Source organism: Notamacropus eugenii, chromosome 4 (assembly GCF_028372415.1).
Source record: "Notamacropus eugenii isolate mMacEug1 chromosome 4, mMacEug1.pri_v2, whole genome shotgun sequence".
Classification (NCBI taxonomy): Eukaryota; Metazoa; Chordata; class Mammalia; order Diprotodontia; family Macropodidae; genus Notamacropus; species Notamacropus eugenii.
The window spans coordinates 83,338,382-83,410,470 of NC_092875.1; the positions used below are offsets into that span (position 1 = coordinate 83,338,382).

Sequence of the window (72,089 nt, forward strand, 5' to 3'; positions counted from 1 at the left end):
TTGATAGACTTAGCTATTCTTAGCAATGCACCACCTAAAATATTTCCAAAGAAGTCATAATGCAAAATGCCATTAACATCCACAGAAAGAACTATGGAGTCTGAACTTGAAATAAAGCTGACTATTCTCTTTTTTTGTTGTGTTTTGTTGTGTTTTGTTTTTCTCATGGTTTCTCCCATTCATTAAAATTCTTCTATGCAGCATGACTGGTGTGTAAATGTATTTAATAGAAATGTATGTGTACACTCCATATAAAATTGCATGCCATCTTAGAGAGGGAGAGGGGAGGTAGGGGGAGAAAATTTAAAACTTATGGAAGTGAATGTTGAAAACTGAAAACAAATCAGTTAACAAATTTTTGGAAAAGAAAACAAAAAATGATAGTTTGCGATCATAACAAACAGTCTTTAAACAATCCAAAAAACATCTTTACATAGGGGCATTATCAGGTGGAAAATATCAAAATCAGATTAACTATATGCTTTAAAACCAGAGGTGGAGAAGTTCTATGCAACTCTGTACAAGATCTTGTACTGACTGTGGCTCAGATCATGAGCTTCTTATTTTAAAATTCAGTCTTCAGTTTAAGAAAGTGGGGAAAATCATTAGATTGTAGAGATATAGGTATAATCTGTTCAGCCTAAAGGCCATGGGCTACCCGAGTCTTCTTACCTTTTGCAGGTCTTCGGTGATCAGCCAGATAAACGTATTGAGAGAAGAGACTTTCCAGAGTCAAACAAGGGTTAGGCTTTATTCAGGGTCTTTGCAGGCAAGTTCTTCCCCAGGAGAAGGGGACCCCCCTCCTCCCAAGGAGCAAGGATCATAAAGCAAGAGGATGGGCACGGAAGAGGGGAGGGACCTCCGGAGGGGACCCCGCAGCAAGAAGAGGGCCTTCAGGCTTTCCTGTCCCTACTTAAGCTCTCCCAGCCACATAGTTTGCATGTGAATGCCATGCGTGCTCTCAGCCCCTAGCTAATTAACAACAGGTGTGCTCAGACCAAGGATCAATCTCAAGGGTGGGATGCTCTCCCTAGCAAGTTTTCCACTGAGAAGAGGTGGAAAAACAAGATAGCTTGTGTTTCACGCCTCAATTCCCAGTTGCTCCCTGGGGGGCCTCGTGAGAGATCTGAGGTTTAGAAGCCCTCACTTTTACCTGCCCAGAAACTGTTCATGTGAAAACTGAGCTTACACCCCAACAATAATCTAAATAATATTCCCTCTGAATATGAAGTGAAAGTGACAAGTAGATTTCAGAGATTAGATCTTTCGAAGTGCCTGAATAATTCTGTACAGAATTTGCAATATCGTACTGAAGGCATCAGTAACAACATCAAAATTGAAATGAAAAAGGAGAAAGCAATGTGTCTGCCTGATAAGGCTTTACAAATAGCTGATGCACCTTAGGTCTTTGGCCCATAAATACTTTTCAGGGCATCATAAAACTCTTTGGATTGCCACTCTCAGCATAAAACTGAATTTCATCCACCTTCTTATGGAGCCAAGAATTCTGCATCTCTCTAAACTTCACTCATACTTTGCATTTAATGGAATTAAATTCTGTCTTCTTAGAGATGAATGAACTCTCTGGCAAACCTTGTGGAGTTCTCATCTTTTATTTAGCAGCTTCTGAATTTGCCCATCATTTTCATCAAATCAGTCTTGGTGTTTGTGAGCTTTCTGACCCAGATGAGCAAATGCAGAACAAATTATTGAAAGCTGCCCACTCCCTTTCTGCTGCACTGTTTCCAACTGTGAGATGACTCAGCTTTCCCTCTAACTTAGCAACAAACTGCTCCGTCTCAGAGAAGATCTCTAATCTGTTGGTAATATTTTTTTCTGGTAGTCACTTTGCTTTGGAGTTGTTGCTTTTGTTTAATGTGAATATTTAGCTTGGAGAGGATAAGTTTACGGTCAGTCCAGCACTCTGCACCACACATTGCCTTATCACTCTCACATCCTCTCTCTTCTCCTTAAAGTCACATAGTGTATCAAATGTCAATGTTTGATGTGAGGGTGCATCCATGAAGTTTTATTGCATTTAGGTAAATTGAAAACAATATTAGTGATGAGAAGGCCAAGAGATGCACAATGACAGCAGTGGCAGATTGCAGCCATGAAATTAAAAGATGCTTGCTCTTTGGAAGGAAATGTGTGGGAAATGTGAATAGCATACTAAAAAACAGAGATAGAACCTTACAACAAAAGTCCATGCAATCAAAGCTATGGTGGTTTTTTAGTAGCAATACATGGTTGTATCTCATGGCTGTGAGAGTCAGTTCTGCAGAGCACTGCAGAACGATGCTTTGGAATTGTGTTGCTGAAGAAGACTTTTGAGAGTCCTTTGGACATCAAGGCCATCAAATCAATCAATATTCAAAGAAATAGTCTCTGACTATTCACTGGAAAATCAAATACTGAAGCTGAGGCTTAAATACTTTGACCACATAATGAAAAAGAGAAATTGTTGGAAAAGACCATGATGATGAGAAGGATTGGAGGCAAAAGAAGAAGGCAATGACAGAGGATGAGATGGATATATAGTATCATGGAAACAATGAACATGAATTTGGACAGACTGTGGAAGAAAGTGGAGAATAGCAGAACCTTCTATGGGGTCACAAAGAATAGGGCATGACTGAGCAACAACAACTAGCAGAAGGGATAGAAATTCCAGTCAGAGTGGTGGGAATAGACTCTAGATGGCAGGGAGGAAGTGACTGGTGAGAAAGGAGAGACAGAAAATATATAGGTTGCTCTTTCCAGCAGTTTAGAAGTGAAAGAGAATGATCACTTTGGGCAATGACATGGCCAAGGGAAAGTTGTGTTACTTTTTAGTTAATTACTTTTCATTTGTTAAACATGTTTTTTCCTTTTCTCTTTCCCACCTTCACTCCTCACTTGAGAGTAGGGGATAAGGGGAGTGGGGAAGAAAAAAAGTCCTTGGAAAAAATAAGCAGAGTGAAGCAAAATAAACTCCCAGTCAGCAAAGTCTAAAAATGTGTCTTAGTCTGCATTTTAGTCCATTACCATTCCATCAGGAAGTGGGTAGCATTCTTTATCGTTATTCCTCTGGAATCATGATTGATCAGTTCTTAAGTCTTACAAGATTGTTCATTTCTACAGTGTTGGTGTTATAGTATATAAATGGTTTTCTTGGTTCTCCTCAATTCATACCAGTTTTCCAAGATTTCTATGGAACTGTTACTTTATTTCTTACATTATGATGGTATTCAATTACATTTATATAATATATTTTGTTCAGACATCCCCCAATTGTCTTTTTCTCTTTGGGCCTCAAATTATCCATTGCCAAAATGTGTGAAAGCTATGGAGGCTGCATACCCCACTAGGACATGCCATTTATGTCTGGGGAACAAGCATGAAAAGTATCTCACCAAAAGGACATGTGTGGCCAGTACATATCTCTTTAAGGCAGCTCAGATCTCCATTGCACACAGAAGTCCACTGATGTCTTCTGCAGATGTCATCATACTTTGCCTCTTGGGCCTGATCCTGAGCTTCCTTCCAAGACTTGTAGTTTCTCTCTACTAGGCATAGAATCTCTGCTGGGCATTTCTACTAGCTGATCTCATGGTCATTGCTGGCTCTAAAAGACAAAGTTCCATTGGCCCCAAGATAGGGAACCATTGGTCTATCTTCTGACATCATCTAATGTTCTTACCTGAGGAGCTCCTTCTTCCTTATAGGAGAAAGGGCCTTCACCTTTTCTCTTTTTATTTAAAGTCCAAAGATCTTTGCTATTCATTTGGAAGAAGGCAAAACCCCTAACAAGTCCAGTCCCTGGACTAAGGAAAAACCATTGGTGGACTCATTTGACTTCCACCTCTACCCACTTAGGAAGGATCTACTTATTTCCTAAAGCCCTGGCTAAGATTGGCATTGCCAGAAGGAGAACCCTCCCTCCAGGCAGAAAACTCTTTGAAATAGACAAGCAAATCCATTTCAGTCCCAAGTTTTCAGGATAATATCTTTTTTTGTTTCCCCTGGCATGTAAGGGTTGCTTTTGTGCCAGACTTGACTGTAGCATTAGATCGGCAGGTCCTTGTCACTCCCTGTTTAATTCCCAGTTGTTTGAAGGCATACTGGTTCCTCTTTTTCTTTGTATTCCGTGGCACCAAGCACAGTGCTTGCCATCCCTCAAGCACAGCAGACTTCTTTAAGGAAAGAATAGAATAGCAGTTAGCAGGAGAGCTGGGTCTTTAAACTTGACTCATTACAGATGACTTGAATTTCTGAACAACGTTCACAGACAAAGAAAAATGACTTAGGCAGTTACAGAATGGAGTAAAGACAAACATAAAATACAAAAAAATTGTTTGCTTTTCTTATACTATTTATACAAGATGTTTCCAGATTGGAAGAAAAGCATTTATCAAATCAAGTTCATAAAAGAGTAAATGAAGAAGCCATACAGATTAATTTAAGTGATAAAATACATAGTACTAGGAGTTCTGCAACTCAGGAGCAAGATAAAAGGCTAATCAGGGAGAGAATGAGTGAACAGGCAACATGTTCACTCTTGGCAGTTTCTTAGGGGTGTAAGTGTTATGGATCAAAGCATATTGTGGGGCTGCTTAAAAAAACTCAGACACAGACCATCTCCAACCCAAGTAAAGGCCATTTCCTGAAGCTTATTCCCTGAGTGGGCTAGGCTCCTTAGAGGAGCCAGCAGCTAGCAAAACAAGAAAGGGATTTTTATATAGCAAAAGATAGTTGCATAAAAGAATATGTGAATTTGCATTACAGGTGTATCAATAAGGCAATAGCACTGTGGGTGACTATGAATATGGAAGCATAGTTCTCAATCGCAAAATATAAAAGACTCTCCATATAGAAGGCAGAAGAAAAACATTTATTTAAACACCAGAAAGTCAAACTCTAGGCCCAGAAAGCAAAATCCATCATGGAGACCAAGAAGTTGATGAACATGATCACAGCAGAGGGCAAAACCATTCTCAAACTTCCCTTCCCTCAGCCAGGGCCTTCTCACTATCAACTGTCACACTGTATCAGCTGGCTTGTGTCAGTTGGCCTGTGTTCTGTCCCCTCTGACCTGACCCCACTCACTCATATGCTCCTGGTTCCACTCCATCCTTCCTGTTTCACCTCTTCAGCAAACATCTCCCATCACATGTGACCCAGGCTTCCAGGCAATTTAAGCAGATCATATGGGCCTATTAACTAGTGAGAAAGATATTTCCATTTAAATCACTATTACAACAATATATATATACATATATATATGGATTATATATATGGATTTTAAAATATAAGAGGTCTTTGCTGATGTGAGGAGGGGTCCTCACCTTCGTTGAACTGTACATGTGGTTACCCAGAATGCTTACAGAAAAACCCACTCAGGGTGGGATATTAATGTATGGTAATAATATTATAATAAACCTCTCATGCTATAAGTTCACCTAAGGGATGGTCTTTGCTAGTACTGTGCAGATGTCCACTCAGGGAAAGTTCTTTCTATGATTTAAGGGTTAAACATCTTGCTCAGTGTCATGTTGGTGCTGTTTTCTTATTGGTTGACGATTGTGGTCCTGTCTAAAACTAGAAGTGTGTGGTATGTGGTTGACTTCATGGACACATTTGCTGTTTTATTAAGGCATATGAGGTACATGGATTATTGGAGACAACAACTATTGGGACTGGAGGTAGTGGCTAGACTCCATCGTAAGCACTGGAAATTGAGCAACATGCTGCTCCCCTCCCTCCCATACTTGGGGCTTCAGTGGTCTCTTAATCATTATTCAAGTCTGTGGCTTTTTTCTCATCTTTGTTCTCCTTTTCTTTCACCTATTTCTTATTTCTTCCCCCAATCAAAAATAAAGTCACTGTGTACACAGGAAAAGATCACAAGACTCATAGGTCTCTCACTGAATCATGAGTCACCTTTCCTCAAATGCATAGGAAAGCAAGGAGGTAGGGGATGTTGTTGGAATCTTGAGAATAGGGAATGTACCTTGGGGCCAGTTCTGGGATGAATATGTATGTGGCTTGAGTTTGGGGCGAGTTCAGAAGGAGAATCTTTCCTTCATTCTCCAGGTCACTTTTTGCTTCTTGGCCTCTGTGTGGAGCAATCATGAGGGAGAACAAGCAGCAGAGCATCCTGCCTTCCACCTACAGGGAAATATGGGACACAGGAGCCTCCTCCCATGCCTGATTAACAGGGGGAGCCTCAGACTGAACAATTCCTTTCATGAATTTTTTCTCTAGATAGCTCCACTGTTCTTGGTTTTCAACTTACCCCAAATGTTTCTTAGCCTGAGTGGACCTCTTCATGCATGGGGCAGAAGCAATGAATGTAAGTTGCAGTGGAGGAGCATACTTAAGTGATCTTGACGTTCCTCCCTCCATGAAAAAAGTCTGGTATCATTTAAAGGTGAATGATCACTACCTCCCACCCATATGGTCATTTGCATCTCTACACCACAGCTCTCCTTGTCACAATCATGATATGCGATCTTTGTTATATTAAAGTTCCTTCACATCCTTGTCATAGCCCTGTGTGCCCTGTGTCCTTATTACACAGTCAGCACCCATATTCTTATCACCATCATAGCCCTTTTCTGTCCCTCCTATACACTGGTCCTCTTATGTCACAGCAAGTCACTGGGTCCTTGTGTCCCTGTCACAGATATTGTCCCACTTCCCCATTATAATTATGTGTCCTCCCATGCTTATTTCTCTACCACAGTCACTAATCTCTCTTCCTCCTTCCATGTTCTCTCCATAGGTGTGATGGAAATTCTCAGTTCTTTAGGAGCCTGTCTTTCTAGTTCTCTCATTGCCTTCTTCCTTCTTCACATGATGCTCAAAGTGGCCTTAGATAAGTATCTGCTTCTGTTACTTGTTTTCTTCTGGCCTGGAATAGGAGATTGATAGTTGAGCATATATAGATTCTGTCCTACACTACTCTCCATTTTTTCCAGAGTCATACACCTGATATTCTCCTAGTTCTTTCTTGGGACTTTCTCAGACTACCTATGCTCTCTCTACTAGGGTTTGTTCATTATCCTCATAATCCACCCCTTCCTTATTTACTCCTTTCTCTCTGAAATCTCCCACCATACTTCCTGCCTCTCTATCCTCTTTCAAGGTTCCTTTCTTTTGTCCCTTTTACATCCTGAACTCTGTCCCCATCTTCCATCTGTTGTTCTCCTCTTTGACCTCTTATCTCCTCTTTCTACCTGATTAAACAGAGCAGTTCTCAGTGATTGGGCCTGCAAGACCCATCCAGGTCCCACTTGGGGGAGAGGCAGAGTTACCATGTTTCCTGTCCCCCATCTCAGAGTGCTCAGCACATGGAAGTGGTCTGGTTGCAATCCACTCAGGTGGTACATCACTATCAAGATGGAGAGGATCAGTTTGGAGACTAGACCCCTGATTACCAAGGGAGGATGGAGCTGGTGAGAGATGGTTTCACAAGTGGGAATATCACCCTGAAGATATTGGATGTGAGACTCTTGGATGCAGGAGAGTACATGTGTCTCATTACAGATGATTTTCATCAAGATCAAGCTGAAATGGAGCTGAAGGTCTTAGGTGAGGAGCTGGGGCTTGGACTGGGCATGGTTGTATGCATATATGGGTCAAGAGAAACTTGTTTCTTGGCTCTGTAATTTCTGAAATCATAGAATGTCCTAGTTGAAAGGGACCTCTGAGGCCATCTATTCCAATACCTCTCTGAACAATAAATGGTTCCCACATGCCCAGTGGGTAGCTATTTTTCTCCTTGGCTCCTCACCTGGTGCCTTGCACATGAAAGATAATTAAAGTATGCTTGCTGAATTTAATATAGCTTGCAGATTTAAAAACTTCTAATGAGAAGTCATACTATTTTCCTGGGGGAGGCAGCCCTTTCTACTTCTGAATAAATTTCATCCTTATGAAGTTTTTGCTGACATCAAACTTAAATTATTCTCTGCAGCTTTCACCCACTGCTACTAGTTCTATCCCAGAGGGACAATCAGAACAAGCAGAATCCATTTTCCAAAGTCTAGTTCTTCAAACCTTCAAACAATTATTGTGCCCTGACTAAATCTTCTCTTCTCCAGGCTACAGTAATCATCAAACTGGAGGAATGAGAATGCTAAATTTAAGCAGTTTTGTTTCATGGCATAATCTCAAAGCTGTTCACTATCCCAGTCATCCTCCTCTGGATTCGCTTGGATTTTTGCAGCTGTTCTATGAAATCTTCATGTTGTTTTTATTCCAAAGACTTCAGACTTAGCAGTCTTGTGTCATGGGAAAGAGTGAGCATGATAGTCATTGCTAAGATGTGGGGAAAATATAAAGAGAGGAATTCCAAAAAATCTTTTTTGGAAAGTTTGCTAAGAAGGGAGAGAAAGAAATTGGGAAAAAAGAAAAGGAAACTGCAAAGGAAAAGAAATGTGAAGGGAGGCTCTAGAATGAGGAACACCATTTTCATGGCTCTCGTTTCTCTCCTTCCTCTACTCACATGTTATATACCAATGCTCCTACCTAGACTTCTATTTCTCAAGGCCATAGCAGTCAATCACATATCAACAGACTGGAACACAACTACCAGATGATGGGGGATGATGAAGAATAGCACTTGTTAAAGTAATATGACTGTGGAACACATTGGGGCTTGAGAAATATAAATCATCTAAAAACTTTGGTCCCAGGGACCTGGGAGCATGGGATGTTCCTAAAATAAGGTGAGTGAGGGGCAGTGAGTGGGAGAACATGAAGAAAATCAAGACTATTTTGATCCGCATTTTGTGTTCTGACTGAATTGCCTTCGGCTTGAATTCAAGTCACATTAAGGTGACTTTAATTTTAGGAAGCAACATGATACTGAGTTTGTTGTCAAAGGACTTGGATTAAATTCTGCCAGTCCCATTTACTATGTCAGTGATCTTAAATTCACTTCTACCGACCTCAGTACCTTGTTTGTAAAATAAGGGAGTTGGGCTAGTTGGTTTCTAAGGTCTTGTTCTACATTTTGAAAAAAGAACCAAGATTCAAGGTATACTTGCTAGGATACTGCATCCAAAATCAGAAGAAAAAAAAAACAAAAAACAACAACATGATTTCAAGTCCTATGTTAGGCACTTACTATCTGTATATTACTGGATAAGTGATTCTCCTTCTCTGTGCCTTAGTTTCCTCATCAGTAAAATTAGAAAGTTGAAATTGTTATCTTCATCTATGACCACATGACAAGTATGGTTGTTTTATATGTAGCTATTTTCTCACCTTAGTCTTCTAGAATGAAACTGGTTTCATCTCTTTTCAGTATTTTAGGGTAACGTTGATAAACAGGGAAGGCATCTTTTTCTGATGTTTTCAGTTTGAGTCCTTTCCCATTATGCTATTACCACTGTTATTTGCTTGTGATTAGTGCCCCGGTACTATTTAAGCAATTAATATCAATTAGCTTTTTAGAAAGGGATATTTACTAAAATATTGCAAGAACGTCATTACCAATATTTTCTCTCAACATGTGGTATATGATCTGCCATGTCCCACTTCAGTCCCTGAAGAGAAGAGAATCCAACTTAAAACAGTTTCTAATAGCATTGTTCCCACCACATTGATTTGCAAATATGGTATAGCCTATGGATGGATGAGCCTGCCTCTAGTTTATAAGTGGCCTGGGTCATTTGGGTTCTTTGGGACTTTACTTTTTACTGTATGACTCCTAACAAAACTTTCCAAGGGCAATAGCCCCTAGGCACCATACTTGTATCTTTTGAAGTTCATGAGATTGTAGCCATCTCCAATTGCTTCACCTAAAATAAGCAAAGAAAGCACTCTACAGAGACATAAGCAGTTGCACAGCCAGATATTCTCAGTTTCAAGGTACCTCTGAGTAAAAAACATAAATGCCTATCTCATCTAGAGGTCCACAGCATCTCTTTCTTCTTCTGGAATGCCAGTTGAAAAAGGGCAAATTTAGGCTTGATGTATGGAAAAATCTTCTTAACAATTACAGCAAAACCAAAGTGAAGATCCTGTTGGAGATAGTGAGCTATGTGTGTCTTGAAACAAAGACTGGATGATCATCTGTAGGGAGAGTCTTAGAGGAGATTCTGATTTAAGTGTGTGTTGAACAAGATGGGCCTCTGAGTTTCCTCTTATCTCTGAGATCCTTCCAGAATAAACCTAGCCAAAAAGTACATAAAATTGTCCCCTAATTCCACTTGTACTTTATTGTGTCCTCATCAATACAGTTCAATGTTGTATCTCACAAATGGGGCTACCTCCATGTGATGTGTCCTGATCTGGGGTTGCAGAAAGGAAATGTGGATATGGTAATGCTGTTGGTAGGATGAAGAGATTGTCTGCTATAAGGTGCAAAGACTCAGTGGAAGGGCTGAGAATTTGACCCCATCTATGATGTTGTTCTGTTCTCAGCAGGGGCATGGGAGTTGGAGATGGGGAGAATTGATGATGTAAATATTCCAATGAGAGCCCTAGTTCTGACATTTTTGTGCAATTGTGTTTTAGGTGACGAACCTGAGTCAACAACTATGCTGCCATAATCACTTATACTCTTTGCCGTCTGTTGGTTCCTGATATTTTTAGTTATTTTAGTTTTTCTTCTGTCTTTTCGAGGTAATTATCAGAGGAAAGGGGGAATGGGCTTCCTGTCTGGTTAAAAAGGCATGATTGATCTGGGAGGGGACAAGACTTTGCAATGCTGGGTCTTAGGAACATGACTTGTGCCCATTCCTTGGTCACTTGCTCTGGGGTACACTTTGTCCTCCACTCTATGCCCTTTCAGATCATTCATTCCCAAAAGCCAACTTTAGAACCCTGCTGCTCCCAACTACCCTTGCAGTCACATAACCCCACAAATTTTCTTCCTGCCCTTCTCCTCCTCTACATTCCTAATTCATAGCTTTCTTTCACCTCTCATTAATCATATTTTGGTGATGAACTTACCATGTATGAATCATGTACCAGGCTATGGTTGTTGTTGTTCAGTTATGATGGTCATATCCAACCCATGGCCTCGTTTGGTGTATTCTTCATGAAAATACTGGAGTGGTTTGCTATTTCCTTCTCTAAGTCATTTTATAAAGGAGGAACCTGAGGCAAATAGCGTTAAGTGACTAGCCCAGAGTCAGACAGCTAGTAAGTGTCTGAGTCTGGATTTGAATTCAACTCTTCCTGATTTTAGATTTGGCACATTTTACATGGTACCACCTACCTGCCCTCTTCTAGACCATATTGAAAGACAACTACTTCTTCCCTCTCCTTCAGTCCCAGTCCCTGCCCAATTCCTGATTTTAGAGAAGTAGGAATCTGAGTAAGGATCATCATTGACTCCTTAAAGTAATTGAAAAAAAAAAACCACTTAAATCACTGAGCACTTTTAACATACTCCTCTGTACTTTGCTTTATGGTCTGCGCTGTAGAAAGAAATAAGAAAGGTAAGACTCTATACTTGCTTTCCTGAAGCTGCAATCAAAGTGGGAGTGTGTCATGGATACAAATGTGAGACAGGAACAAAGGGTGATCCAGGCAATATATTGTGAGAAATTTGAGGAGAGAGAAATCCCTTTTTCTGCTTGTGCTGAGGGAGCAAAAAGGACTTCAAGGAGAAGATGGCTGACGCCTGAGGTAGGCTTTGAAAGAACAATAAATTTAGACTGAGATAGGGGTAGCATGGAGACTGTTCTCACTCCAAGAGTGAAGGAAGGAAAGGGAAAAGGGCAGGATGAGGAGGAAGGGCAAAGATTAGTACAGTTTGGGAGGAACATAGCTTACAAGAATCAATCAGTCAACAAACAAGAAGTATTTGTTAAGTATCTGCTGTATGCCAGGTCCTGTTCTAGGTATTATGGATAAAAAAGAGAAAAGGGAAATAGTCCTTGCCCTCAAGGAGCTTACTTTCCATCAAGAGAGAGAATACACATCTCATAAACCTAAACACAAGAAATAGATGATAATTCTGGAGATATGGTATTGCCATCTGGAAGACATGATCTTGAAAGATGATATATGGAGTTGGGCTGAGACTTGAAAGAAAGTGGAAATTTTAAAAGGTAGAATGTAGAAGAGAGGACATTGCAGCCAAAGGTGATAGCTGATGCAAAGGCATGGAGATGGAAGGTAAAGTGATGATTAAACCTTAGAGTGTTTGAACGGGGTTCATATATTATTTATGAATTATTATATGGCTCCAAAGCTGTGACCAGGTGGTAAAGGGTTTTAAACATCAAACAAAGGAGTTTACATTTGACCTTAGAGGAAATTGTTGTTGTTGTCCCATCACGTTTGACTCTTTGGGCCCCCATTTTGGGGATTTCTTGGCAGAGATACTGGAGTGGTTTGCCATTTCCTTATCCATCTGATTTTACAGATGAGACCTGAAGCAAACAGAGTTAAATGGCTTGTCCAGTGTCGCACAATGTTAAGTGTCTGAGATTGGATTTGAACTAAGGAAGATTAATCTTCATAACTCCAGGCCAAGCACTTTATCCACTGTGCCACCTAGGAAGTCATGATTAATATATAGAAGGTAGATATGATTATACATGTGCTTTAGCAAAATCCCTTTGGTAGCTGAGTGTAAGATGAATTGGAGACAGGTGACCCATGAAATAAAGAGACTAATTGGGAGCCTATTGTAATAATACAAGGAAAAGTTGACAAAGTCCTGTAATAAAAGGTGGCCATATGAACGGAGAAGGAGATTAATGTAAGAGATTACTGGAAGTATGTTTTACGGTATTTTGCCACTGATTAAATATATGGAAGGAGAGAGGGAGATAGGGACAAACAGAGAGAGGGAGAGAGGGAAGAAGGAAAGGAGGAAGAGAGAGTGTGTGTAATGGGTCAAGGATTACTCTGTAGTTTCAACTTGTGTGATGTGGCATTACTGACAGGCATAAGAAACTGCAGAACAGGCATCAATTTGGGGAGAAAGAAAAGAGTGCTGATTTTAACATGGAATTGTGATGCAAGAAATCCAATTTTAAATGTCCAATAGATTGTTGATACTAACTCAGTCTTCTACAGAGAGACAAGATACAGAGAGATACATAAAGATTTGAGTCATCTGTATAAAGAAAATAAAGTCATGAGATCAGATGTAATTGCACATAAAACAGAGAGAGATCTGAAAGAAGGGTTCAGAAGAGTTCCCAAGGATATACTGACAGTTAGGAGATAGGTTACAGATCATGATATAGTAAAGGAGACTGAAGAGTGGTCAGCCAGAACCAAGACAGAACTGTGTCATGAAAACCCAGAGAGGAGAGGGAGGTCAATACTGTCAAATGCTGCAGAGAGGTTAAAGAAAGGATTAACACTGAGAAAAAAATAGACTTGTCTACTAAGAATTTGTTGGTAATTTTGGAATGAGAAATTTCATTGCAGTGATGAGGTCAGAAACCAGATTTTAGAAGATTCAAAATTGAAATATTTAGGTGGTCATGAAAGCAAGGATATAACAGAATTTTCTGAGAGTTCATGAAATTGGGGAGATATATAGGATAATAGCTGGAGGGGATGGCAGCATGAAATGAATATTTTTTATTTAGAATTTTATTTTTCCCAGTTACATATTTAAACAATTTTTAACACATTTTTAAAACTTTGAGTTCTAAATTCTCTCCCTTCCTTTCCCCTCCACAATTGAGAAGATAAACAATTCTATATAGATTATACATGTGGGGTCATGAAAAACAGTTCCATAATAATCATGTTGTGAAAGAAAGCACAGATCAAAACGATAAAGGAAAAGAAAAATAAAGTAAAATAAACATATATACTTCAATCTGTATTCAGAGAGCATCAGTTCTTTTTCTTGGAATAGATAGTACATATTATTGCTGAAAATGGCTAAGCCATTAATAACTGATCATTTTAAAATATTGCTGTTACTTTGTTGTGCATAGTACATTTCACTTTGTACCAGTTCACATAAGTCTTTCCAACTTTGTTTTGGCGAGTATCCTGATCATCTTCTTATAGCACAGTAGTATAGTGTACTATCACAATCACATACCAAAATTTGTTCAGCCATTCCCCAGTTGATGATCATTTCCTCAATTTCCAGTTCTTGGCCCCCAGGAAAGAGCTACTATGAATATTTTTGTACATATACACCTTTCCTTTTTGAAAATCTCTTTTGGGATATAGACCTAGTAGTGATATTGCTAGGGCAAAGGGTATTCATGGTTTTATAGTTCTTTGGTATAGTTCCAAATTAGTCTACAGAAGGGTTGGATCAGTTCACAACTCCACCAGCAGTGCATTAATGTCTCATTTTTCACAGATCCCCTCTATCATTCATCATTTTCTTATTCTTCCCTGTTAACCAGTCTAATTAATAGGTATGAGATAATGACTCAGAATTGTCTTGATTTGTATTTCTCCAATCAATAATAAGGTAGAGAATTTTTTCACATGGCTATAGATAGCTTTGACTTCATCTGAAAACACATCAGTTGCAGAATGGCTCTTTTATTTGTATATTCAACTCAGTTTTCTAAATATGTTAGAAATTAAGACTTTATCAAAGAAACTTGCTTCAAAATATTTTCCACAGTTACTGTTGCTAACTGTATTTCCCTCCATCCTATTCCCTTTATTGTATTCTCTTTCTACTTTTACCCTGTTCCTCCTCAGAATTTTACTTCTGATGACCCCTCCCCAATTCTACACTTCCTTTTATCACTGCACCCTTTATCCCCTTCTCCTTCTACTTTCTTCTAAAGTAAGAGGTTTCTATACCCAATTGAGTGTGTATGTTGTTCTGTGTCTGAGTCAGTTCTGATGAGAGTAAGGTTCCCTCACTCCCTTTCACCTCTCCCCTTTTCCCCTCCACTATAAAAGCTTTTTGTTAACTCTTCTTTGTGAGATAACTTATTATATTCTATCTCTTCCTTTTCCTTTCCCCCAGTACATTCCTCTCTCACTCCTTAGTTGTATTTATTTCTTACTTTTTAGACATCCTCCCTTCATATTCAAGTCACATCTATTCCCTCTATCTGTCTATATATATATTATTTCTACATGCCCTAATAATGGGAAAGTTCCTAAGATTTACAAATACATCTTCCCATGTGGGAATGCAAATAGTTTAATCTTATTAAGTCCCTTATGATTTCTTTTTCTTATTTACTTTTTTATGCTTATCTTGAGTCTTGTATTTAAAGTCAAATTTTCTATTTTACTCTGATCTTTTCATCAAGAATGCTTAAAAGTCCTCAGTTTTCTTGAATGTCTTTTTCTCCCAAAGGATTATATTCGGTTTTGCTGAGTAGGTGATCCTTGTTTTTAATCCTAGCTCCTTTTCCCTCTGGGATGACATATTCCAAGCCCTGTGATCCTTTAATGTAGAAGTTGCTAAATCTTGTGTTATCCTGACTGTCTCCATGATACTTAAATAGTTTCTTTTGGCCTCCTCCCAATATTTTCTCCTTGACCTTGGAAATATGGAATTTGACTATAATATCCCTTAGAAGTTTTCATTTTGGAATGGCTTTCAGGAGGAGATCAGTGGATTCTTTCAATTTCTCTTTCACCCTCTGCTTCTAGAATATCAGGTCAGTTTTCCTTGATAATTTCTTGAAAAATGATATTTGGGCACTGTTTTTGATCATAACTTTCACATAGCCCAATTGTCTCTCTTTTTTTAAATTTGTCTCTCCTGGATCTATTTTGTAGGTAAGTTGTTTTTCCAATTAAATATTTGATACTGTCTTCTATTTTTGGTTCTTTTGGTTTTGTTTTATTATTTCTTGATTTAATATAAAATTATTACCTTCCATGTACTCCCTTCTAATTTTTAAGGAATTAATTTCTTCAGTGAGCTTTTGTACTTCCTGTTCCATTTAACAAATTTGACTTTTAAAGTAGTTTTTCTTTTCCCTTTAGTGAATTTTTGTGCCTCTTTTTTCTCTTGGTCAACTCTGATTTTTAAAGCATTCTTCTCCTCCTTGACTTTTTGCACCTCTTTTTGCCATTTGGTCTAGTCTATTTTTTAAGGTGCTATTTCATTCAGTATTTTTTTTTTTTTGCATGTGTCTCCTTTACCAAGCTCTTGACTCATTTTTCATGATTTTTTTGAATCACTCTCATTTCTCTTCCCAACTTTAGAATTTTTTAGATTCATAGTTTAAAGATATTTGGAAGGTTTGAGGGGAGAGCTCAGGTGACTCCTGCCATTACTCTGCCATTTTGCCTCCATTTCATAACATTTTTTTAAAGATGAGGGAAATCTGAGCAAATTTATACAAAAGAGGATAGGGTGGGGGAGGAAAAGGACTGTGGTGGCCAACTGCTGGAGAGGATGGGAGGGGATGGATTTAAAGCTTTTTATAGAGAGGTTGGCTTTAACATGAAGATGGGCCACCTCTTCATCAGAGGCTGAGAAAAGGAGAAGAGTGTGGAAGAAGATTTTAAGAAGTTAAAGAGCTTGAGAAGAGGAGGAGAGAGGTAATGTGGAATGATTTACATTTTCTCAGTAAATATAAGACAAGGTCTTCAGATATGGCATGAGGTGATTTCAGAAGTTTCAGAAAAGTGAAGGCTTGAAATACTCACTATAGAAAGTTGGTTAGAGAAAGAATTACAAATTAGTAAAAGATATTATCTTATTGCATTGAAGGCACAGCTGAGATTAGATAACACAAATTTAGTTTTTAGAAAAATATGCTTCAACTTTTCAATTAACAATATCCATCTTCTCTCCTCACTTCCCTTCCCTTCATTGAAAAAGGATAAAAAACAAAGCCCTTGTAACAAAAATGGATAGTCAAGGAAAAACCTAATGCTGCATTGGTTTTCTGTAAAAATTGATGTCTAAATTTATCCCTGAGGTCCTCATCTCTCCATCAGGAAATGGGTAGCAGTTTCTCTGTGGGCTCTCTGGAATCATGGTTGGTCATTGCAAACAGCATAAATTTGTAGTAGACATTACATAATTGCTCATAATTTCTTCTAGATATGAACATGAGTAAGAACAGAAGTAGATTTTAGAAGTAACCTAGAAATGGGCTTGTTAAATTATGATAATTGTTAAGGCAAGGGAAATGGTTTAAAGAGCAAAAGACAGTGTAATATTTAACTAATTAAAAATAATCAAGATTAGGAGGGGAAGCAAGTGAAGCTATGGAAGAGTTGAAGGTCTGAGAAAGTACTAAGGAGTGGAAGGACTGGAACTCATGGTAGGGGCCAAGATTAGGCTGAGAAGGAAGATCATTGGAGTGAGGAGGACTGAGGTATAGTGAGAGATGATGTAATAGGTATAATTTGATCATGGAATTTCAGAATTCTTGATTATGGAAGTGCAAATTTGGGAGTGATGGCAAAGTCAAAGGTACTCCCAATTCCGCTTTGGTATGGCTGAGTTGGCACGGAAGGCTAAGTCATGGGAGTTGAGAAGATTGCAAAAGTGAGAGGCTAGAGTTTTTAAGGAATATCAATGTACATGTAATGTGCCCTAGTATGACAGTGATTGGGACCTGATATGAATAATGTGAACCAAATATTGACCTTTTAGAGAATGGAGGGAGAATGATCTGACTCATAGGTAACTGCCAACTGATTGGGTTGTGTATTTGGATAGAATGAAACTCAAATTAGCAGAGGAATTTTGACTGTTCTCTAATAGTAGAAAATTGCAATGGGAGTGAATAATAGTCTGACTCCCTCCTAAAGACAAATGAAGTTGAGTAATGTGAAAAAAGCTACAACCAGTATTGAAAAGGACATCCAAGGAATACTATGTTCTCTAGGGAAATCTAGGTCTCAGTATGTGCTTGTAAATGGAAGGAGAAAGAGAAAGACATCTGTAATTGAAGCCATTTTGTGAATAAATTGAGGGACAAGAAAGAGGTCTAAAAGAAAGGAAGGTTTGTTAATTAAGGAAAAGGAATTCCAGAAGGCACAATGGAAAAGTAGGCAGAGCAGGAGTTGTCCACCATTATGTATAAAATCTCTTTTGAAGTGCAATGGGGACTATGTTTAATCTCTTAACTTTGGAAGTGGGTTTGAATCAGTTGCTCAAGGTGCTATATCTGGGTGAGGCACCAAGTGGTACTCAAAAGTACTAAACTGATTTTCTGCTTACCAGTTACTACTTGTCCCCAACTTTTCCTTACAAGAATTTTCTATATCCTGAAACTGCTATATATGGGTTTCAGTATTGCAATAGTAAGTCCTAACTCCCATCGGCTACATTGCTCCTCCTTTTGAATCCCATCTTTTTTTCATCATAGCCAGTCAACCTATATGCTAAGAGCCCAAGAAAAGCAAAAGTAAAATCTAATAACAATTCTGAACAGTCAATCACATTCACTCATGTTAAAGAAGAATTTTCAAAACTTTACACCTTCACCTGCTTCATGTCTCTCTAACACTCATAGATGAGAGGGAGATAGTTTTTTTTAATTTTAAATTATTTTATTTGTTTTCAGTTTTCTACAATCATTTCCATATATCTTAGATTTTTCCCCTCCCTCCCCCTTTTTCTCCTCTTCCTCCCCACTCCCTCCCCAACATGGTGTGCAATCTTGTATAGGTTCTACATTCTTATCAAATACGTTTTCACCTTAGTCATATTGCATAGAAGAATTAAAATAAATGGAAGAAATCATTAAACAAAAGAAAGCATAACCCAGGAGAAAATGGTCTGCTTCATTCTGTGATTCAGTTCCACAGTTCTTTCTCTGGTTGTGGAAGGCAATTTGCCTCCAGAGTCCATTGGGAAATTTTTAGATCTTTGCATTGGTGTGAAACACTAAATTTACCAGAAAAAATCCTCACACACTATTGTAGTTGCTGTGTACAAAGTTCTCCTAGTTCTACATCTTTCACTCAGCATCACTTCATATGAGTCCTTCCAGGCTTCTCTGAAGTTTTCCTGCTCATCATTTCTTTTTTTTTATATATAATCATTTATTTATTTTAATTTTCATGATTCATTTCCACAAGATTTTGAGCTCCAAATTTTCTGCCTAACTCTCCCATCCCCCACTCCAAAACACTTTGCATTCTGATTACCCCTTCCCCGAATCTGCCCTCCCTTCTATTACACCCCTCCCTTTCCTTATCTTCATCTTCTCTCTTTTCTTGTAGGACAAGATACATTTCTATACCCCATCACCTGTATTTCTTATTTCCCAGTTGCATGCAAAAACAATTCTCAACATTCATTCTTCAAACTTTGAGTTTCAGTTTCTCTCCCTACCTCCCTCCCCACCCATCCACACTGAGAAGGCAAGCAATTCAATAAAGGCCATATATGTGTAGTTTTGCTAAAGCCTTCCATAACAGTCATATTATGAAAGCCTAACTACGTTTCCCTCCATCCTGTCTTGCCCCCTATTTGTTCTATTCTCTCTTTAGACCTTGTCCCTCCCCTAAAGTGTTTGCTTTTAATTACTCTTTCTTCTCATTTGCACTCCTTTCCATCATCTCCCACCCCACTTATCCCTTTCTCCCTCATTTTCCTGTAGTGTAAGATAGATTTTCATATCAACTTGAATGTGCATGTTATTCCCTTCTTAAGGCAAATGTGATGAGAGTAAGCTTCACTTTTTCTTTCTCACCTCCCCCCTTTCCCCTCCATTCAAAAAGCTTTTCCTTGTATTTTTTATAAGAGACTATTTGCCCCATTCTATTTCTCCCTTTCTCCTCCCAATATATTCCTCTCTCACCACTAAATATTTTTAGAGATCATTCCTACTCTGTGCCCTCTGTCTATATATGTCTGTGTGTGTGTGTGTGTGTAATCCCTCCAACTACCCAAATACAGAGAAGAGTTTCAAGATTTACAAACATATTTCCTTGTAAGCATGTAAACAGTTCAACTTTAGTAAGTGCCTTATTATTTCTCTTTCCTGTGTGCCTTTTCATGCTTCTCTTGATTCTTGTGTTTGAAAGTCAAATTTTCTATTCAGCTCTTGATTTCATCAAGAATGCTTGAAAGTCCTCTCTTACACTGAATAGCCATTTTTTCCCCTTGAAGTATTATACTTAGTTTTGCTGGGTAGGTGATTCTTGGTTTTAATCCTAGTTCGTTTGACTTCTGCAATATCATATTCCAAGCCCTTCAATCCCTTAATGAAGAAGCTGCTAGATTTTGTGTTATCCTGAATGCATTTCCACAATACTTGAATTGTTTCTTTCTGGCTGTTTGTAATATTTTCTCCTTGACCTGGGAACTCGGGAATTTGGCTGCAATATTCCTAGCACTTTTTCTTTTCAGATCTCTTTCAGAAGGTGATTGGTGAATTCTTTCAATATTTATTTTACCCCCTCGTTCTAGAATAATAAGGCAATTTTCCTAGATAATTTCATAAAAGATGATGTCTAGGCTCTTTTGGTCATCCTGGCTTTCAGGTAGTCTCGTAATTTTTTAAATTGTCTCTCCTATTTTCCAGGCCAGTTGTTTTTCCAATGAGATATTTTACATTGTCTTCTATTTTTTCATTCTTTTGGTTTTCTTTTATAATTTCTTGGTTTCTCATAAAGTAATTAGCTTCTACCTGCTCCATTCTAATTTTTAAAGAACTATTTTCTTCAGTGAGCTTTTGAACCTCTTTTTCCATTTGATTTATTCTATTTTTTAAAGCATTCTCTCCTCATTGACTTTTTGGGTCTCTTTTGCCATTTGAGCTAGTCACTTTTTAAAGATGTTATTTTCCTCAGCATTTTCTTTGGGTCTCCTTTACCAGGCTGTTGACCTGCTTTTCATGATTTTCTTGCATTGCTCTCATTTCTCCTCCCAATTTTTTCTCCAACACTTTTTAGAAATCCTTTTTGAGCTCTTCCATGGCGTGAGATCATTTTGTATTTATTTGGACAATTTGGATGCAGAATCTTGACATTCATATCTTCCTCTGATTGTATACTTTGTTCTTCCTCATCTATAAGTATGAAAAATAATACCTGCTCACCAAAAAATAACCTTCTATAGTCTTATTTTTTTCATTTTGGGGGGCATTTTCCCTTTTTGGGGGGGGCATTTGAGTCCTTTGTCAAGAGGACGTTATGCTCTGGGGACCTGTATGTTCTCAGTTCATCCAGGGTATCACAATCAAGGGAGAGGAGTTACTCCTCTCCTGGCCTGTGCTCTGGTCTGGGAGCTACCACAAGCCTTTCTGCCCAGGATCTGTGAGCAGAATCCCCTCTCCAGAGCCTCCACCATCTCTACCAGTCAGTGCTCCTCCTCACCCCAGGACCTCCACTTAGGGCTGAGATACAGATCAGTGGCTCAGTTCCCTCATGTTCTTTAGGCTAAGGACTCCAAAAATGGACACTGTTGCAGCCGCCTAGGGCTGGGACTAGGGGAGGATTCTGCTCCATTCTCACCCTGGTGAAAGAGCTTTCTTACTGACGTTTGAAACTATCTGTGGCATTTGCAGGTTGAGGGGTCAGGGAATTGCATTGGCTGCCGGAGGCCCCCTTAAGCCTGCTTCATTCCTGTATATGCTGCAGTGTGTGGTCCAGGCTAGGCTGTGCTCTGCTCTCAGCTGGTGCCATAGACCTTTCCTGTCAGCCCTCCAGGCTGACATGGGCTGTAAATCTCTTTCACTCTATTGTTTTGTGGCTTCTGCTCTTCTAGAATTTGTTTAGAGTCATTTTTACAGGTATTTTAGGCCTTGTGGAGGGAGAGCTCCTATAGGTAGTCCTTCTACTCCACCATCTTGGCTTCACCTCTCTGTTCATCATTTTTTATAACAAATTCCATTACATACATATACCACAACTTGTTCAGTCATTCGCCAATTGATGGGCATCCCCTTGATTTCCAGTTTTTGGCCACCACAAAGAGAGCAACTATAAATACTTTTGTATATGTTGGACCCTTTCCTATTTCTATGATATCTTTGGGATACAGTCCTAGAAGTGATGTTGCTGGGTCAAAGGGTATGTCACATTTTTGTAGTCCTTTGGGCATAGTTCCAAACTGCTTTCCAGAATGGTTGGATCAGCTCACAGCTCCACCACCAATGAATTAGTGTTCCAACTCTCCCATATCTTCTTCAGCATTATCGTCTTCCTGTTCCTGTCATGTTAGCCAATCTGATAGGGGTGATGCTATACCTCAGAGTTGTTTTAATTGGCATCTCTCTAAACAATGGTGATTTAGAGCATTTTTTCATATGATTATAGATAGCTGTATTTTCTTCCTCTGAAAATTGCCTGTTTACATCTTTTCACCTTTTATCAGTGGAGGAATGTCTTGTATTCTTGTAAGTTTGACTCAGTTCTTTATGTATTTTAGAAATAATGTCTTTCTCACAGGTACTAGTTGCCAAAATTCTTTCCCAGTTTTCTGCTTCGGAAGTGGAGATCTTTGAAAAATAACTATTTTTTCCCCCTCAAATCATCCATTTTCTTAACTTCCTTCTTCCATTTGGTGATATTCCACTAGGGTGCAGGTAGATGGTGCAGTGGAATAGAGCATCAGTGCAGGAGTCAGGAGGACCTGAGGTCAAATCTCACCTCAGACACTTGACACTTCCTAGCTGTGTGACCTTGGGCAAGTCACTTAACCCCAATTACCTCATCCTGGGTCACCTCCAGTCATCCTGATGAATATCTGGTCACTGGATTCAGATGGCTCTGGAGGAGAAGTGAGGCTGGTGACCTGCACAGCCCTCCCTCACTCAAAACAAAGTCAAGGGCAAGACATATCATTATATCTCTGATGGCATGGTCTTCTTTGGCAATGAAGGAGAAACACACATAATTAAAATTGTCCATTTTACACCTCACTCTGCTCTCTGTCTCATGTTTATTCATCAACTGTTCACTTATCCCTAAGTGCGATAAACAATATATTACATGTTCTTCAATTTTTTTTTTTGTAGCATCTCTCTTTATACCAGGTCATGTATGCATTTTGACCTTATCTTTGTAAATTGTATAAGACATTAGTCTGTGCCCATTTTTTGCCATACTGCTTTCCAGTTTTTCCCAATAATTTTCACCAATAGTGAAATTTTATCCCCAAATCTTAAGGCTTTATGCTTGTCAAATACAGAGTTACTACATTTGCTGCTGTAAATTACATAGATCTATCTTTCTGTTTTGTAGCCAGTGCCATATAGTTTTCTTAATTAGTACATTATAATGTAGTTTTAAATCTATAGTTTAAGATAAAACACATCCATTTTTAGTTTTATTAGTTCCTTTGATATTCTTTACTTTTTTGTTCTTCCAAATGAACTTTGTTATTTTTTCTCTTAGAGTAAAATTTTTTGGTAGTTTAATTGTGTTGCCATTGAATGTATAAATTTCTTTAGGAAAAATTGCTATTTTTCTTATATTGGCCTTGCCTACCCTTGAGCAATGAGTATTTCTCCAATTGTTTAAATCTGGTTTCATTTGTATGCAAAAAGTTTTTTTAAAATAATTTTGTTTGTATAATTCCTGGATTTGTTTTGAGAGTTACACTTTGAGGTATTTTATAGTCTCTAGAGTATGTCTTACTATCTTTTCTTGCAAAGTTTCGTTTGTGCTATATAGAAATGCTGATGATTTATGTTGATTTTGTATCCTGGTACTTTTCTAAAATTATAAATTGTTTGCACTAAATTTTCGGTTGAGTCTCTGAGATTGTCCAAGTATAACATCATATCATCTGCAAAAAAACATAGCTTTATTACATCATTACCTATTCTGATTCCTTCAGTTTCTTTTTCTTCTTTTATTGCTTTTTTTAGGTTTTCCAGTACAATGTTGAATTATATTGGTTACAATGGGCATCCTTCTTTCATATCTGATCTTACTGGGAAGACTTCTAGCTTATCCCCATTACAAATAATGCTTACTAATGGTTTTAGATAAATGCTTTTTATCATTTTAAGGAAAAATCCATACTTTCAAATATTTTTAAAATAGAAATGAGTGTTATATTTCATCAAAACCTTTTCCACATCTATTGATATAGTCATGTGATTTAAAATTATTATTTATATAATCAATTATGTTAATAATTTTCCTTATGTTAAACCACTCCTGCATTCCTGGTATAAATCTTACTTGATCATACTGTATAGTCTTTGTAATATATTCTTGTAGTCCTTTACTTACTATTTTAGTTAGAATTTTTGTATCTATGTTGATCAATGAAATTGGTCTATAATTTTCTTTCTCCATTTTCACTCTTCCTGATTCAGGTATCAATTTCATATTAGTTTCATAAAGCGAGTTTGGTATGTTTTCTTCATTGTCTGTTATATCAAATAATTCATTATATATTGGAATTAGTTGATCTTTAAATGATTTGGTCTTGATGTTTTTTTTTTTCTTTGTAAGCTCTTTTATGACCTCTTCAATTTCTCTTTCTAAAACAGGTCTTTCATGATATTCTATTTCTGATAACCTAGGAAATTTCTTGGTAAATATTCTTCCAGTTCATTTAAATTGTTAAATTTATTGACATATGATTGACAAAAAAAAAACCCTCCTTATAATTGCCTTAATTTCATCTTTGTTAATGGTATATTCAACTTATTCAATTTTAACTCTAGTGATTTGGTTTTCTTCTCTCTTTATTTCATCAAATTAATAGAAGGTTAATCTATTGTATTCTTCTTTTTCATAAAACCAACTGCTAGTTTTATTCATTAATTCAATGGTTTTTCCACTCCATTTTATTTATCTTACCTTTAATTTTTAGGATTTCCAATTTAGTGTTTAATTGGGGATTTTTATGTTCTTCTTTTTCTAGTTTTTTAAATTGCATATCCAATTCATTGTTCTTTTTTTCTCCATTTTATTGAAGTAAGCATTTTTAGATATAAATTTTCCTTTGTTCTGTGCTTTTGCTGTATCCCATAGGTTTTGATAGGATGTCTCATTATTGTCATCTCTTTATACAATTACTGGTTGTTTCTATGCTTTGTTCTTTAACTCATTCATTAAGATTAGATTGTTTAATCTGCATTGTGATCTGGAAAGGATAATTTAAGTATTTCTGCTTTTCTGCTTTTAACTGTAAAATGTGGTCAATCTTTTAAAAGGGGTTCCATGAGCCACTGGGAAAAAAAGGTGTATTCCTTTCTATTTTCAATTAGTTCTCTCCAGATAGCTATGATATCTAGCTTATCGAAAATTCTGTTCAGTTCCCTGACTTGTTTTATTTATTTTTTGGAAACATCTTGTGTTGTTATGTTTGTCCTTTATTCTTGGAGAGGACCATGACATCAAGATGATGATATGACTTCCAGTTGACTTTGATTTGAGTCAGGGAGGGCTGTGCAAGGTCACCAACCTCACTTTCTTCTGAGCCATCTGGAACCAGTGGCCTGATATTCATCAGAATGGCTTGAGATGGCCCAGAATGCAATGTGAGACCCTGCCCCTTTCACGCTAAGGTCCTACATCATTCTCACTTTGAGTATCTTATTTAATATTTCTTTTAAAAATTTAGATATAATGGGATTTGGAGGATATAGGTTCATTTTATTTTGTGGCTTCATTGTCTATAATAACTTTTATCAAAATATAGTTATAATGTTTATCTCTTTTAATTAAATGTATTTTAGCCATAACTTTGAGATTATAATTTCTACTTCTGCTTTTTTGCATCACCTGAAGCATAATAAATTCTACATTTTAACTCTGTCACTTTTTAATGTGCTTCTTGTAAACAACATGTTGCATTCAGATTTTTAATCCATTCTGCTGTTTTCATTTTAAGAGTGAGTTCATCCCATTCATATTCAAAGTTACACTTACTCTTTTTGAATTTCCCTCTATCCAATTTGTATTCACTATTATTCTTCTCACTCTCTGTTTTTACTCTTTCCTTGTTACCTTATCCTTTCTTCTTACTCTCCTGTTTTTCTGTTCTACCCATCCCTCTAAGACTCATTCCCTTGTTCTCTCCATCCACATTCCTAAATCCTAACCTATACAGACTTTTAGAGTCCATTCCTTATCCTGTCCACCTGTTCTCTTATTTCTCCATGAGTATAGAAGGCTTTTTTGCCTTTTTAGATGTGTATGTTATTTCCTGTTTAACCCAGATCCAATGAGAGTGAGATTCCAGCACCACCAGCTCTCCACCTCCACCTGCTTCTTCTGCATCATTTCTTCCTTTCATGCCAAATTTTCATGAGGTAATTGCTTTTTTTTAGGTTTTCCTTTCCAGTTTTGTTTTCCAGAATAACCTCATCGTTAACAACTCAGCCCCAACTTTACTTTCTTTTTTTTTTTAATTTTTAATTTTTTTATTTTTTAATGTTTAACAATCACTGCCATACAATTGTGATTTTATCCCCCCCACCTACCCCCACTACCCCCCTCCCTCCCCACGACTGCATACAATTCTGTATAGATTCTACATATACTTTCCTATTGAGTATATTTTCACTATAGTCATGCTATGTAGTCAGACTAAAATAAATGAAAGAAATCGTATAGCATATCAGAACATGATACACAAACACATACACATACACAAACATGATCTGCTACATTATATGAGTGACTTCCATATTTCTCTCTCTGAGTGTGGAAGGCATTTTGCCTTGAGAACCACCATTTGGATTTTTTTTTTTTTTTGTAAGAAGTTCTTGTGTTATTACAAAAATCTAAGTCTACCAGAAAAAATTCTCACACACTGTGGTCGTTGCTGTGCGTAAAGTTCTCCTGGTTCTGCTCCTTTCACTCAGCATCAGGTCATATAAGTCCTTCCAGGCCTCTCTGAAGTCTTCTTGTTCATCATTTCTTATGGCACAATAGTACTCCATTACATTCATATACCATAACTTATTCAGCCATTCCCCAATTGGTGGACATCCCCTTGACTTCCAGTTTTTGGCAACTACATAGAGTGCTGCTATAAATATTTTTGTACATGTGGGACCCTTTCCCATTTTTATGATCTCTTGGGGATATAGTCCTAGTAGCGATATTGCTGGGTCAAAGGGTATGCACATTTTTGTAGCCCTTTGGGCATAGTTCCAAATTGCTCTCCAGAATGGTTGGATGCGCTTGCAGCTCCACCAACAGTGAATTAGTGTTCCAACTCTCCCACATCCTCTCCAGCATTTATCATTTTCTTGTTGTGTCATGTTTGCCAATCTTATAGGTGTGATGTGGTACCTCAGAGTTGTTTTGATTTGCATCTCTCTAACCAATAGTGATTTAGAGCATTTTTTCATATGATTATAGATAGCTTTAATTTCTTATTCTGAAAATTGCCTGTTCATATCCTTTGACCATTTATCAATTGGGGAATGACTTGTATGATTATACATTTGGCTCAGTTCTCTATATATTCTAGAAATGAGGCCTTTATCCCCGAGCTTAGCTGTAAAAATTCTTTCCCAATTTACTACATCCCTCCGGATTTTGGTTGCATTGGGTTTGGTTGTGCAAATACTTCTCAGTTTAATGTAATCAAAGTTATCCATTTTGCATTTCATAATGCTTTCTATCTCTCCTTTAGTAAAGAATTCTTCCCTTCTCCATAGATCTGATAAATACACTATTCCTTGCTTCTCCAGTTTATTCATGGTACCAATCTTTATACCTAAATCATGTACCCATTTGGACTTTATTCTTGTGTACGGTGTCAGGTATGTGTCTATGCCTAATTTCCTCCACACTGTTATCCAGTTTTCCCAGCAATTTTTGTCAAACAATGAGTTCTTATCCCAGAAGCTGGGGTCCTTGGGTTTATCAAACAGAAGGTTGCTATATTCCTTGCCTACTGCATCTTGAGTGCCAAGTATATTCCACTTGTCTACCTCTCTGTTTCTTAGCCAATACCAAGTGGTTTTGATAATTGCTGCTTTATAGTACAGTTTGAGGTCTGGTAGCGCTAGGCCACCTTCCCAAGCATTTCTTTTCATTAGTCCCTTTGATATTCTGGACCTTTTGTTTTTCCAAATGAATTTTGATATTATTTTATCCAGCTCTAGAAAGTAATTGTCTGATAGTTTAATTGGTATGGCACTAAATAAGGATATTAATTTGGGTAGAATTGTCATTTTTATTATATTAGCACGGCCTACCCATGAGCAACTAATGTTTTTCCACTTACTTAAATCTGACTTTATTTGTGCAAAAAGTGTCTTGTAATTGTGTTCATATAATCCCTGGGTTTGTTTTGGCAGGTAGACTCCTAAGTATTTTATACTCTCTACCCTAGCTTTAAATGGGATTTCTCTTTCTATCTCTTGCTGTTGGACTTTGTTGCTAATATATAGGAACGCAGAAGATTTGTGTGGGTTTATTTTGTAACCTGCAACTTTGCCAAAGTTGTTTATTAATTCAAGTAATTTTTTACTTGAATCTCTGGGATTCTCTAGGTAAATCATCATATCATCTGCAAAGAGTGATAACTTAGTTTCTTCTTTGGCTATTCTTATTCCTTCAATATCTTTATCTTGTCTAATTGCTACAGCTAACATTTTTAGTATCATATTGAATAATAGTGGTGATAATGGACAACCTTGTTTCACCCCTGATCTAATTGGGTATGCATCTAGCTTATCCCCATTGCATATAATGCTTGCTGAAGGTTTTAGATAGATACTGCTTATTATTTTATGGAAAGTTCCCTTTATTCCTATGTTCTCCAATGTTTTTAGTAGGAATGGATGTTGTATTTTGTCAAAAGCTTTTTCTGCATCTATTGAGAAAATCATGTGGTTTTGTTAGCTTTGTTGTTGATGTGATCGATAATGCTAATAGTTTTCCTAATATTGAACCAGCCCTGTAGTCCTGGTATGAATCCTATCTGATCATAATGTATTAATCTCGTGATAAGATGCTGTATTCGTTTTGCTAAAATCTTATTTAAAATTTTTGCATCTATATTCATTAGGGAAATTGGTCTATAATTTTCTTTCTCTGTTTTGTCTCTTCCTGGTTTGGGTATCAAAACCATATTTGTATCATAGAAAGAATTTGGGAGGACTCCTTCTTCCCCGATTTTCAAAAATAGTGTATGTAGTATTGGAATTAACTGTTCTTTAAATGTTTGATAGAATTCACTTGTGAATCCATCTGGCCCTGGAGATTTTTTCCTAGGGAGTTCATTGATGGCTTGTTCAATTTCTTTTTCTGAGATGCGGTTGTTTAAGTATTCAACTTCCTCTTTTTTTAATCTGGGCAATTTGTATTTTTTAAAATATTCATCCATCTCATTTAGATTATCGAATTTGTGGGCATAAAGTTGGGCAAAGTAGTTTCTAATTATTGTTTTAATTTCCTCCTCATTGGAGGTGAGTTCACCCCTTTCATTTTTAATATTAGTAATTTGGTTTTCTTCTTTCTTTTTTTTAATCAGATTGACCAAAGGTTTATCAATTTTATTAGTTTTTTCATAAAACCAACTATTGGTTTTATTTATTAATTCAATAGTTTTCTTAATTTCAATTTTATTAATCTCTCCTTTGGTTTTCATTATTTCTAATTTGGTATTTACTTGGGGATTTTCAATTTGTTCTTTTTCTAGCTTTTTCAACTGCAAGCCCAAGTTATTGATCTCCTCTTTCTCTATTTTATTTATGTAAGCATTCAAAGATATAAAACTTCCCTTAATAACTGCTTTTGCAGTATCCCATAAGTTTTGGTATGTTGTCTCACTATTGTCATTCTCTTGAATGAAATTGTTGATTGTTTCTATGATTTCTTCTTTAACTCAACCCTTCTTTAGAATTAGATTATTTAGTTTCCAAATGATTTTTGGTTTCTCTTTCCATGGCGTTTTATTACATGTAATTTTTAATGCATTATGATCTGAAAAGGATGCATTGATTATCTCTACCTTTCTGCACTGGATTGTGAGATTTTTATGTCCTAGTACATGGTCAATTTTTGTAAATGTTCCATGTACCACTGAGAAAAAAGTATATTCCTTTCTATTCCCATTTAATTTTATCCAAAGATCTATCATATCTACCTTATCCAAAGTTTTATTTACCTCCTTAACCTCTTTCTTGTTTATTTTGAGGTTGGATTTATCGAGTTCAGAGAGGGTGAGGTTGAGGTCCCCCACTAGTATAATTTTGCTATCAATTTCTTCCTTCAACTCCCCCAACCTCTCCTCTAAGAATCTGGATGCTATACCGCTTGAAGCATACATGTTTAGTAATGATATTGCTTCATTGTCTATGGAGCCTTTTAGCAGGATATAGTTTCCATCCTTATCCCTTTTGATTAGATCTATTTCTGCTTTCGCTTTGTCTGAGATTAGGATTGTTACTCCTGACTTTCTTACATGAGCTGAAGCACAATATATTCTGCTCCATCCTTTGACCTTTATCCTATGTGTATCCCCCCGTTTCAAATGTGTTTCTTGTAATCAGCATATTGTTGGATTATGGCTTTTAATCCATTCTGCTATCCGTCTCCGTTTTATGGGAGAGTTCATTCCATTCACATTCACAGTTATGATTACAATCTGTGTATTTCCCTCCAACCTCTTTCCCACCATTTGTGCTTTTAGCTCTCCCGTCTCCCTTCCCCTCCTCAATAGTATTCACTTTTCTCCCCCTCCTCCTGCAGCCTTCCCCACCTTCTTTTAGCCCCCCTCCCTTGTACTCCCCTTTACTCTTATTGCTTCTTTCCTCCCTTTTAGCCACCCTCCCCTTTCTTCCCCCTTCCCCTCCTACTCCCTATAGAGCTAGTTAGGATTATCTACTTAAGATTATTGTTCCCTCCTTTGAACAAATCAGATGAGAGTACCTCTCAAACAATGCTCATCTCCCTCCCCTCCTTCCCTCTACTGTAGTTTTGTACTTCTTCCTGTGATATAATTTGCCATTTTCTGCTTCCCCCTTTCCACACCTCCTATTACATTCCCTTCTCATACTTAAATCATATTTTTGACATGACATCATTTACTTTATGCCCGTTCCCTCTACATATATCCCTTTTATCATAATAGCTGCACAGTTCTCAAGATTAACAGTATCATCTTCCCTTATAGGGAGGTAAACAGTTTGCCCTAATTGAGTAGCAAGTTTTTGTTTTTGTTTTTTCCCCTCTGTTTACCTTTTTATGATTCTCTGGAGACCTGCATTTGAAGATCAAATTGTCTATTGAGTTCTAGTGTTTTGGTCAGGAAGCTCTGGAAATCCCTTATTTCGTTGAATGACTTTCTCCTTGCCTGAAATGTTATGCTGAACTTTGCTGGGTAGTTGATCCTTGGTTGAAGTCCCAGCTCCTTTGCCTTACGGAATATTGGGTTCCAGTTCTTTCGATCTTTTAATGGAGAAGCTGCAAGGTCCTGTGTGATCCTGACTGTGTCCTTGATATTTGAATTGTTTCTTTCTGGCTGCTTGTAGTATTTTCTCCTTCACTTGATAGCTCTGGAATTTGGCAACTATATTTCTTAGGGTTTTGAGTTTGGGATCCCTTTCGGGAGGGGAACGGTGGATTCTTTGGATGACTATTTTGCCCTCTGAGTCTAGTACTTCTGGGCAGTTTTCCTTGATGATTTCCTGGAAGATGTTGTCCAGACTCTTTTCTTCATCATGGGTTTCTGGCAGGTCAATAATTCTTAAATTTTCTCTCGTGGATCTATTTTCCAGTTCAGTTGTTTTTTCAATTAAATATTTTACATTTTCTTCTATCTTTTCATTCTTTAGATTTTGTTTGACTGATTCTTGTTGCCTCATTGAGTCATTAGTTTCTACTTGCCCAATTCTAATCTTCATCATATTTTTTTCTTCAGTTAGCTTTTGCATTTCCTTTTCCATCTGACCAATTTTTCCCTTTAAGGAGCTATTTTCTCCATTTAATTTTTGTATTTCTTTTTCCATTCGACCAATTTTCCCAGTTAGGTTTGGGGTTTCCTTTTCCATCTGTTCAATTTTCCCAATTAGGTTTTGGGTTTCCTTTTCCATTTGATTAACTCTTCCTTTTAGGGAGTTATTCTCTCCAGTTAATTTTTGAACTTCCTTTTCTATTTCTTCAATTTTTCTTTTCAGAGTGATGTTCTCATCAGTGAATTCTTTTTTTATAATTTTAAAATCATTGGCCAGTTTTTCTTTTATATCCTTCTTCAGACGTTCCAGGTAATCTAGTTGTGCTTGCGGGAAACTCATAGTCCCATCTGAGGTTTCAGATGGAAGTACAGTCTCAGCTCTGACCTCTTTGGTGTTTGTGTTTTGGTCCTTATCCCCATAGAAAGATTCTATGGTTTTTTCACTTTTCGTCTGCTTTTTCCGATTCATGATGTTGGCTGAGTGTTGTAGCTTTTGGTTCTTTCAGTCAGAAGATACAGATCTTTTAAGTTGGGCTGCTGTGTGTCTAGGCTGAAAGCAGGCTTTTTTTGTTGTTGTTGTTGTTTCCCAGATCAACCCTGGGGTTAGCTTGTTAGGTGTGTGGGAGGTGTGGTCTGGTCTCAGGAGATCTCCTCAGCTGACTTGAGGCAAAGGCAAGGTCAGGGGATGGTGATCCCAGCTTTCCTATTGTCTTCCCTTTTCCCCTGGAGGGCTGGGGTACGCCTAGAAACTAATGCGTGTTCCCGGCCCTCCTGGGGCTTGTCTCCCGGCTCTGAGGCTTGCCTGGGTCTCAGTGCGAATTTTCTCTGCCCTGGGTTGTCTGTCCCTCCAGATTGCCTCCGCCACAGTAGGAAGAATCCCCCCTTGCCACTTTTCCAGCCTCTGGTGTTGTGAGACCACCCGCCCCCTTCTACTGTTCCCGCTGATCCAGGATTAATCTGGGGAAGAATTTTATGGTTCCCTCACGGTCATCAGAAGGGAGGAGAGAGCACTTACTGATCACTCCACCATCCCAACTCCTGGAAGTTCAAGTAGCTGACCCACCGAAGTCCAGTCTTCAGGCTGAAGGTTTTAAGGGCTGCTGCGCTGATATCTGGCGCTCAGCGGCTCTCATCGGCTCAGCCTGGCTTATCTCCTGCTCCGCTGGTCTCGCCCGCCACTCTCAGGCCTCTCAGGTCCCCTCCGCCCTGTCACACCTACCGTGCTGCGCTGTGCGCCGGGGTCTTACCCCTGCGGAACAGATCCCTCCCGTGGACCCTCCAGTCCAACCTGGGCTCCGAATCCGTCAAAGTCCATCACCCACTGGATTCTATACCTCCAAAGTCTGTTCAGACTCTCCCCCCAGAGATATCCAGAGGAGTTTTTCCAGGAGCTTGGGTGAGTCGTTGCTTTCACTTCGCCATCTTGGCCCCAACTTACTTTCAAACTGTTGTTTGAAATGATGACATTCTTAAGAATTTTGATAATTTTCATATATTAGAATTAAACAGTTGGTTCTAATGAGTCCCTCATATTTAGTCTTTAATGTTTTCTTTTTATTTTTTCTGGATCTTCTATATCAAAATTTTGCTTTAGGTCTCATCTTTTTGTCACAAATACCTTAATGTCTTTCAGTACATTAAGTGTCCAATTTTTTTCAAATTCAGGATTATAATCAATTTTGCCCAGTATGTTATTCATGATTTCAACTTTAACTCTTTTGCTCTTTAAAACACATTGTTCTGAGATGTGCAGTCTTTTAAAGTAGAAGCTGTTAGGTCTTGTGAAACCCTGATGGTATCTCCACCGGATTTTTAATAATTTTTTTCCTTCATGCTTGAAATGTTTGCTCCTTAACCTGGGAATTTTTAAACTTGGCTGCCTTTTTTGTCCTGAAACATCTTTCAGGCAGTGAATTGTAATTTTTTTTCTACTTGTACTTTACTTTCTTGTTCTAGAATTTCAGGGCATTTTTTTCTAATAATTTCTTGTTACATTATATCAAGATTCTTATCTTGATAATAATTTTAAGTTAGTGCTAAAATTCTTATAGTGTCTCTTCTCAATCTGTTTTCTAGATCATTTGTTTTTTTCTCATGTGATGCTTCAAATTCTCTTCTATGCTTTTTAGTTTAGTGTTTCTTGGTGTCTTATAATATCATTTGATTTCCTTTCTCCAGTTCTAGTTTTTCAGGAGCTACTTTCTTCCTTAAGATTTTGAACTTCTTTTTCCAATTGGTTAACTTTTTATCATAATTTTCTTGAAGTGTTTTTGTTTTTTTCTTCCAAATATTCTTTTTAAACCTGTGATCATTTGATGTAATTCCTTGGGGTACGAGTGGCTTTTTTAGCCTTGGTATCTTCCTCTGAATATGAACCCAGATTTTCTTTTATACCAATGTAACTATCTATGGTGGAATTCTTTTTCCTTTGTTTACTCATTTTTATTTTTCTTTGTTTTATTTTAGAAGCTTATTATTGTAATCAGGTCTTAATCCTGACCTTTGGGTAATGATGCTCCAGTCCTGAGGTTTTCCTTACTGTTATTTTCTGTATTCTCTTCAGACGTTCAACTTCAGGCTTTCCCAGTCACATCCCAAAATGTTCTTGCTTCCTGTGGTATCTACCTCACTCATTGGCATGTGCTTGTTCCTCCTTGGTCACAGTCCAGGGTCATGTGTGTCCAGCACCACTGGGACTGGAGTCCAGAAACAGCAGGGATCCCCCTCTCAATTTTCCCCCACTCAATCCTCTGATCCCCAAGTTTTTTGCTAGATGGAAGCGTGTGAGGGAAAATCTTAGTGAGGTGAAATTTCTTGAGGCCTAGTCTCCTTCCTGCAGGAGCTGCCTCCAGAGCCTGTTGTTTGTTGATTCAACAGAGTTTGCTTGAAGCTGCCTACACTTCATTCAGACCACACCTCAGGCTCTGCAGGGGCTATCTTTTCTGAAGTCATCTCAAGTTGTCTTAGGAAGAGTGTTGTTTTACCCCTTTATTTTTGCTGCTATGTGTTCCTTTTGTGGTTATTTTCTATCTGTTTGTGGAGGAAACTTGGAGAGTCTGAAAATTTCTGACTTACTATGCCATTTTCCCAGAATGCTTCATTTAGGGGTTTCTTTTAGTATATCTTCCCAGGTCAGTTCCCAGGCTGAATGAGATCAATTGGATCCTGATTGTGATTTTTGCATTTGAAGTTGAAGTGGCCATTTATTTCCTTTGGGTCCGACATAGATGCATAGGTAAGAAGGAGGTAAGTAGGGTATAAATATGCTGGAATCATGAGATGTTAATAAAGCCCAAGCTGGACAGTCCCTAAGTAGCACAGATCCTGAGACTCCACCAGTCTTTGTACAGTCCTGACCCCTTGTAGCTCAGTGTAACCTTGGTATGTATTTGCCTCTATACCCCCAACTCTGAACATTTCCAGTCTGTATACCCCTCAGCCCATGCACTGCCCTGAATTCTGATTGGGTCCCAGTCTCTGCATAATTCTGGCCCTGTTGTGTCCACCAGTTCATGTGTAGACATCCTACTAAGTGTTTCCTGACCCTGAATTTTCCCATACTATCTTTGCAAAACTGATCCAAATACTCCAGTCTTCACACAGTCTTGAACCTCATATGTAACTGAGTCCCTGAGAATTCCTGAACCATAGTTACCCTTCTCTCCCCCTGCTACGATGGACTTACCTAAAATATTGAGGATTGGGACCCTTGTAAATCTATATTATTTCAAATAGAATGTGGTACATAAGACATAACTGAAGCCCAGGGAGGGGATTGGAGAGGGTTCAGAGGACCCAGGGACTGTGAAAGGGCCAGAAACACATGGTCCAACCCAGAAACAGATGTTTCCCATATGCATCAACTCATGGTTAACTTTTCACCTACAGGGTATTTTTATGAATGGAACTACATTTATAACTGGATGACTTTGGCGACAGGTTTGATGCTGGTAATATTAAAGTTTGTGTCAGTATACTTATTAAGAAGGTTTGTCATCACACACTGCCAGTCTCCAGACCTCACAATAAGGTAATTTCATGTGGGAGCTGCATTTGACTTAATTGCAAGTGAATGTCCCCACAGGCAGTTGATGAGAGACCAAGTTGAGTCTAGACGACCCATGCTCAGTTAGGGGTGAAGTTATATTGGTGTAAGAATTTAAAAGAATGTAAGGGAAGGAACAAATCACCAAAGAAGGTGAGTAGGAGATTTGGTGGCATTGGATCGGGTAAGGAAGGCTGTAGACTTGCAGGAGAGGAAGGTGAAAACTAGGTTCCTTTCCCACTCTTCTTCTCACTCTCCTTTCCTCCCATTTTCCTTGGGCCTTTTGTCCCTTCTCCTCCCTGCCCTCTCTCTCTTCTCTACTTCTCTGTTCCCTTCTGGTGTCTCCCTTTTCTTTTTTCTCTTTACACTTCTTTCTTTCCCCCTCTCTTTTCTTAACCCTCTCTCCTTTTCTCTATGCATCCTCTTCTCAAACAAATACCTAATCACCGAGGTCAGTCAACCGCATCCAGTACACATATTTGTTTTCCTCCCTTGTCCTTGAGTGAGGTCAAGAAGGCAGATGTCATGTCCAGGTCTCTCAGTTGTAGTGGAAGTTGGGGGTGAGGTTGTATGGGAGATGAAACCTCTTTGTCTTCAATTTCCACATGAGTGGCTGAGGACCACCTTCCCCTGCCAGGCTTCCTACTCCTTGATTTGCTTAAAGTCCTTGATAATCATCTCCAACCCTCTCAATCACTATCAGCATTCCTTCCTTAAGGGTCAAGTTTTATGACTCATCATGGTCAGTCACTCAGTAAATATTTGTTAATCAACCACTATGTGCTAGGCACTCTGCTAAGCCTGGGCATACAAAGAATGGCAAACAACAGTACTTGCTGTCAACCTAAGGGGAGGCAAGGTGTAAACCATTGTATCTGAACAAGAGATATACAGGATAAATTGGAGATAAGCTGCACAGGAAAGTCACTAGAATTAAGCAGGAGGAAGAATGTGTTTTCATAAGAGGTATGATTGTAGCTGGCCCTTGGAAGGAAGTCAGGGAAGTTGTATAGCTATGATGAGAAGAGAGACAATTTGAGCTATGAAGGACAGAGAGTGCAAATCCTTGTAGTTGCAATATGGAGTGTCTTGTACAAAGAACAGCAAGGTCAATGTCACTGGATCATGGGTTTAATGGGGCAGAGAGTATTAACTGTAAGAAGACTGGCAAGGGACTGGCAGGTTATAAAGGGCTTTGAATGCTCAGCAGAGGGTTTTATATTAGGCTTCTTCCTTACTGCCTGAAACTCTGCTCTTTATTCTCACCATCACCTTCATCCATCAGCTCCTCAATTCTGCTCTCTTCTACCTCCTCAGCATTAGTCAATATCTATGGAACAGGGGTCCTTTATCTCCCCCCTTTCCCCACAAACTAATTAGAATGCTCAGTAAATATTCTTGTATCTAGTTGGCTACATGGAAGCTTGGGAGCAGTGCTGCAGCCACACATGGATGATGGATCACTGAGGGATTTGCAATGGTAGATGATTACTGAGCCAGAACAGATGATGCCTCATCAAATGTAGAAAAATCAAGCTGCTGACCTCCTTGACTCTCTTTTCCATTCTAGTCTTGAAGCTTGAGGTGTCTTCAATATAACTTTAGAACAATCAGGTTGGGGAAGGGATGATCATTGTTTTTTCCACCCAGCCGTCATGTATCTATGGTCACCTCTGACTCTTGTGTTTATTGTGTCCTGATTTTGCCAAATAAGTTTCCTTCACCTGGATTTGTCAAGCACTGGCTATGATCTTGTGATTTGAAAGGTCTGAAATTCCTGAGTTCCAGTGAGCCATTGGATGTTAATGGCTCCATTAACATGGACCATTTCTGCCTCAGAGAATATGCCAACAGAAAGATGTCTGACCCAAGCTTGGCATTTGATCTGACAATGTCAGAAGTGAAATATAAAATACCTTGCTCAATCATTGAAGACTGCCTTATAGGACAAATAGGTGGCACAGTGGATAAAGTGCCAATTCTGAATTCAGGAAGGTTCATTTTGGGGAATTCAAATCTGGCCTAAGACATTTACTAGCTATGTGACCCTAACCAAGTGACTTAACCCTGTTTGCCTCAGATTTTCATCCAGGAAATGAATTGGAGAAGGAAATACTCCAGTACCTCTGCCAAAAAAAACCCCAAAGAGTCAGATAAAACTGAAATGACTGAACAACAAAGACAAAAACTGCTTTATGCTTGTATGTAGTTTAAATATAACACTTAGCCTGTTGAATGTGTAAGGATGGGTTACTGAAGCCTGTTTTAATCACATTGTTGAAGCACATTATGGTTTGTCTGCACTTTACATTCCTTTTTGTGAGTAGGAATAAATTACACATCCCATTCCTGATTTATATTGTACTTTAAATACTGTTGTCACTTTCCCCTTTTGGAGGAAACTGAGACTTGTAAGAAATAATCTCACTATCTTTGGCCTTCAGGGTAGTAATTTGCTAGCCATCCAACATATGTGAACCAAAGGAACCATCTTTTACCAGAGGCCAGGCTGCACAGGACTAAACCTCAAGTCATTCTCATGCTTACTACCAGGTAGTACTAGGTGTTGGTGACCTGGCACCTATGGTTAGTATTTCTAGGTTATATCTAACATCTCTCTACCTGTGATATCAGAAAAGGGAAAATCACCCCAGTTATCTGGGGGAAAATAGTTCCATAAACCTCATGACATTTGGCTGCTCAGGAAGCTACCCTCTTGTGAACATTCCTCTGACCCACTGACTTAGAGGGAGGGGGAAGAACACAGTGGAGCTGAGTATGCCTCTGCTAGGAATCATTGCATCGCCTCTCCCATCTTCCTTCCTTCTATGTTGACCCTAAGACCAGAACACCTTAGGTCACAGTGTCAGTTTTGGTTTTATCTATCTCTTGATACACCTGCTTGCCCATGCCTTGGCCCATTGATGTTTCATTTTAGGTCCCAGTCTTTTCTTTCTAAATGTAATACGACCATACCTTTCCTGAGACAACTTTCCTAATTTCTGGATCAAGTTTCCTCCACTCCATGAACCCTGATTGCCCCAGCTCCCTTGATATAGCCTCTTGGTCTTGGGGCACAAAATGTCCCCGTCATGTGTAGTCAGCACCTCTCAGACATGGTGGACATGGTGGGTGCCTGAGATCTTGTGAGTCACTGTATCCTAGAAATTGATTGACCAGATATATTTCAAGAGGAGACAAAGGGGATTGCATCCAGAGGAGCCAAGTGACATTGTGTCCTTATTGCATATCCTTTACTGTCTTAGGGCAAATGTCTTAAATATTCAGTGATTCACAAGTGTCCCATTTTGTCCCAACATTGAACCTGAAACAGAGAGTTAGCAGATCCATCTTAGAGTTGTGCCTCTAAGAGTTAGACATTAACATGCATGACAAAATATCTAAGAGGTAGCATGATGTAGTGGTCAGGATGCCAGCCTTGGGCTCAGAAAGTCCTGCCTCTGTCACAGACACCAGCTTTGTGAACATGGGAAAGTTATTTAACCTCTCATTGCTTCAAGTTACTCTCTAAGGTAATTGCATTGACAAAGAATTTCTATATCACTCATTCTCTAAACAGATAAAATTACAGTTTTCCTTGATAATTTCATTGAAGATGATGTCTAGGCTCTTCTTTTGATCATGGTTTTCAGGTAGTCCCAGAATTTTTACATTGTCTCTCCTGATTCTATTTTCCAGGTCGGTTGTTTTTCCAATAAGATATTTCACATTATCTTCCATTTTTCGAATCTTCACGCTATGTTCTGTGATATCTGTCTTTCTCATAAAGTCCTTAGCGTCCATCTGTGCCATTCCAGTTTTGAAAGATCTATTTTCTTCAGTGAGCTTTTGAATCTCCTTTTCCATTTGGCTAATTCTGCTTTTGAAAGCATTCTTCTCCTCATTGGCCTTTTGAACCTCTTTTGCCAATTGAGTTAGGCTAGTTTTCAAGGTGTTAATTTCTTCAACATTTTTTTGGTTCTCCTTTAGCAGGGAGCTGATCTGCTTTTCATGCTTCTCTTTCATCCCTCTCATTTCTCTTCCTAGTTTTTCCTCCACTTCTCTAACTTGATTTTCAAAATTCTTTTTGAGCGCTTCCATGGCCTGAGCCCATTGGGTGGGCTGGGACACAGAATCCTTGATTTCTGTGTCTTTGCCTGATGGTAAGCATTGTTCTTCCTCATCAGAAAGGAAGGGAGGAAGTGTCTTTTCTCCGAGAAAGTACCCTTCAATAGTTTTATTTCTTTTCCCTTTTCTGGGCATTCTCCCCAGCCAGTGGCTTGACCTCTGAATATTCTCCTCACACCCACCTCGCCTCCTGGTCCTCCCAGCCAGCGTTTGGGGACTGAGATTCAAATGCTGCTTCCAGCCTTAGGGCTTTTGGCGGGGGCAGGGCTGCTATTCAGTGTGAGAATTAAGTTCAGGTGGTCAGGTCAGGGCAGAGCCGCCTCTCAGGCTCAGTTCCCTCAGGGGGTTTATGCACAGACCTTCCACAATGGATCCAGGCTCCCACCCTCTTGGGGAGCCCTGTCTGCAGCCACCTCTCAGCTTCTATCTCCCGGGGGGGGGGCCCGAGCCATGGGGGCACCCCACTCCCCTCTCGACCCGCCAAAGAGACTCTCTCACCGACCCTCATCTCCTGTGAGTGGGGGGGCTTGTGCCGCCGCTGGAGATCCCGTCCCTGAAGCCTGCTCAGATCTGTACCTCTCGGAGCTGCGGCCGCAGCAGGTCTGGGCTGGGCTCCGTGTCTGCAGCGCGACGGACCTTTTTCGAGAGGTTTGCAGGTCCCTCTGTGGGTGGAGGGACCCGCGTGGCTGCTGGAGGTCCCGTCCCCATAGCCAGCTCGGATCTTTTCCTCACGGTGTCGCGGCCGTGGCAGGGTTGCCCTCTGCTCCCAGTCCCAGCGCCCAGTCGGCAGCGCGAAGGACCCCCCTGCGAGAGGTTTGCAGGTCTCTCTGGAACAGAAATCTCCCTCGCTCCAATATTCTGTGGCCTCTGGGTGCAGAATTCATGGTGAGTTGGTCCCTTCTAGCCGTTCTGTGACTTGTGGGTTCGGAGCTATGTGTATGTGCGTCTTTCTACTCCGCCATCTTGGCTCCGCCCCCTAAACAGATAAAATTACAGTTCCAGACCAAAATCAAGGAAAGAGTTTTTACTTGATACATGAATCATCTTTCTCATTCTTTTGTGAAATGTGCTCTAAATTTGGAAAGCACCTTGTAATAATGGAAAGATGATTACATATGGAACAGGAGTCCAGATTGCATCCTAATTATAATATCACAATTCCTGATCCTTTGCTGATTCTACCAGCAGAGAAAAGAAAAAGAACAGAAGGGGAAAAAGAGCCTAAATATATCATCATGCCTAATGGGTGGAACCTGTAGTCTATCTGCTTCCCATTTTGGTGGGGAGGGGTGGGAAGCCAGGTAATGCTGGAGTGGGCATCTGTCCTCCTTTAAGATTCGATCAACCCACATCTACCATCTTATCATTTCTGGCAAGCGCTGTTTACAGACCTCCAAATCACTTCCCTTCTTTACATCAGGAGTTCAGTGCTTCCTCACAGTCTATTCTCAACTCCTGCCTTCACCTAGAGGACTTCAACATATCTGTTGATAGTACCTCAGACACCCTAAACTCCTTTTTCCTCAACTTGTTCATTCTGCATTACCAGTTAGTTACTCCTCTATCCCATTTAAGGCACCCACAAAAGATGATCATACATATGCACAGACATACCACTTCTGTGTTGAGCTTTGAAGTTCTTTTATATGATTGTATTCTATTATCATTTCATCTTTTCTTCCCCTTTGCAGAAATAACTTTGTTCTTCATCCACATCATGACCCAAGGCTCTCAGCCCCTCAATTCTCTTCCAAGCAATCGCCCCTCTACTAGCTACACTGTCCTCCTTTCCCTGTCTTGAGCTCTTGGTGAACTGGTTTAAGTCTATACTGAAGACTTCTCCTGAATCCCTTATCCTCTTATCTTCTTGTAAATATTGCCCTATCATATTTCATCCTTGGATCACTTCCACTCTTTGCTTTGTTGTCTGATACACACTGCTCCTGAATGAAGGAGGAGAAAATGATGAAGTGTGCTAATTAGGATCACTGTAAATTTATATTACATAAGCTCAATAGGACCTTAAGCAAGGCAAACCTTTCACAACTCCCCTATTAACATACTATCCCAATCTCCACAGTGGCTCTTTCAAAACTTTTTAATCCCTCTTTAATCTTCACATGGTTCCTCCTTCTCCTACCCTCCTAGCTGAGAACTTTGACTCATATTTTGTTGAAAAAAAAAACAAACAAACCTTGAGGTCATTCATGTATAACTCCCTTTTCACTACTGTTCCTTTTCTTCCACCACTGAGATGTCTTCTGCTCCATCTAGATTCTTTTCCTTGCAAAAGCAGGCTTTTCTGTGTACACAAGTGATCCCAATCTAGTTCAGTGCTCTCTCATTTATCTTCAAACTCTGTCAACTGACTTCTTCCTTACTGCCTACAAAAACTCATTCTCAAAAACCCTTCACTTGACTCAGCCATCCCAACTATCTTTTCTCTTCTTTTGTGACTAAACTTTTTGAGAAGGTTGAGTCCATTGTTTCCCCTGGACTCCACTGATTCTCGAGGAAAGAGTGAGGCCAACGACTTTGCACATCCCTGTCTCACTTAAATCCAATTCCCTTTCAAGTCAAGACATCACTCTCCTGACATCACTGGTCCTCTTTCAGAAAAGTGGATGAACAACAATCTGTGAGAAGTTGTAGCTGTCCCACTGAGGACCCAACTGAGCAGTTTAATTTGGACAATGCTGCTATTTCCTCCCCCTCCTCTTCCTCCTATTCCTCTTCTTTCTTCTTCCCCTTCTCTTCTCCCTCTGTCCACACTGGGAATCATATTCTTACACATGATTGCTTATACTTTTGAAGGTATCTTGGCATTTAGATGTTAAACATTTTTTTCTTCCCTATTCATTTATTTATTCCTTTAAAAAAAACCTGTTACAATTAACTCTTCTGCCTTATGTAGTTTTTATTCATAATTACTTCAAATATAGCACTGTAAATCAGGCTTTAATAAAGCCCATTTCGGTAGAGCTACTTCATTATGCCCTTAAATCCAAATCTTTGGTTCTTACTGATTGGCCATAATAGGTCCCAGAACAAGCCTCACTTGCTCATTTTTTGGTTTTGATGGCTCAGAGTCAGTGAAATAACAATTTCTTCTATTCTGGCCAGAAACCCTTAGAGTTTTCCCCTCACAGATTGATTCTTTTTGGGAAATCATACATACATATTCTGCAAGCTAGTGACATTGTCCTTGTTCCTCAAACAAGACATTCTGTCTCTAGACTCCAGGCATTTTTCTATCTGTCTGCATGCCTGGGTGCTCACTCTCTTCACATCTACCTACTGACTTTCCTGGCTGTCTTCAAGCATCAATTCAAAATCTTGCGCTCTACAGGAAACCTTTTTCTATCACCCTTAATTCTAGTGCCTTCCCTCTGTTGATTATTTCCCTCTTATTATGGATGTTTGTATGCACATCATTATTCATATATTATCTTCCCTATTAGGCTGTCAAGTCCTTGAAAGCAGGGACTCTTTTCCTTCCTTTGCATTTCCAGTGCTTAGCACAATATCTAATACATAGTATGTACGTAATGAATGTTTATTGACTGTCAGGGAATACTGCAGTCTTTTGGAAAGATGTCTTATGCAAGCTGTCAAGAGACTCTTTGGCTTGAGTAGAGGGACACCTAGTAGAAAATTCAGTTAGGACATTCCCTCACTGTTTAAGATCCTGTCACATGGCCTTTTAGAAGCATTAAGGAAGGTAGCATAAGAGCCAATTTGGAATGTTTACAAAACAGTGACACCATTGTGGTGTCTGATAGATCTCACAGTAGTGGTGCTAGGGAAAGAATTTACTTTTGATAGTTTTGTTCTATGCCTTTGCCCCAAGGTGGGGCAGAGAAGGAGGAATACCTCATTTGCTAATAATGCTAGGGGTATAATATGAGTGGAGCATACAAAACTTATTCAATGCCTGAGAATCAGCTGTAATTGGGCAGGTTACTTGACCATTTAATAACATCTTGACACTTTATGATTGTGCTCAAGGAGGAAGATGCCATGTCCAAGTCTCTGAGTTGTAGTGGTTGTTGGAGGTAGGGATGTATGGCAGGTGAAACCCCTTTGTCTTCTACTTCCAGATTAGTGGTTGAGGACTACCTTACCCTATCAGGCTCCCTTGGTTTCCTTAAAGCCCTTGGCAATCAGCTCTGATCCCCTCAATCACTCACTGTCTGCTTTCTCTCCCTATGGGTCAAGATTTATGACTCATGGTGGTCAGTTGTTCAGCCAATTTTGTTAAACACCTATTATGTGCCAGGCACTCTGCTAAGCCCTGGGGATACAAAGAATGGCAAAAGCTAGTCCTTTTTCTCATAAATCTCAGTCTAAGGGGAGAGAATTTGTTCTGTTCTCTTCTTTGACATTGTCCCTCCCAAAAGTGCTTACTTCTAATTATTACTTCTTCCCACTTGTCCTCCCTTCTATCAACTCAGCTTCTCCCCTTCTCTCCTACTTTCCTGTAAGGTAAGATAGATTTTCATACCAATTTGAGTGTACATGTTTTTACCTCTTTAAGCCAAATGTGATGAGAGTAAGCTTCATTTTTCCCTCTCACCTTCCCTCTATTTTCCCTCCATTGACAAAGTTTTTCTTGCCTTTTATGAGAGATAATTTGTCCCATTCCATTTCTCCCCTTCTCCTCCCAACATATTCCTCTCTCACCCCTCAATTTTATTTCTGTAGATATCATCCCTTCCTATTCAACTCACCATGTGCCCTCTGTCTATATGTGTATGTGTGTGTGTGTGTGTGTGTGTGTGTGTGTTGTGTAATTACTCCAACTAGCCAAATACTGAGAAAAGTTTCAAGAGTTACAAATATGGTCTTTCCATGTAGGAATGTAAACAGCTCAACTTTAATAAGTTCCTTATGATTTCTCTTTCCCGTTTGCGTTTCATGCTTCTCTTGATTCAAGTGTTTGAAAGTCAAATTTTCTATTCAGCTCTGGTCTTTTCATCAAGAATGTTTGAATGTCCTCTATTTCATTGAATAACCATTTTCCCCCCTGATGTGTTATACTCAGTTTTGTTGGGTAGTGTTTCTTGGTTTTAATTCTAGTTCCTTTGACTTCTGGAACATCATATCCCAAGCTCTTTGATCCCTTAAGCAGAAGCTGCTAGATCTTGTGTTATCATGATTGTGTTGCCACAATACTCAAAGTATTTCTTTCCGGCTGCTTGCAATACTTACTCCTTGACCTGGGGACTCTGGAATTTGACTGCAATATTCGTAGGAGTTTTTTTTTTTTTTTTCAGATCTCCTTCAGGAGTTGATCGGTGGATTCTTCAATATTCATTTTACCCTCTAGTTCTAGAATATTAGGGCAGTTTTCCTTGATAAGTCCATGAAAGATGATGTGTAGGTTCTTTTCCTGATTATGGCTCTCAGGTAGTCCCATAATTTTTACATTGACTCTACTGGATCTATTTTGTAGGTCAGTTGTTTTTCCAATGAGATATTTCACATTGTATTCTATTTTTTCATTCTTTTGGGGTATTTTTGTAATTTCTTGCTTTCTCATAAAGTCATTAGTTTCCATCTGCTTCATTCTAATTTTTAAGAACTATTTTCTTCAGTGACTTTTTGAACTTCCTTTTTCATTTGACTAATTCTGCTTTTTAAAGCATTCTTCTTCTCATTGACTTTTTGGACCTCTTTGCTCTTTGAGTTAATCTATTTTTAAAGGTATTATTTTCTTCAGCATTTTTCTGGGTGTCCTTTAGAAAGCTGATGACTTGTTTTTCATGATTTCTTTGCATTGTTCTCATTTCTTGTCCAAAATTTTCGTCCACATCTCGTATTTGATTTTCAAAATCTTTTTTGAGCTCTTCCATGTCCTGAGATCATTACATATCTATTTTTGAGGTTTTGTACAGAGAAGCCTTGACTTTTACGACTTCTTCTGATGGTATGCATGGTTCTTCCTCATCCAAAATGATGGAAGAAAATACCTGTTCACCAAGAAAGTAACCTTCTATAGTCTTATTTTTTTCCCCTTTTTTGAGAATTTTCCCAGCTAGTTACTTGACTTTTGAGTCTTTTTCAAGAGGAAGGTATACTCTGGGGACCTGTAAGTTCTCAGTTCCTCCAAGTAGCACAATGAAGGGAGAGGAATTTACTCCTCTCTTGGCCTGTGCTCTGGTCTGGGAGCAACCACAAGCATTTCTGCTCAGAATCTGTGAGTAGGGTTCCCCCTCCAGAGCCTCTACCAGCTCCACCATGCTACTGGTTCTCCTTTTTTCAGGATTGCTGGTGAAAGCTGAGATCCAGATGAGCCACTCAATTCCCACAGGGCCTTTAGATTGAAGGCTCCAAAAGAGGACACTGCCACTGCAGTGGTTGCTGCTGGCAGGGCCAGATCACAGTCCCTTCTCACCTAGGTGAAAGAGTTTTCTCACTGAGATTTGAAATTGTCTTTGGTGTTTCTGGTTTGAGTAATCTGAGAACTACAGCTGTTACCCAGGATTCTGCATCCTGAACCTGCTCCAGTCCTGTCCCTGTCACACTGCATGGCCAGGGCTCATCTGTGCTGCACTCTGAGCCTAGTGTGATAGAACTTTCCCCTTGGCCTTCCAGGATGTCTTGGGCTAGAAATCTCTTTTATTCTGTTGTTTTGTGGTTTCTGATAATCTAGAATTTGTTTAGAAACATTTTGTAGGTATTCTATGGATTGTCAGGGAGAGTTTCTACACATCAGTCCTTCTACACTGCCCGATACTTCAATCTTTTGGAAAGTCTCTCATGCATGTACCTGAGGCTCTCAAGAGACTCCTTGGCTTGAGTAGAGTGCCACCTTGTAGATAATTCAGATAGGACATTCCCTCACTCTGTCAGATCCTGCTACATAGTCTTCTGAAGAAAAGAACTGTAGCACAAGAACAAATTTGGAATGATTACAAGGCAGTGCCAGCACTATAGTTCCTTAAGTATCATACTGTAGTGGTGCTGAGAAAAAAAGTTTATATTTGATAGCTTTTTTTAGGCCCTCTAAAATTACATGAAATTAAAAATATTTTGTGTGAATAAAATAAGCATCACCAGGGTTAGAAAGGAAGTGGCCAATGGGGAAAAATTTGCATCAAATATCTCTTTTTTAAGGGTAAGATATCCAATATAGGATATAGGACACTAACAGAAACATATAGGGCTAAGAATCATTCCTTAATGCCTAAATGGTCAAAGAATATGAGCCAAAGAATGATAAGTGATCAAATACCAAGGAAAATTTGCTCCAAATTAAATTTGCTCCAATGAATTGGCAAAGATGACAAAAATTAGGAACATCTGATTTTGGAGAAAGTGTGGAAAGGCAGTGACACTGAGGCAGTGCTGCTGGATATGTAGATTGGTGCAAGTATTTTGGAAAACATTTTGGAATCATGCTAAGAAAATGACTAAAATATCTATACCTTTAACCCCAAGATTCTACTTCTAGGCAAATACCATGAGGAAGGCAAGGACAGAAAAGGAAGGCACATAATACACTAAGATATTTATAGTAACTTTCTAAAGAAGGAAATAACTGGAAGTGAAGCAAATCCAAGTGATTATGGAGTAGCTAAAAAGTTGTGAAAAATGAATGTGATAGAATATTACTGTCTTTTAAGAAATGATAAGTAAGAATATAGACAACTATAAGAAAACGTATACATCGGTGCAAAGTGAATTCGTGCAAAGAGAACCAAAAAAAACCCAAAACATACTGTTGAGGACAGGGGTGCTCAGGACCCTAAAATATTGATATGCTGGGTCCCACCCTTTGAGTTTTTGACTCAAGCCTTCTTTCAGCCAAAGAAAACAAAGTTAACTAAAGATACACCATGTTGGCCAGACTCATAAGAAATCTAACCCTTGACTTGACACTTCACAAATCTGAGCACCTTCATGGAAATGGGGTGGGTCTTATTTACAGAAAAATTGTGGGAGGGATCTAAGGGTGGTTTAGCAGTCTGGAAGGAGGCATCTAGAGCAGGTCTTGAGGAGGAGTCTAAGGAGGATCTTGATGGGACTGGGGTGAGCAGAGATCACAAACAAGAGAATGGCATTTTGATGAAATCAAGGGTAGGAAGCAGCCAGAGGCAATACAGAAATAACAAACAATGGAGGGTTAGGCTAGGTTAAGGGTGTTTTGATAGGATCAAGGCTGGGAAGTAGCCAGAAGCATTTGGACGAAGGGATAATGAAAGGCTTATGTCCTCAGGTAAATTTCAAATCAAGTGGGAAAATTTCAGGGAGAATTTAAGGTGGGTGGTTTGTCAGGGCCTATGAGACAGATGGGACTCAAATTGTTTTGGGGTGAGGGGAAAATGTCTTGGCTTGGGCCTGTACCCTGTCACATACGATGATTGCAGAGAATGACAACAGCAAATAAACTTTGAATTATGAATGATAAAAATTGCTCTAAAAGAAAGAACAATACACTTTGTATATTATTAGTGCAGAACACTGCATCTACTGGAAGACTTGGTTAATGTCATGGTTAGTTTTCCTGATATGATTTTAAAAAATTATTTCTTATACTTCATTGAAGAGGATGTCTTGCTAGGCAGGAGAAAGATGAAATTGGAGCTTAACTTGATGAAAAATCAAAAGAGAGCAATTAAAATAATTAATGGTGCAATTTGGCCACTATATATAAGCCTTAGATTTTGAAGCATATCTTCCCATTCCTTAGAGTGATTCATAGATTCTATTGCTTTGTTGGTTCCATTGAAAAATTTGAGGCAGGACTATTTTCTGCATTATGGAACTGAGGGTTTTGATAAGTCTTAGTTCCTTTTGGGGAAGCCACTGACTCTTAAGTTGTCTTTGCACATCAATCACACTATGTGGTGCAGTATATGAAGTGCTAGAGATAGATTCAGGAATGAATGATAGCAGTGTTCAACTACTTGAAGAACTGCCATATTGAAGAGGGATTAGATTTCTTCTCTCCCTGGGATCAGTAGGTGGACATTATTTAGAATCATGTTTAGGGCTGAGGTCAAGAAAAGTTTACTCCCAAATAGAGCTGACCCAGAGGTGGGATAGGCTGCCTCAGGAAGTGGTTGGTTCCCTTTTCATTGCAGCTGGATGGCTGATTGTCAGGCATACTGTAACTGGTATTTCTTTTTCAAGTGTAGATCATGCTACATCACAGAATTACACAGTGTTAGAGTGAAAAGGACTCTCAGAGATCACCTATTGGAACACATTCGTGGAAAACAATCGCTACCACAGTAAACTCAATACTCTTTTGGTTAATGACTTCTCGCCATGGTGAACCCACAATGCTCTTGACATGGATCATTCTATTTTTGAACTGCTATAACTGTTAGGAGGTTTTCCCTGGCATCAAACTAAAATTTGTCTCTTTGTAACATCCACTCCATTGTTTCTAGTTGTCTCCCATGGAGTCAGAGAGAATAAGTCTAAACTCACTGAGGTCTCATTCACCTCTGACATTCTGTGATTCAAAAGCAACAGTAAGAACAGCTGATTAAGAATAGCATTTTTATTATTTTTAAATTTGTGTACACTTTGTAAGTGTTACTATATTGAATATTCCTAATATCCTAACTATACAGAATGAAAGCATTCAAAACATAAAGATCTAGTGGAAAATATATGAACCATGTGGAAACAGGATGAAGTACACATAATTCCCATCATCCTCTCTACTCTCAGAAGTGTCCTGAAGTTACCTTCAGAGAATTTACAAAAAACAAGCTTACATGCTAACATTTTTACTCAGTTTTTCCTTTGTGACATAAAGCAGTCATAATATTCAGCTGTACAATTGCTATAAGAAATTTAGTTAGTCCTGCAGTCTAGTATGTAGTTAAAAGAGAGGCCTGGCTCCTTTGGTACACTTTCTCTTTACTGTAGGTAATGAAGAAAGGTGATAAAGAATCAAGTCTGTAACTCAGAAGATATCCATTGAAGAACATACTGCACAGGATCAATGAGGATGGGCTCCAGGGAGGCATCTGTGCCCCATGTCCCCAGTGGTCTCAGTGTACTGTGGTTATGGGAGAATCAGACCTGTCCTGGCGAAAAACAAGAGACCTCAGGATATATTTCAAATTGTCTTTAGTGTCCTGGCTACAATGAGGACACTGTGGGAATATTTGCTGGGGAGTATAAAGAAAGGAGAAGATAGTGATCAAAGGAAACAGAGCCGTGGAAAGGAGTTATAGCCACTGAGGCAAATTTACTCAGGGTAGAAGGGGTAAGGACATGAGGTGTATATTGCTGGGAGGACAAGTCTAGTATATAGACAGGGTTGGGGCACCTATGGCCTTTTTAAAATTAACAGTCTCCTTGTTTTGAAATTATTAAGTATATAGTAGTTAGAGTTTTTACAGAAAAATATACATTTTAAAGTATATCTAATTGATTTTTCTTGAATGTGGCCTTATTTGATGACAGCTAAATTAATAACATGAAAAGGTTCTCCACCCCTGGTAGAGTCACTCCCATGCATTGTTGATATAGATTAGAGACAGAAGTATGATTACTGAGGCTTGCAGTTTCCTTGAGGTAGGGTGAAAGAAGTGCAGTCTTCTTTTCCCCTTTGGAAAACTTCTTCAGGGGAGGAGCATGATTTTAATGAAGTGTTGGGTGTTGGAAGGATGGTGAGGTTGTGGATCAGCTGGAACTAGAAAGGAGAAAGGACAGGATGTGGGATGAAACACCCCTTTAAAGGTAGGACATAGTGATGAGGGGCACTGTCCTGGTAGTTGAGAGGTAATTCCAGATTTAGAAAGAAAAGGAAGGAGAAAGTAAGCAGGAAGAAGGAAAGAAAAGTGTTATAGTGAAAAAAGGAAAAAAAGATGGAGGGAAGGAGTAGGAAAGGAGAAATAATATAGAAATGGACTATGATCTTGCTTTTTGTCACAACCCACTTCTTCCTTGGGTGCCCCCAGGTCAAATCCTGTGTCTCCTGGTCAATCTTCTTCCCTGGGCCATCACTTTCCCCTGCTTTGATCTTGGTAAGCCTCCCTCTTGTGAACATTTTCCCATTCCCTCCCAAATTGATCATAAGTGAACTTCTGGGTTAAATCCTAGAACATCCTTAACTACTTCTCCTGGTAAGTCTGGCCATTTTCTGTATGCTAATCAGTCTACCTGACAAGTCCCAGTTACCTGAATCAGAAAGTTATGAGGAAAAGCTGAATACGTATTAAAACCAACTTTAGTACTGGCAGTACAAGGATGATGTTCTCAATATTGGCAAAATTCATTGAAAGCAGCAATACTAGAAGAAAGGGGGTAGGATATCCATGTAGAATGTCCATAACTGTTATTGTCAAAAGTGTGGTGAACATCAAAATGAGGCTCCAAACAAACCAGTACATCCGATCTTCCTTGAGAGTAACCCTGCAGAGCACACCAATGTTTGTCACTTCTTAGACACTAGTCCAAGGTAGACTATACAATTTCTCTTCCCTGTGCCCTCCTTTAGAATGGCTGGAACCACTTGTCTCATCTCCCACACGATGACAGCTCATAGCTGGCTTTCTCCATCACCTCTGGATTACCTGACATACCAAAATATACAGAACGTCTTCCATTCTCACGAACCCTTCTCTCTTCCCACCCCAAAATTTCTCAGGACATCTTTGGGTCACCATGCATGTGAACAAGAGAAATCTACATATTGCTGAGGGAAACTGGGCCAAGTCACACGTGTCTTTGAAAGTGAAAAAAGGATCTTTGGGATCAGGATTTTCCAGTGATTGCAGTAAGAACAGAATGAGGACCAATGACATCCAGGATTTCAGGAGGATAACCCTTTAATATTGTCCAATTACCCTCTCCCCCCATTCCTCCTCTAGGTCAGCATTACCTGGGCATTGGTGCCATGTCCACAAAGAACAAATATAAAGACCCACTTCTACTGAATAAGTCACTGTCAGGATCCCATTCAGCTGCCACCAAAAGGCATGTCTTAAAATCCATTCTGGAAAAGGACACCAAGGGTCAAGGCCATAATCACTCAGACTCTACCCTAAAGCCCTTAACTGTCAGCTCTGACTAAAGGACTCAGGACCTCCCAAAAGACAGGAAGTAGGAGTTTTCTCCAACCAATCTGTCTCATAGAAGATGACCGCTGGCCCAACTCTCCAGCTGAAGAGAGAAGGTAGTGAAGTGGACAGATATGATTCTCCTGTGATCCCATGGTCCCCAAAGACATCCAAGTATCATTTCTTTGCACCCATGTTTTCTCATGTAGTGGACATTCCAGAAGAGGATAGAGACCATCAACTTCAGGGATGGAAGGTATTAGTGGGAAGATCCAGGGACTCAGAGACAATTCCTTAGCTCCAATCAAAGAACTTTTAGGAAAAAGGAATTCAGACTGTGATACGTATTGTACTACAGTAACTTTCCTGTCTCTATTGCCTTATGAGCAAGGCAATCCAGAAAACTCCAAAAGTTGTTTATTATAGGGATTATTGGTGCTATTATTGGGTTAAATACGTGGGGAAGAGTGGAGGCCCCAAGTATTCAAATCCCTTTAATTTCCCTGCTCAAAATGTTGAAGAGGAATTCGTTGCCTTAACTTTTCATCATACTTACCTCTGAAGGTGAGTAAGAAAAATATAGAAAATAAATATGAAATGTTCCACATGCCAATGATGTTCCTCATTATACTTCCCACCTATGATCCATTGGAATTATTTCTTCCTCACTGGAAATACATCTTGCCAATTCAGGAGAATCTGACCTGCATACTCTATCCTGTCAGAGGAAAAAACATTGTTCTTTGGGAATTGCCTCCTCAATTGAAAGTCAGTTATATCAACATCCTTCCTGAGGAGAGGGGCATGCTTTGCCCTAATCAGGACAGAAGATGTAGATATGACTGAGCAAAGGAAGAACAGTGGTCATGGCCATACATTCCAGGCTTTCCAACCACTAGACCCATCCTTGGGTCTCTCTGACCCCTACTTGCACCCATTCCTCATTCATAGATGTCTCCTCTCAAATCCCAGAAATTGCCCACCAACTTTAGAACAGAGCACATAATACTTGCAAGATATCTTCAAAGCATATAATGTACATTATAAGAGTATTTAATGAGAAGTATATAATGTATAGTATGTATAATAGTATACTATATTATATGTAACAATAAGTATGTATGAGAAGCATATCATGAGAATAAACATTATAATGAAAGATGGACCTAATCCAATGAGGTGCTAGGGGAATTTGACTATAGATTTATAGATAGATAGATACATGATAGATAGATAGAAAGATGATTGATAGACAGATAGAGAGACAGATAGATAGATAGATATTTCCTCAGACACCATAAACTCCTTGTTCCTCAACTTATTCTTCCCCTCACCAGTTACTCCCCTACCCAATTTAAGCCACTCCCCAAAAGATCATGCCCTTGATCTTGCCACTTTCACAGATGTACCACTTCTGAGCTCATGAGCTTTAAAACTCCTTTATCTAATTACACTTTATTATCATTTCATCTTTTCTTCCACCTTACACCCATTAACCTTATTCTTCATCCACATCATGACCTCCAGTCTCTCAGTCCCTCAGTTCACTCCCAGGCAATCATCCCTTTACTAACTACACTCTCCTCCTTTCTCCACCTTGACTTCTTGGTGAAGTGGTTTAAGTCTACATTGTCCTCTTCTCCTGAGTCCCTTACCCCTACATCCTCTTGTAAAACTTTGCCCTTCCATACCTCAGTCTGAGATCACTCCCATGTTTTGTTTCTTTGTCTGCTACACACTATTGCTGAATGAAGCTGGAGAAAATGATGGAACTATGCTGACTAGGTTCACTACAAATTTATATTATTTAACCTCAACTGAATCTCAAGTAACACAATCCTTTTATAACTCCCATATTAACTCTCTATCCCATTCTCCACAATGGTTCTTCCAAACCTTTTTAGCCCTCTTCAAATCTCCCATGGAACCTCCTCTCCCACCTTCCTAGCTGAGAACCTTGACTCATATTTTACTGAAAAAAATTGAGATCATTCATGGATAGCTTCCTTTTCCTTATTGCTCATTATCTCACAACACCTAGATGCCTTCCACTCCATCTCTATCCTTTTCCTTGCAAAGGAAAACTTCTGTACATTCACAAGTGATCACATTCTAGTTCAGCAGATTGCACCTTTCTATCATTCTCACTCTCATTTATCTCCAAACTCAGTCTCTCTACTGGATCCTTCCTATTGCCTACCAATGCCCTCCTTAGAAAACCCTCACTGGAACCATCCATCTTGGCTGTCTTTTCCCTTCTTTTTTGGCCCAAATTCGAAAGAACATGGGGGCCATTTCACAGCATCCTCACCAATATCTTGCCACTGGACTCCATTTACTCTGGAGGAGAGAATGAGGCAGATGACTTTTCACACCCCTGCGTCATTTAAGTCCAATTAACTTGCAAGTCAAGACATCAGTCTCCTGGTGACACTGGTCCTCTTTGAGAATGAAGGCAGAACAACAGTCTGTTAGTAGTACTACCTTCCCCCCTGGGAACACAGTTGAGCTGTTCCATTTGGGCAATGCTGCTATTTCCTCCCTCTTCATCCTTCATGTCTTCTTCCCCCTCCTGTGTTCTCCTGTTCTCCTTCTATCCATATGGCGAGTCATATTCTTACATGTGATTTTGGTTGTTTAAACTTTGCAAAATGTGTTGGGATTGGATTTTTATTTTTTTCTTCCCTATTTATTCTATTTAAAAAAAAAAACTGGAACAATTAACTCTTTTGTCTCTTGCAGTTTTCATGCCAGATTTTTTGAAATATAGCTCTGATAAACCAGGTTTTGGATACAACCCATTGGGATTCAAATAGAGCTACTTGACTATGCCTTTAAACCCAAATCACTTTGGCTCTTTATTGTCTTGATTGTCTGCCTCAGTTCCGTTAACTGTAAAATGGGGGTAATCATAGCACTTAATTTATAGGATTGTTCTGAGGACTGTGTGTCACTGTCCTTGAAACTGCTAATTTGCTACTGGACTGATTACTCCTTAGTCCTAGTTAATGACTTCCCCTCTAGTGCTCCTTTCCCAGACTCATTATCCCCTTTCTTGGTCTGAATGTTCAGGAACTTGACTGCACCACTCTACCCCCATTATTTCAGTCCCTCATTCCCTGAGTCACCTTAATCCCCTTAGTCTTGAAGAGCCTTCAGCCCTAGAATTCTTTAAGCCAAATTTTGGTGCAGAGACCTCTTATCCATTCAGGAGCTTGAAGAATTACAGTTTTTAATGGTGACCTGGTCATAGTTCATATTTTGTATGTATTAGGAAGTATCTGATATTGTGTGGCCTTGGGTCTCACAAAGACAAGAGTTTAGTAGCTGGTCCATTCTCTCCAATAATAATAGTGATAAACTTTTTGTATCACAATTGAAAAATTGCAAAACATTTCATAGAAATCATATCAAATAATTCTCATAAGAATTCTGAGAAACAGGTACTATGAGTTTTACTATCCCCATTTTAAAGATGAAGAAACTGAGTATCAAAGAGTTTAAGGGATTTCCCCAAAGTAACAGAGGAATATAAGCCCAGGTCTGTTTGATTCCAACTCTCTATCTACTATCTCATCTGTGCTCTACTCACCAGTATATTTTTCTGCACCACAAATTCACACAGACACTTCCCCTTCCCCCAGCAGACCACAGGGATCTCCCCAGAAGTCCTCTCACAAGCTATGACATTCTCTGGTCCATTTCTTCTGATAAAGCTTTGGAGTTGGGGGATAGTGAGGAGAGTGAGTGGGAAAATATACTATTGTGGAGTCACAAAGAGGGATGGGACCTTGGAGATGATCAAGTCCAATATTCTCCCCACCCAAACACTACATCCCACTCTACGTTCACCTAGTCAACATATTTTACTACAGAAGAAAAAGCCAAAAGACAGAAGGAGACTTAGGGTAGGTCACACATATTATTTGTCACATTGCCTACCTTGGCACCTAGGGGAGGTCTCCTGGAGTGGGTGTTGATACCATGTTCTACCTAAAGTAAAAGGAAAAATAAAATACAGAAGGCAACAGCAGTGACTTTGAAATGTTAGGAGCCCATTGGGTGAGTGTGGATCAAGTGACAGGTCTTGGTGAAAGTCACTAAGTAGGTGGAACTCTGAAACACTATCTAGACCCAGAGAGGACAAAGTTATTTTCAAATGGAGGCTAGTCTGTTAGCAGCCCTTCTGTAAAAGAGGTGATGAGTTGGAGCCAAAGGCTATTGTGAAGTTAAAGTGAGGCTCAGGAAACAGCAGAGTGGTTGTCCAAGGCAGTTTCAGGGACAGTCCCAGAGGAGGCCTTGGACAGGTGGTCTCTGGTACCATGGGTTATTCCCCTAGTTGATTAATTTTCTGTGCCTCTGTTTCCTGTTTTTTGTTCTTTAATAAAATAACCCTTTGTATGTGACTGGCCTGAGGGAGTAAGCATCATGGAGACCAGGTCATGTGTGGGTGGAGACAGTGACAAAATGAACAGATTTTGCAAACCCACAAGGTGACCCTTAGAATCCTGGAGTTGAAGTTATAAAGGTAGGACATGAGGACCTACTATGTGCTAGACACTGTACTAAGTGCTTTACAGATATTATTTCATTTGTTCCCCACATCAACTGTGGAAGATAGATGGTATTATTATTATCCCCATGTTATTCTTGGGAAAAACAAGGCCCATAGAGCATAAGTAACTTGTCCAGGGTCCCATATCTAGTAACTGTCTGAAGCTGAATTTCAACCCATGTGTTCCTGACTTTACCCCCAACATTCTATCCACTGCACCACCTCTTTGTCTGTAGAAACAGCTGCCCATCTGGAGAGCCAACTGGTGTAAATGGTGCTGTGAATTGAGCAGGAGTTTCAAGGAGGGGCATTACAAAAGTAGAATGACTTTGTTGGCAATAATCAGGGGCATCTTATGATCTTCTCTGGCAAAGGAAAATCTCACTGAATCACAGGGACTCGAATTCACACAGCAATTTCTGGAACATGTAGTCTGCATCAAAGGACTCAATACTTGGAGTGATAGAACAATCATCCTAGTGGTCCTTCTGTTGGTAACAGAGGCACAAGGATGTTTCAAAGAGGATTGGCCACTGAGCCAGAAAGAGCAGCCCATTCAATAGACAGAGAGATAACTCCCACTGCTGCTCCCGTCTTCTCTTTTGAACTTGTGGCTTAGAACTCTCTCTTTCTGGGAATTGTCATGAAAGGATGAGAAGGGCATCTCCTAAATCCTGCCACCTTGGCAGCCATGATAAATGTCCTCATATGACCACATTAGTTGCCTAGTCCAGTCTGAGACTGGTTCTTGGGTTCCTTCTACTTCATGTTTCTATGCCTGAGCAAAACTCACCAATAATGGTCCTGAGAAGGACCTTTAGGACATCCTGGGGCCCTTAGTTGGAGGTGACTGGCAGCAGAAAGAGTTTTCTGTATCTACATCTGACTCACAGAAGATTACCAGTGATAGGAGGATGAGGTCAACCTTGGCAGACTTAGCAGAACGCATAGACTTTGAGGGAATTATTTGGACAGTGCAGAGTCAAGGAGAAAGTGAAACAGTTTATTTAAATATGGAGCTTTTGACAGAATATCATTGGAATTATGGGGTACTTTTAATGTTTTAAGTCTTTGTTAATGCACATTTCTGACACTTGTTTTTTAAGCATTTCTTTTGTGTGGAATAAACAAATAGCACTCCTATACTGATCCATATTTTACACTATTTTCCTCTACACTTCCTTTTGGGGAGACCCTAGACATCAGTTAAACTGAAGCTTTCAATATTTTCCCTTGAGATTTCGGGGAGTAGGGGAGTAAAGCCAATAGGCAAGGAGAAAGAACCTGATACACATTTATGGGGAAGGGTTAAAACTCAGTCATCCTGTGAGCCCGGAGCTGAGGACCTCCCCAGGTTCCTGGTCCAACACCTGGTCTGTTTACTATGTGGAGATAGAGACGCTTTCTTTCAGTAAGCAGCTCTGGCTCTGGGATCTTGAGCAGACTGAATTCATTTCCAGCAGAACCTGGCCCCTAAACAGAGGGGTCAGATTTTCTTGAACTTGTTGACTGACCGTAATTGTCTGATGACTGATCACTCCACATTCCTTAAGCTGAACTTGACATTTTCCCCTCAAAATCGTTGTCTCCTCCTAACTTCCTTTGTCCATGTGTCTGAAAATATCTGGTCTTCTTTGATTCTTTTCCTTCCCCACATCCCACAAAGCCAACATAAAATTTCTCTTGTTTTCATCTCTGATATTTCTCATTTGCGTTTTTCCTCCTGCTGTCTTCACCTTAGTATAGACCTTACGTCCATCTTTCACATCGCTTCCAAAGGAATATTCCTGATACATATTTCTGATCCATTCATTTACTACGAATATTTGATGAATGAAAATCTAGGGAATGATGGGGATGTTCATTTGTCTCAGTGGCCCTCAGGTGTCTATGATGTTTGATGCTACAGTTGGGGGAAATGACTGATCCTTGGGAGGGCATTTATCAGAGGTGCTGCAGAGGATACCATTGGGTCAAATGACTGGGAGTTAGGAGGCAGTGAATGATATTATCTTATACCATCCCTGCTCACACTGGCCCATTGGACTAATGGGGGATTCCCTGCCTCAACTGTCTATCATACTTCCCTCTTACATTTACTATGAAATAATGAAAAAAGTCAAATATCAGTATCCTAATGCTAGTTACACTCCTCCTCATTGTCACCTGAAGCACAGCAAACCAATTCATGACTGTATGACTTGCACACCCCATCCTTGCACAGGACTATGTATTCTGCAAATGATTGTAGGCACTTCCAGAAGGCAGTGACATCTTTGGTATAGAGGGTATAGAGACCTATCTGAGAGAGATTCTCATAGAGAGAATAGGGCTGTAGCCACATACTTTGGTCCTCCCAATCACTTGACTCAGTCCTGGGTGCCACTGGCCGCTACTGTTCCTTGTTCAATTATTCCCTGAACCCATTCTTCACTCACAGCAGCCTTCCCCAAATGCTAGAAGCTATTTTTCAATCATAGGGCAGAGCCTGTTTGCTGACAATGGTGTTAGACTTTCCAGAGGGTGCTGAAGGAAGGATATATAGTTATGTTAGGTATAGCAAGGGGATATTTTGTATATCTTGGTGAAGGGAGATGCTGCATTCTCTTGGGGGAATGTGTTGAGGGGTAAACCTTAATTGATTGTGATTACTTTTTCTATAGATAGAGGAAGGATATGACACACAGTTAGCTAAGCCATGCAATACCAATAAAGGCTAATGGCCATCAGGAAATTTCATAGTGTCTGAGAATGAGCTGGTGGCAAGAGAATGAAGAGCATCTTATTTGTCTAGGTTAGAGTGATGAGGTATGGAAGGGGATTCCAAATCTTCTCAGGGGGCATCTTAATGATATAAATGATGCTTGCATAGGTGGTCAAGAGGGGCAATCTCTCCATGCCAAGAGAGAATCAGAAGAGGCGAAGGTACAGTGAGATGTTGTACATTTCCCCATCTGGGATACAGTATGTTTCTTTCTTTGTGCTTATGCCTAATGACCTTTACTGGGTCTGTATATTATAAATGATCTACATATTATAAAACTATTTCCTGGGTCTGGAAATCCTAAAACTGTGCACTCCCTTTTTCCTTCTCAAAAATCAGTAGAGTAAAACCCCAAACACTGATCATCTGAAGGTGGGGAGACAGCTGGGAAAAGGGAAAGGGAGACTATGGTAGAATGAGGCACTCAGCCCCAGTAGTAATGACAGTCAAAAGGGAAAGGTAACTAAGCATGAAGATGTGGCACATCTCCCCTTTCTGCCCTCCCCTTGCTACTTTTGCTTCTTCATCTTCCTACTCCATTCTCCCTTTTTCTTTTGAGACCTTGAACTTATCCCCATATTATCCTTAAAATATTCTAGATAATATCAAGTTTATTGTTTTATGCAATGCTAGTTTGTGATTTAATTAAAATCCACAGCAAACCCCAGGATTGCTGTTAAGAGTTTCATTATCAGTCAGCTTACACAACTCAATCTTGTCCATGAGACTATTGTAATAAACTTTAACAAATGTCTTAAGGAAATCCAAAGTGATACTGTGTACAAAGTCTCATTTCCTAAACTATGTTCTGTGCACCTTGGCTATTCATACCTCATGAGGAGGGAGAAATTCAATGAAATAATCTTGATATCACTAGTTTCTTTCCTTTAGAGATAGGTAGATGGCATAGTGAATAGAATACTGTGCCTGGGTTCAGGAAGACTTGAGTTCCAATCTGGCCTCAGACACTTACTAACTGTTTAACCCTGTGCAAGACAAACCTGTTTGCCTCAGTTTCCTCAACTGTAAAATCAGAATTATATTAGCACCTACCTACCTCACAGGGTTGTTGTGTGTGAATCAAATGAGAAAACATTTGTATAATACAGTTCTGGCACAGAGTAGGCCTCATATTTATAAATACTTATTCCCTTCCCCTAACATATTAATTTGATGTATATACCAAACAAAGTATTACATGCAGAGATTTTTTGCCATTTCAAAATAAACTCTACATAATATATTTTGCTAACAAATTTCCTGGCATTCCTTATTTCCTGCTGTATTCCACAAGCCCCCTGGCCTCTCCATGCCTCAGGACCATAAATTGCAGATCCTACTTGTATATTCCAAAGTTCAGTGTTCCCTGACTGAGAAGTTTGGAAAGTATCAATCTTTGACACTATCCTTGATCTAGTTGTCTAATAGTCATGTTCTGGACTGTGTGCGATAGACTGATATGGCGTGGCTAGGCCTGGAGATGAGAAACCACAGTTGTTTTACATCAGAGATGTGATTATATTTGTGTATTGAACCTGTGCTCTGGCCCCTTCAAGTGGACCCCAAGATCAGGCTACTTCCCATGACACATGTGCTCTGATGTCTGACTGCCAAATACACCCAGGGCACAAGAAGCATTAAGATTTCGCCAGCTAAAGGGATAGGTACGCTCTCATGGAATGTGCTTAAACTCCATCTTAATACTGTCAATCCCTTCAGCACCAACAGCCTCACGAAACTCCTCAGTGCCATAGGCCCCCTGGTCCTCATTGCCTCAGATCACCTCAGTACCCTCAGTTCCCAGTCTCACAAGATCATAGATTTATCGACGAGAAGTTATTCCCTCTCTTTCACTTCACAGTTCCCTAAACCCCACGGTTAAATAAGACATAATTTCCATCTGCTTCTCAAGTCAATTATTCAATCAATGAACAACTATTAAGTGCCAGGTCCTATGCAGGTACTGAGGATACAAAGACAAAAATGAAATTATCCTGCCCCTCAAGAAGCTTACAATCTACTGAGCGAAGCAACAAGTTCAGGTGTGTATAAAATGTTAGGCAAAATAGATACAAGTTAGCTTTAGGGGCAGGAATGAGGAATGTTCTCATATAGGAGACCCTCCCTAAATTAAGCCTTGTAGGAAGATGAGGATTCTAAGAGCAGGGGAGGAGATAGGAGGAGGAGAGTAATACAGATAAGGGAGGCCTAAGCACCTAGGCACTCTCTAGGTTCCTCAAGTGTCTCAATTAACTCAAGTTCCTTATCTTCTTCAGTTCTCTTAGCTCCTCTGGCTCTTCAGGAATAAAGCATCTTCTGCTCTCTCACTTCTCCCAGCTCCTTCCATCTCCCCACTTACCTCAATCTTATCAGTTCCTTCCTTACTTCACCTCTCCCCACTTTATAGCTTAATTATTACAGAAAGCACTTCTAATTTTGAGTGAGAGAACCTGGGTTCTAATTCCAGCTGCATGACTTCACTGTCATTAGTGAAATTGATTGGATTTCATTATCTTTAAATCCTAAGTCCAATATTTTATGATTCTAGTCCTCTAAATTCCATCTCCCTGGATATAACCCATCTGAATTCGCCCAGGGTCCCCCATCCTCCCTCTGTCTTTCTTATAAGTCTTCAATGGTTCCTCACTGCTTATCACATTGCATAATCTAACCTGGCATTCAAAGTTTTGTCCTGTGTATTCGCTGTTTTCTCATAGGACTACCAGAAATTCACTCCCCAATTCAGCAAGGTAGATTTCTCCATTAGTCCCCTCCACCTACACCACATGTGCATGCTAAGTCTTTTCCTACCCATCTTTTCCTACCCAATCTTTGCTTATACTCTCCCTCCTCCCCCTCTACCTTAGGTGTAATTCTTTACTTCATTTTCTTCAGTCTCCCAGTTTGTTTCAAGGAGCACCTGCTATATGAAACCTTCCCTGATTGCCCCCAGCATACAGGGATCTCTCTTTACACTGAAATATAACACATGATACTTGCAGTAGTCATCTGTTGGGTGTGGACTAGGGAGACAATAATATCATAGGTCCTGGAGACAGTGGTATCTGCCTGAAACTCTAAAATGAATTCTAAAAATCTTGTTTCTGGAGGTTTAGAGGAAAGAGTTACCTATATACAGAAAAAGACTGATGAGGCTGAGGGTGCTAAAAAGTGAAGACTTAATTTTTAAGTTGAGTTGATTGTGAAACTGTGTGATACAAACATGATGGCTGTCTCACCTAAAGACTCTACTGGAAAGTCCCCAACATTGCCAAAAGGACACTTCTGGCCTTGTATGGAAGTTCTACACCACTTGGATATCACCAGTTTTTGTGGCAGCAACTTTTTTCTTCCCAGCATCCTCTCCACTTCCTGCCATCTTCCACTCTGTCCCCTGAATTGTTTCTATTGGGTAAACTAAGCTGTAGTAAATAGATAGAATGGGAAAGCTCAAATATCTCTAGAGGTTGAGATTTTTATCTGTAGTTTTCTTTATGTTTTGATCCTCTTTGGTTTAAGTATTGAGATCATATTTTTGTCATAAGAAGAATTTTATGGGATCTTTCTTTTCAATCCCCTCAAAAGTTTGTGTTGTATTGCAATTAATTATTCTTTAAATGTTTGTTAAAATTTGCATTTGATCTGGAGTATGGAAGAGTGAGAGATGGGCATTGGTTGAACCCAGCTGTCTTCAGTATTGGCTCAAAGAGGGAATAATATATACCTGAAAGGCTTGTATGTAGAAATCTATCTTACCTGTCAGGGAAGTAGGATGGGAGGGTACTGTGGTGTGGGCTGGCAAGTGACAGTAGGGAGAGCCTATCAGGGTAGGTCATAGGCAGAAGCAGAACACTGGTGAGAAGGGAAAGGATGAGAGAACGGACAAACAGGAGGAGGAATAGGATGCAGGGAAATACATAAGTGGTAATCATAACTGTAATTGAGAATGGGATGAACTCTTCCTTCAATGGAAGTAGATAGCAGAGTGGATCAAAAATCAAAATCATAGACTATGTTGCTTATAACACACTTGAAGCAGAAAACACACACAGAGTAAAGGTAAGGGACTGGAACAGATCTCTCAAGTTGAGGTTAAAAAAAAAAGCAGAGATAGCAATCCTGATCTCAGACAAAACAAAAATAAAAATAGACCTAATTAAAAGAGATAAGGAAGAAAACTACATCTTGATATAAGGTACGATTGGCAATGAATATATATGCACCAAGTACATGCACCCAAATTCTTAAAGGAGAAGTTACGTGAGTTATAGGAAGAAATGGACAGCAAAACTGAACTGGGGATGGGGATGTTAATGCCCCCTCTCAGAACTGGATAAATCCAAACAAGAATTAACCAGAAAGAAACTAAGGAGATAAAGAGAAAATTTCAAAAGTTAGATATGGCAGACCTTTAAGAAAACTGTATGAGACCTATATATGGTCCAGTCTATCAGCTTTGGAGTGAACTGGGTTTAAGGCTTAGAGAAAGGAAGAGAAAAGAAAGAAAGCAATCTGGTCAGTAAACTCCAAATTAACTAGGCAGCTTCTTGTCCTATAGGAAAATACAAGGGAAGGGGAGAAGAGAAGGGATGGCAGATTGGGAGAAGGGGTAATCAAAATACATGCCATCTTGGGGTGGAGGGAAGGGTAAGATAGGGAAAAAATTTGGAATTTAAAATCTTTTGGAAGTGAATGTTAAAAACAAAAAATAATTAATTAATTAATAGAAAAAAAAAACAAAAAAGGAAAGAAAAGTGTCACAGCAGATGAAGGGAAAATGTTCAAGATTTAGGGGTACTTCCTGGATACATATGCAGAGGTGAGACATGAATGAAGATTGGAGAACAGCTGATATTACTGCATGAATGTGTAAAGCAGTATCATGTGAAATAAGACTAGAATGGGAGTGTGTTGTTAGACTGTGGAGGATCTTGAATGCCAGGTAAAGAAATTTATATTTTTAGATACAAATCTAAAAGTTTTAGATACAAAACAGAAAAATTTTGAACAGAAATGTGATATGGTCAGATCTGTGCATCATTAGTCAGTCAGCAAGCATTAATTTAGTGTCTATGCTAAGTACCAGGGATATAGAGAAGGGCAAAAACAATCTCTACCCTCAAGGAGCTTACTTTCCAGTTGGAGAAACTGCATGCGAATACCTAGGGATACACAAAACGTATTGACAGAGTGAATGGAAAGCATTCCCAGAGAGGTGGCACAGAAACTAAGAGGTTTTTCAAGATAACTTGCTGGTCATAACAAACACTCTTTTCCATCAAACCAAAGAGTATCTTTACACATGGTCTTCACCAGGTGACCGATATCAAAATCAAGTTAATTATATGCTTTACAGCTAGAAATGGAGAAGTTCTACACAATTCTTTAGAAGATCTGGAATTGCCTGTGGCTCAGATCGTGAGCTTCTTATTATAAAATTCGGACATAAATTTAAGAAAGCAGGGAAAGTCATCAGAGTGTAGAGATATGGCCATAATTTAAATAATATCCCTTAAAAATATGAAGTGAAAGTCCCAAGAAGATTTTAGGAATTAGATCTGTTAAAGTGCCTGAAGATCTCTCAATAGAGTTTGCAATATTATATTGGAGGCATCAACACCAAAAAATTCAAATGAAAAGGGAGAAAGCAAAGTGGCTGCTGCTGAGGATTTGCAAATAGCTGATGCACCACAAATAGCCATCAGGGCATCATAAAAGCTCTTTGGATTCCTGCTATCAGCATAAAACTAAATTTCACCTGCCTTTTTACTGAGCCAAGCATCTTGCATCTGTCTAAACTTGACTGCTGATATCATCATACTGTGTCTCTTGGGCCTGCCCCTGAGCTTCTTTTCATGACATGGAGTCTATATATACTTGGCATAAGGTCTCTGCTTGGCATTTCTACTACTTGATCTCATGGTCATTGCTGGCTCTAAAAGACAATGTTCCATTGGTCCCAAGACTGGGAAGCATTGGTGTATCTTCTGATGTCATCTAGTTTTCTTAGCTGTGATACTCTTTCTTCCTTGCAAGAGAAGAGTACTTCACCACTGCTCCTTTCATTTAAAGTTCAAAGGTCTTTGCTGTTAATTTGGAAGAAGGCAATATTTTTTTTCAAAGGGATTTCATACTTTTGCGTTTCATATCTGCAGAGGGTAGCTGGAATTTTGGCTCAGATAGTCTCTCTTGGTATCCATAAATGGAGTTAGATTCAGAAAAAAACAGTTAACAATTCCATAAAAACCTTAAAATAGCAAGCTTCAATAATCAGTTTTTAATATGACCATAACTTCACATTGGCTGAGGAACATCTTCAAAGTGAGCATTAAGTAGCTTGCATGCATTTTTACACTTGTTTTAGTTCCTGATTAAATAACATAAAATCAAATTTACTATTATGACTACCCTAATAAATTTATATCTCTTTCTTAAGCTTCTCTATCCTTTTCTAACCATGCTCAGTCTAAAAGAATATGATACACATATGATAAGTTCAAGCCCTAATTTCATTTTATGATTAGGTCATGGAATGAATTCAAATAAAAATAGAAATATTTAACTTTTCCATCAATGAAAAAGTATTACCCTCCTCTAAGAAACTTACTGAAATTATTTTCCCCAAACTGAAGATGTATTTGATTTAGTACAAGTAATTAATTCAGTCAATTGGATTAATATCCAAATGCTTTTACATCACTTTGAAATATCAAATGACCTTATTCCACACAGATACATCTTCATTACAGTTAACTTTAAATCCCAGTCTGTAACAGTAAGCATCCTGACATACACTGGGGAAAATGCTATCACAGGTCCTTAGACCTGCATTTCTAAAAGGAAAGTAACTTTTTGAGGGGTTAACAATCTCCTTTTATCAAGCACATATATCCTTCACTTAGTTCACAGGGAAAATTCAATGCCTTGAACTTCAGAGAAAATACAGAGAAATCAAAGATCAACAGAAAGGCTTCTAGACTGCCTGACATACATCAGAGACCAACAGGTAACTGTCTGACCATATATGTATAGTTACTAGAGAGGGAAACACCAACACCTGGGTTTTCAGAGCTGGGGGTTCCTTAGTGGCTTCCCAGAGTCTCCTCTGGCAAAAGAAAACCCTACCAGTCAGTAAGCACTAACATAAAACTTCACCTTCAGTGTACTTACACCTTTTTTTAGAGCCAGAGGGCATCATAACCCTTGAGAACCAGTACCTCATTAGCAAAAGGCACGGGCCTTTCTGCAAATGTTATCAGGCCCATTAATGGGTGGAGAAGATCTTTAATCACATTACCAATACTAATACATATAGTCTTTGTAGTTAATAATAAAGACACTTGGTTGTTGAAGGCAAAATTCAATCAGAGGCACCCGACTATACTAAAACAAAAACAACAAAAGATTCCACTTTGCATGCCATCACACTGCACCCCTCCAGGATGCTTGGTCTTATAATCCAAATGGCCATGGATCCTGGAACAAATACAGGCACTTTATTTCTTGGTTACATTAAAACAAAAATAGGAAAAGGTGCTACTTTCCTTGCCCTTACACAGACTAAGTCTATGGAACAATGATTCAACATTGTATTTGTACCTTTGCTTCACAAACTTCTTTTCCTTTATATAATAAATCCCATATCATTCAGAAAGAATCTTTGAGGATGAATATTTTAAAAAATATAAATTGCACAGATTAACAGAAGAGGAATTTAAATACTTAAATAAACTCATCCCAGAAAAAGAAGTTGAACAAGCCATCAATGAACTCCCTAGGAAAAAATCTGCAGGGCCTGATGGATTTACAAGTGAATTCTATCCAACATTTTAAAAATAGTTCATTCCAATACTATATAGAATATTTGGGGAAATTGGCAAAGAAGAAAATCTACAAAATTCTGTTTATGTTACAAATATGACTCTGATACCCAAACCATGAAGACAGAAAACATAGAAAGAAAATTATAAACAGATTTTTCTAATGAATATATATGCAAAAAAATTTAAATAAGGTATTAGCAAAAAGAGTACAGCAACTTTTCATGGGAATAATATATTATGATAAAATAGCATTTATTCCAGAAATGCAAGGTTGGTTCAATATTAACAAAACTATGAACATTATTGATCATATCAACAACAAAAGTAACTGAAACCATATGACTACCTCAATATATGCAGAAAAAGTTTTTGACAAAATACAACACCTATTTCTGTTGAAAACACTGGAGAGCATAGGAATAAATGCAGCCTTCCTTAATATAATGATCAGTATCTACGTAAAACCATCAGCAAGCATTATCTGCAAAGGGGATAAGCTAAATACATTTCCAATATGATCAGGGGTGAAACAAGAATGTCCATTATCACCACTATTATTACACATGGTACTAGAAATGCTAGCTGTCTCATTAAGAGAAGAAAAGACATTGAAGGAACTAGAATAGGCAAAGGAGAAACTAAGTTATCACATTTAGCATATGATACGATAAAATATTTAGAGAATCTCAGAGTATCAAGTAAAAAACTACTTGAAATAATAACTTTGGCAGAGGGGTAGATTGCGAAATAAACCCATATAGATCATCTACATTTCTATACGTTACTAACAAAGCCCAACACCTAGAGATCATTTAAAGCTCCAGTAGAAACTGTGAAATATCTGGGAGTCTATCTGCCAAAACACACCCAGGGATTATATGAACACAATTACAAGATACTTTTCACACAAATAAAATCAGATCCAAGTAAGCAGAAACAAATCAGTTGTTTGTGGGTAAGCCAAGCCAATATAATAAAAATGACAATTCCACCTAAATTAATTACTTATTTAGTGCCATACCAATCAAACTCTCTGACAATTATTTTCTAGAGCTGGAAAAAATAATATCAAAATTCATCTGGAGGAACAAAATGTCCAGAATAGCAAGGGAACTAATGAAAAAAAAAAAAAAGGCTGGGAAGGTGGTCTAGCTCTACCACATCACAAATTGTATTATAAAGCAGCAATTATCAAAACCACTTAGTACTGACTAAGAAACAGAAGGGTGAACAAATGGAATAGGCTAGGTACTCAAGACACAGTAGGCAATGAATATAGCAATCTACTGTTTGATAAACCCAAGGACCCCAGGTTCTGGGATAAGAACTCACTGTGTGACAAAAATTGCTGGGAAAATTGGATACAAGTGTGGCAGAAACTAGCATAGACCAATGCCTGACACCACCCATAAGAATAAAGTCCAAATAGGTACATGATCTAGATATAAAGATTGATACTATAAACAAATTAGTGGAGCAAGGAATAGAGTATTTATCAGATTTATGGACAAGGGAAGAATTTTTGACTAAAGAAGAGACAGAGAACATTATGAAGTGCAAAACAGATAATTTTGGTTACATTAAAGTGAAAGGTTTTTGCAGGATGAAATCCAATGCACCCAAGATTAGGAGGGAAGCAGAAAACTGGGAAAGAATTTTTGGAACTAGTGTCTATGATAAAGGCCTCATTTCTAAAATATATACAGAACTGAGTCAATTATACAAGAATACAAGTCACCTCCAATTGATAAATTTTCAAAGGATATGAACAGGCAGTTTTCAGAGGAAGAAATTAAAGATATCTGTACTCATATGAAAAAATGTTCTAAGTCACCATTGATTAGAGAGATGGAAATCAAAACAACTCTGAGACACCACATCACACCTATCAGATTGGCTAACATGACAGAATAGTTAGATGATAAATGTTGGAGAAGATGTGGGAGAGTTGGAACACTAATTCATTGCTGGTAGAGATGTGATCTGATGCAGCCATTCTGGAGAGCAATTTGGAACTATGCCCAAAGGGCTACAAAATGTGCATACCCTTTGACCCAGCAGTACCACTTCTAGGACCATATGCCCAAGAGATCATAAAACTAGGATAGGGTCCCACATGTACAAAAGTATTTATAGGAATTCTCTTTATGGTGGCCAAGAACTGGAAATCAAGGAGATACCCATCAATTGGGGAATGGCTGAATAAATTATGGTATATGAATGTAATGGAATACTATTTTCCTATAAGAAATGATGAACAGGAAGACTTCAGAGAGGCCTAGGAATAATTATATGATCTGATGCTGAGCAAAAGGAGCAGAACCAGGAGAGCTTTGTGCACAGCAATGACTACAGTGTGTGAAAGTTTTTTTCTGGTAGGCTTGGAACTTCATTGCAATGCAAGGACTTAAAAAAAAATTCTCAATTGTCTTTGAAGGGAACATGTCTTCCATACCCAAAGAACTTTGGAATTCAATCTCAGAATGTAGTAGACCATTTTCTTTAGTATTAAGTTTTAGTTTGCTATATGATTTCTTCCATTCATTTTAATTTTTCTACACAACTTGACTATAGTTAAAATGTATTTAAGAGGAATGTATGTATAGAACCTATATAAAATTGTATGCCATTTCGGAGAGGGAGAGGGTAAGGAAGAGAGAGGGGGGAGGGAGAGGAAAAATAATCTAAGTTAAATGGTAGTGATTGTAGAATACTGAAAATAAATAAAATTGATAAAAGAAAACAAAATTTTAAAAAGAGAAGCTACGGAATGTGCAGTGGCCACACACTGGCAAAGTTGGAAAGGCTAAACCAGGTTGAAGATAATTAAGTGGTCTTAAATCCAAACTCAAATCCAAGGGAGTTATCTTCCCCAAGCTTGTGAATACTTTCCCTGGTGGAACGGGCAGATGAGAACAATCTATTCCAGTGACCATGAAGCAGCTGAAGTAGGTACTATGGCGTGCTTAGAGCTTGGTTAGACATTGACGACACCAAGGTCATTCACAGCACTTTGAACAATCACCAGCCATCTTGACCCTGTCCTGCCACTGGACTGTGATGACTCTGGAGGAGAGAATGAGGCCAACAAGTTCTTGTAACTCTGCCTCACTTAAATCCAATTTATGCGCAAGTCAAAAGACATCACCCATACCATTTTACCCTTTTGAACTATCTTAAAGAAAGTCCTGTGACAGGTGAGTGATAAAGAGGCAGGTACAAATACACTGGGAATTGAAGTCACAATCCTGCACAGAGATAGCCCAGGACATAGGGTCATCTTGTCGCTGGAAACAAGAATGGATTCGGCAGACTCCTGGTTGTCTGAGCAGCCTTTTAAGGATTGTACTGCTCACCTCCTGGTGTGAGGAACAGACTAGACAAGATGCTTGAAAATTGTCTGCTTATTCAACCCTGGCCTAATTACTGTGGCGGGCAGAGATTCCATTCTGTGGTCAAAAAGAAAAAGAGATGTACAAAAATGTTTGCAAAGACAACTCCTATCACCATGAAATATGAACACACTTATAGACGAAACAAAATCAAAATCCAGATGACCTGAAAGTAGAGCAGCTCTTGTTGCAAGAGAACTCAGAAGGTATCACATTTAAATGGCAGCCCTGAGTGAAACAAAGATGACAGATGAAGACCAGTTTTTTGACGTGGTAGCAGAATACACATTTTCTTTAGTGACTGCAGTGAAGGAGAGCACCATTAATCTGGTGTAGATTTTGCAATCAAAACTTATCTATTCAACAAGCTTGTATGCCTCCTTAAAGGAGTAAATAAGTCTCATGAAAATTGAATTGCCACTTGTAGGAAAATATCACACCATCATCATTAATGTCGATTCCCCCACCATGACAAACCCTGATGAGATCAAATAAAATTTTATGAAGACCTGCAGACCCTTATGATCAGTAAGCCAAAGGAGGACAAGCTTAGTATTCTTGGTGACTTTAATGTCAGAGTAGGCTCAGAGTAACAAATCTGGCAGGAAGTCATAGGGTGGAATAGAGTTGGAAACAGCAACAGTAATACTCACTTACCACTGAAGACTTGTGCATCTCATGATCTTCTCATCAACTCCACTGTCTTCCATTTACCTAAACACAATAAAACTTCATGGATGCACCTCAGGGCAAAAATTGGCCTTTAATAGAAGATGTGATTGTAAGGAAAAGAGACAGAAAGATCGTGACCGTGATCAAAGCAATGTGTGGCATAGAGTGCTGGACTGGTCATAGATTTATACTCTCCAAGCTAAATATTTGTACTTTACAAAAATGGGAGCCCCAAGCTAAAATTAGTATCAACAGGTTAGAGCTCTTCTCTGAGAGGGAATAGTTTTTTGCTAACGTGGAGGGAAAGTTGAAGAAACACAAATTGTCATTGGTGGAACAGAAAAGAGTGGGCAGCTTTCAGTCGTTTGGTGTATAACACTACATTTGCTCCCCTGAGTCAGAACACTCACACACATCAAGACTCGTTTGAGGAAAATGATAGGGAAATTCGGAAGCTGATAAATGAAAAACGAGAACTCCACAGAGTTAATCAACAGGATAGTTCATCCATCTCTAAGAAGTCAGTCTTTAATTCCATCAAAAGTAAAGTAAAATTAAGCTTAGAGAGATGCAGGACTCTTGCCTCAGCAAAAAGTCAGATGAAATTCACTTTTAATGTGAATTGTTAACCTAGTAACAATCAAAACACTTTTAAGATGCCCTGAAGGCTATTTATTGGCTAAAGATCTATGGTGCATCTAACTCAGTGCTGATGGAGCCACATTGATAGAACATCATCCTAGAGAGATGGACTGAACACATCCATAGTGTTCTCAGCAGATCATCATCAATCGGTACTGAAGCCATTGACCTCAGGTTGAAGTCAGTGCCTCCCTCGATGAAATTTGAATTGAGGAAGAGATTTTGAATAGCATTAGGCTTCTTTCATGTGGTAAAACATATGGTGTTGATTCTTTGCCAGCTGAGATTCACAAGGTGGGATGTCCATTACTTGTACAAAACTGACTGAAATTTT

General features: G+C 39.0%; 1 pseudogene; it reads left to right on the forward strand.

The window, feature by feature from the left end:
- Positions 1–6,771: 6,771 nt before the first annotated feature.
- Positions 6,772–38,890, forward strand: LOC140502268 (myelin-oligodendrocyte glycoprotein-like; annotated as a pseudogene).
- The last annotated feature ends 33,199 nt before the right edge of the window (positions 38,891–72,089 follow it).